The following is a 66778-nucleotide window of genomic DNA, read 5'->3' as shown; positions in this document are numbered from 1 at the left end:
ACAAGTATACCAGCATTTACTGTAGCGATTAGATTTTTACTATTTGTACTAATTATTATAATTTAATTCATTTAATATTAAATTTTAAATGAATTAAATTACAAGATTTATAAATAAATAATAAAGATAAACGACAGTTGTGTGTCTTCTTTTAATTTTCGTATGAGTTTTCGTCTAAACACTTCACATATGAAATGCTGCAACCACTTGATTTTTTTTTAATGTTTGATAAGTCGTAGTGATAGGTCGTAGATGTGAAGCGACATTGGATTCTTAACTTTTTATAGATTTGACAATAATAACTGACCAGAAAAGAAACAATTTTACAGTTTTAAAAATTAATAATATATTTTTAATAATTATAAATTTCGTCTAAATATTATTGTACTAATAAGACTCTTTATGTAAACTTATTTTATTGTTGTTTGTTTTTTGTTGTTTGTTTTGTAGTTGTTTTTGAGATTTTATTACGTACACGAAATACCTAGTCCTAGAAATTCGGAGAAGCGATGTCGGAAACTTTTCAATTTAATCTTTCCTCCTCGTGTTAATTCTGCGGTTGTTACTGTTGTTTTTAACGATATTTTTTGTGGATTTGAACGATATTAAGATAAACATGTTCTGACGCATTTTGTTTTACTTAAAAATTTCCGAAGAGAGACTCATATCCACCCGCTTGATTCAATTCGTTTTGTATCCGTGACAAAACATTGCTTACGCACTGATAGTTAATTTTTCTCTGACCTTGTATCTATCTGGTTTACTCACTACAGCCTATCGTAGTCCATTGCTGGACATAGGCCTCCACAAGTTTGCGCCGAAAATGGCGTGAACAAATGTGTGTTGCCCATAGTCACCACGCTTGGCAGGCGGGTTGGTGACCGCAGGGCTGGCTTTGTCCCACCGAAGACGCTACTGCCCATCTTCGACCTATGTATTTCAAAGCCAGCAGTTGGATGGTTATCCCATTATTAGTTGCCTTATTAAGTTTCAAGGTGGTAGTAGTAGCGTGCTGTGTGGCTACGGCACTAAAGAATTTAGCCACTCCCTCTCTTCCCCTGGGTGTCGTAAGAGGCGACTAAGGGATAACAAGGTTCCACAAACACCTCGGAACTTAAGAAACCGACCGATGGCGGGATAACCATCCAACTGCTGGCTTTGAAATACACAGGCCGAAGACGGGCAGCAGCGTCTTCGGTGCGACAAAGCCAGTACTGCGGTCACCAACCCGCCTGCCCAGCGTGGTGACTATGGGCAAAACACATGAGTTCACGTTATTTTTGGCGTAAACTTGTGGAGGCCTATGTCCAGCAGTGGACTGTATAGGCTGTAATGATGAAGGTGGTAGTAGAACTTTGGTATCCCTTAGTCGCCTCTTATTATACCGACGGGAAGAGAGGTGGTTAAATTATTTACTGCGGTAACCAACCACATGGTAGCCATCGTCCAGACAAAGAGCAGGAGGTTGCGGATTGTGGTACGTGTATCTCATGCCGAGCAGCGGTCACTAGATACGCTGCATTACATCAACAGAGACGACGCTGTCGGCGGATCAGGCAAAAGAGTGATATTTTAACATAGAATAGAAATGTCCTAGTCAAACAGCTTAAGTTTAAAATCGTTAAAACTTATATTATAAATTAAATTATATTATACTCGTAAAAATGTCTACGTTATTGATGACAAAAACGACAACATTTTTTAAAGGCATTACATCTAAAGAGTAAGCTGAGAAGGTCCTACAGTCGTGATCAAGCGATTTGAATATTTCTGCTTATTCAAAAAGTCTTTACGTTTTATGATAACAGGCTTATTAAATACCCCCCCCCCCCCCTTCCGCTAAGATTGGTGTTATAGTTATTTCTCAGTATCGTGAAATTCGTAATTGAAGTGCGAGTTGCGTCAGTCGCACCACAGAGGCGAGTGGATAATTAGGTTCCTTGTTTTGCTTTTTTACTTATACCGATATCAGGACAATTATTTTTTGACCTTGAAATTGAAACCGCTTTCCAACGGTCAGTCAGTCAGTTCAGCCTATTGCAGTCTACTGCTGGACATAAGCCTCCCCAAGTCGCACCATACATCCCGGTTTTCCGCAATACTCAACCAGTCTACACCAGGAATTTTAAGTAGATAGTCGGTTCAGCGGCCGGTGATCGTCCCGCGCTGCGTTTGCCAACACGCGGTCTCCACTCCGGGACACGTCTGCTCCAATGGCCATCGGTTCTGTGAACAGGTGGCTAACCCAATGTCACTTTAACATGCTAATTCTGTAGACAATGTCAGTTAATTTGGATCTTTCGCGATAGTTTAATCCTATCTCTGACAGAATCCAAAGCATAGCCCGTCCCATTGCACGTTGAGCGACTTTAAACTTGTGGACCGGTCCTTTTCTCCAGCGTCCCACGTCTCAGTTCCGTATGGTAACATAGGCAGGTCATTAAAACATAATTCTGTAAATATTTCACTCGTAAATGTTCAAATAATAAATAATATCATTGTTTTAAATTGCAACGCATTAGGAATCAAATGAATCACTGTCTACGAGTTGTTCTTCTCTTGTCATATTATTTACAATACAGGACAAAATGTTCTATTGCTTAGAATTTCACGTCGTTATCTTTACGACTTTTACCTTGAATTATGCATAATTTAATACCTATAACGCCATCATCAGTTACATAAAAAAAAAAAAAACTGATAACAGAGCAGAGATAATCACAACACAAACAAGGTGTTCATTTCCTGGGTCTCGTGTAGTGGTGACCTGAGTATTTACTCGTAACATAACTTAGTGTCCACTGTCAGTCTGTCACGTATTGAAATTTAACACTACTAAAACCTACATGACAGAATCTACGTACAGTCGATCATAAATAAAGAACGCCTTTACGCGGATTCTTTGGGATCTACTTCTAAATAAAATATATTACTAAAAATGACAGGCTAAAGTGTCTAACTGGTAGGGAGCCGCAATTTTTTTTTACAGTTGGCAAAATCTTTGAAACATGACTGTGTAATCGGTTGATGTACAATATAGAGTGACCGCAGACAACGCAGTGGTAGCACACAACTGTTGGGCTCGCAGTGTAGCAAAAAGTTTAAGTAAATTGTTGACTCACAATTAATTGAACAATTATTTAACTGTATTTTTTGCTACATTCCTCCATACAAGGAAATGTGTCCACTCCACGTGACTTTCAAAAGTTTGTATTTATATTTATTTTAAAAAGTCACATTGCCACATAAATGGTGAAGTATCACAAACAAAACTAATTTCAGCTTTATAGCCAGCTCTCATTACTTTACATTTATTAGTTTTATATACACATATATTTCATAGCGTTGAGATGATTTTTTTTCTTTATTTAAGGAGTTTTAGTCCATAAGGGCTACGCCACTCCATAGGAACAATACAACAAATAGAATTTATACACGAGACAGTTGTAGGGCTATATACGGGCTGGCTGATGTTTCAAGTTTGATAAGTATTTTATTCTGTTTACATTTTGCAAGACAAGCTTTTGTAAAACCAATACATCAACATAAAATGTTTTGGAAAGGACAAGGTTGTAAAAAAGCTATTTTATTTAGATATATTTTTCTTGTAAGTAAACAATTAAAATAAAAAAATGCAGAATCCATTTCAATATACGAGCTTCGATCTTGTGCTGCTATTTTAAGCCGCTAATGTCGCGCGCGGCCGAGCGAGACGCGCATTAGCACGTTTTAATTTTATAATCTAAGATCCTACAAAACCTTCATTACCTAGGTGTTCGAACTCAAATTTTAACACATACATTGACAACAGGTTGCCAGTCAAAAGTGATATTTTTAATTAAAAAATGTTTTTTTTTTAATTTATTTAATTTTTTAAAATAATGTTAAATCAATTTTCGAAAAAAAAAAGAATGAGGCATACGAAGGTTCCAGAACAAGTCTTGTCACGCTTTTTGTCGATCTCGCTCCCATCCCGCTCGGTGCGTGGACCGTGACATAAAGAACTTCTTTAAAAAAAAATGATGTGGTGTCATGGGACACCAGTTAGGAACGAAGTTCCTTCGGATAGTATAGAAGCAACACAACTTTAAAAATTTTTTATATAAATTTTCTAGTTCTTGATTTTTTTTTTAATTTTATTGATTGATTTTTAATTAAGTACATAAAAGTATTAAGGAAATTTAGTATTTTAGAAAATAACAAATACCAAAAAATAAAATAAATCAAACAAAATAATAATAACAATAATAATTCAAACAATTAAGTGAAATAAAAAACATGTCTTTATTTATTTTTGCCGACAGTATAAAATTACATAAATAATTTAAAAAAAAGTTTACTAGTAATATTTAAGTTTTACAAACGTTATATTATACAGTCGTGTGACTGATATTACGTCAATTCCGTTATAGTATATTTTTTCTTACGGTTTTAGTATCACATTTTTTTAAGTCGGTCGCCCAGCCAAATGTCAAGCCTGCCGAAAGGAACTTCGTTCCAAAAAAAAAAAATCATTGACCAAAGGAGTTCATGAGGCAGGTAGGTATATTCTTGTATTCTGTATCAAATTAAAGCTATTTTTTTTTAATATGCTGGTATACCGCCGCTTGTGATAAAATGAGTTGCTACTTGCTAACCGTTAATTCTCCTATTCATTTTCATTAATGTACTGATTTCGCAGCCGGATCCCATACTGTAATTATTGCTTGAGTAGTGTACACGAGACGTGGTCGCGGCCGACCGTGCGCTGCACGATAGCTTATCAAACAGACGCCGCCTCCGGTGCTACGGTGCCGTTAACGCTATTCGACGGATAACGGTATCCAAAAGATAAAACAAATGCAAATGTGAACCTAAAAGTAGTTTTTTATTATAATTTAATATCTTTAACACTGTTTGAGTTATCGCCAATATTGCGTATTTACTTAACTATTTTTTCGTCGAGTTACGTTGTATATGTATACCTCATAATGTTTTACTGGGTGTATCGATTTTAATGATTCTTGTTTTATCCAAAGCAATGCTTGGCTTGTGTTTCCATTTAAATGTGATTGAGATTTTTATTTATTTATTTATTTTCATGAATATACTACCATTACAGGCTTATTACCTAATGCGATAGTACATATAATACTTAAATATTGTAACCAAAAACAACCACTAACGACCACACTTGTGAATTCATTCAGATTAAAACAAAATATGTCCACCTGATCTGACAATAATAATGAAAAATGATAATGATATTATCACCACTTCTGAATAATCTTTGATAACACCTACTTGTCGATGTAATTGAAGTCGTTTTTTTTCGTTTGTAAATACAATTATATTAGTGCAGCTAACATACAAACGACAACATTCATCTATATATCTATATAAATAAAAACCTCGTGTCACGGTGTTCGTCCGGGCAATACTCCGAAACTATTGGACCGATTTTATTAAAATTTTGCCCAGATATGTAACTTTGTCCAACTTAAAATAAAGGCTATATTTTATTTTTGTTAATGACCGCGAGTGAAGCCGCAGGGCACAGCTAGTGTTTTTATATATACATACATGTCGCTGACAGACACGAACTAGTCGACTCGAGCGGTCTGGTAGGCACTAACGGTGTTACAAAACTTCGACTCATCTCGATTTACCTAAAAGTTATTTAAGTATAATATTTAAGTACCTAATTTTTGTAAAAATGTTTAAACGCAGCTAGTATACAATTTTTATTTATTTATTTATTTATTTATTTATTTATTCTTAATGTACACCGAAATACAGACGCATATTAAGAAAGATACAATACAAAATGTACAAAGGCGATCTTATCGCTAAATAGCGATTTCTTCCAGATAACCTTTGGGTACTGGACACGATACAGTAGCAGTGGTTAGAGGTGTGCACAGATTAAGGAGGAAAAATCAATAATAAATAGATAAAAACTATGATGTGATAGACTTACATAATTATTAAAGAAAAAAAAATAAGTAAATATTTTGGTATATGATATATAATATACATATACACACACATATACATACAAACACACATATATACGTACACATATAAAAATATATACATATATACACACATACATAAATATATACATATATGTACACATAAAGTAAACTACAAATCGCGACAGTTATGACTTAATGAGTGACATACAATGCTTTTTAAGGCGTTGCTTGAAGCAAGCTTGCGTTGGAGCTTGTTTTATTGAAAGCGGAAGAGAGTTCCACAGACGGGCAACATTAACAGTAAATGAATTGGAGTAGAAGGAGGTAGAATGAGGAGGAATTTTCAGAAGCGAATTGGATCCAGATCTATACTACCTGTGTACCATGTGTTTAAAATAAATAGACGAAGTTTTACCGAGTCAAAGTCGCATACTTTCCTTCTTCTGAACAAACGAAACAATCGACCGTTCAGCGGTTGTTAACTAAAAAAAACAACACGTAATGAAAAGCAATAAGAAAGTACACTTAACGACTGGATGTCATTATGCTGTAATTTACATCACTATGGCCGACAAGGTCCTGTCCTTCTTCAAGGTCTGAAGTGTCTTCGTGAGCAGTTTTGCAGGAAAAAATAAAATACAGAAAGTATTACTGCTAATTATGAACGAACACGTAATACTGTTACGATACAGAATCAGTTCGCCGGGTCACCGGTGCACTTTCCGAAGACGCGTGACACATGCAGGAACAATGTCACGGCGTGATTGAGTTTTATGCATTATCTTTATGTGGAACTAATTCTTTCGCGTATACATGCTGCATGTCACTGAATGCCTTCTAAGCGCGGAAGCGAAAGTATTATTTTGTCTATAATGTGTAAATAATCATCTTTTCTGGCAAAGACTTTCGTGTCCATGTTAATATTTAGATAGTTTCGCTGTGTTAAGATTACGTCGGGAGGTAGCGGTGTCCGCGGGTGTTCGCGGGGAACTACCGCTGCGGACGAGTCGTTACACATGAGTTCTTGTTGGCGCTAATCATTTTATTATTTAATAAAATATATAACTCTACTTAATATGTCATTAGTAACAGGTCCGGCAAACGTTGTTCTGCCCTACAAATAGGAAAATCACTTCATCACATAAAAAACAGCCTACGACCTATACTCATACTTACCAAATATAGGTACACAAAAAATTTCGAAAAAATCAGTCAAGCCGTTTCGGAGGAGTTCACTAATAAATTCTTAATCATCATCATCATCATCATCATTTTAGCCTATCACAGTCCACTGCTGGCCACAGGCCTCCACAAGTTCGTGCCAAAAATGGCGTAAACTCATGTGTTTTGCCTCACCACGCTGGGCAGGCGGGTTGGTGACCGCAGGGCAAATTCTTAAAACTAAGTTTTAATAAATTAGATTACTTTTTGCGGCATATAATTAACAAAAACAAAAAAAAAAAAACGGATTAATTTTAAACACTCATAAAACGGTTTTTGCACAATGCGCAAAAAACAAAAATAAGCGAAGTAGTCGAATGTCTGTGGATTACATTACATCATCGGAGCGTACAACATTGTGAGCTCGAGTGTGGCTACGGAGCCGGTCCGCGGTCGCTCCTCGAACTTTAAGCGGCGAAAAACTTTTAAGTCCATTTTTTTCCGTGACCTCGTTTGCTTTGTGTATTTGAATAACTATAACAATAAATAACGTTCAACGAGGAACGCATTAAAGACGAGCTGTCGGCCGGCCGGGGTTGCGCTCTCAAGGTCGACGTGCTTTGTTACGTAACGACCAGTCCGTATATATTTTTATATTATTGAAGTAAAACTTCCTTACCCACGCTCGACTTGGGGAGTAAGCTGGTGAATGCATGACGAGAGCGTTACGAAAAGTGTGATCAGGCGACGCGAACGGAAGTTGAGAAGGAGATATAAGTTAGTGAAGATAGATAGAGAGAGAGTTACGTTTAAGTTTTACTTCAGTCATGTAGTCTAAAGCACGCTCGTTTTTTTATGTATTGCGTAGTACACATCTTCGTCGAATTTAAACTGACAACCGCGTTTACACTTGATATCGCGCACTACTAGGTCATGGCGTGATGTTTTATAGGCTACAATCTTCCTCGATTATCACGTTATATAGTTGAAAGTGAAACAAATAAATAAACATATAAACAAATGTTTAGTAGGTACTGTAACATGAAGAAAAGATCAGATAAGTCGATCTCGCGACCGCCGCGACGACACATGTCCGACATCGACACCTCGGTCGTCGACCGCCTGGTTGTTCTTGTTATTATCATTACTCTGGCAACATGTCGCAAGTAGTCCCCGCTTCGCTCGCATTTATCGCTTATCGGTCTCGCTGAAGGCGATCGACACTCAATCAATCAATTAAGAATTCCCAATCGAAACAATTGCTTTGTTTATCTGTGGACATCGACACGTCGGCAGAGCAGTGACACGCCTCCACTTCTCTCTCTCAGTACTTGTGTCGGAGCTGTATCTTTTACGACTGTTGTGAAAGCTCGGCGCCAGAGGAACCGCCAAACGACAGTGCCTGTGACTGTGATTGTGACTCGGTGTTGCAAAAATATTTCCAAAAACCTCTGTTGTAACGTTACGTTCTTGTAACGGATGGCCAAAAATCATTAGCAATGTACCTTCAAAAATTTCTTTCTAACGACTGTTCCCTAATTAGCATAAAAAATATATTAATTTCTTACTTTGCAATTTATTTATCTAATTTTTATGTAAACAGGCCTTTAAGTATATTTCTTAATAAATTAATAATTCATTATTTAACAAATAATTAAAATTTAATCATTCACAACTGAGCATCCAGTCCGCGTTCTTAATAAGAATATTAAATGATATTCTTCGTGGTCGGGCGGGTTTCTATTGGTTGATTAATATTGTATATCACTGTGGTAGTTGATCAGATTTAGTTTTCAAATATTTTAAGTTGGCAACCTGACCACTCGCACGACAGCTGCAGCAATTTCTTCACACAGACTATCGCTACTACACGCGCAGTTATTAGTGATAATCTGTGTGGAGTGATACTGATAGTGATCATCAGACGAATTCATTACCATTAAGTTTTTTTTTACGTGGGGAAAATCCAAATTTAAAGGAATCTAAAAGTTGTACCTTATTGAGGAGGAACAGGTCCTAATGACCTATTCTTCCTCCTACTGTTAAAGTCGATTCGTAACTTATCGACAGCACATACTTCATCCGCAAGCGGTGAAACCGGCCCTTATCTTTTGACTCTTGTTCGCTGCAGTCGCTCACACGCGGCACACAGAGCTGTTAGGCTTCAGTGCAGTTCCCGCTAGCAACAGATCGCGCGTCACTTGTACGATAAAACTACACCAGCACACATAACATTAAATACTTAGATAATTAAAAAGTACAAAAAAATGACATCACCAGAATAAATGAATCAATTAAAAGTACTTAGATTGCATTGAATCAAATCAGGAACAGATTAAACTAAATAGTGTTGTTGCCTTAAATTAAATATAATTATATCTCGTCTTATCTCTTACTAATCTTGCACTTAGAATAACAAATTACATTGTTAAAGCAGTACATTTGCGTCGCTACATTCTGTTTAAAACTTTGAAACCAATCTGAGTTTAGTAGTAGTTGTAGAATAATGCCTAAACTATTTGAGTCACTCCGGAGACACCGCTTCTATGTATTCGAAATGTGGAGGGTTAAAAGGATGAGTACCCTGCCTTCTCTAAGCAGGACGATGCGATGTGGTAACCAGGAGGTCTAAATATAATTCAACTGAAGGACTGAAAACTAAAGGTCAGTTTGCATTTCTATGATAATTTATATTGTAATTTAATTTACCTGTAACCTTCTACAAGTATAGTGCACTAGTTCTGGGCCCGTAGCCGCGACGCCGCCGTACGCGCGTCGGTCCGCGGACACTTCTGAACTGTAACAACAACAGTCTCCAGCTCCTGGCCTTACAGCAATACTATAACTTACTGTTTGTGGCTCAGATATAGCGCAATTAGATGAAAATATTTTATTTTATTTTATTTTAAACATAATTTAACATTAATTAAAGTCGTTATAATAAATACATAATTTACCCGTTACGTGATACGTAAAGTCAATCATTTTACACATTTTAATTATTCGTGATTGTCTACAGACTACAATCGCAGCGCTTGCGTTTGTGATTTCATGCAGTTGCTTTTCTTAAGATTAAATCAATTGTCATGTTTTAGTTCAATTATTTATTGATCGATTTTTAACCGCCCTGTGAATCATCGAGGGCTGTTCTCATCGTGAGGCTAGAACTGTAGAATCATTAATCACTATTTTGACGATCAAATAAAAAAAAAACCTTTTCATTTGAAAGTTTAATTGGTACTCTTAAATTATCTTCTAACCAAGACATAGTAATTATTGTAGTATATTATCTTTGGAACCAACTGCCACCTACGGTATTTCCGAACAAATACGACCTAGGGACCTTCAAAAGAAGAGCATATTTCTTTTTGAAAGGCCGGCAACGCGCCTGCTAATCCTTTGATGTAGCGGGTATCTGTGGATGTTGTTTTTCACTTACCATCAGGTGAGCCAACTGTCCGTTTGCCACCTCTTCTATAAAAAAAAAATATATATATAGACCACCCTCAACTTACAAGAATGTTTTTGTCAAGGAGCTAGCTGGGCGCATTTCAAAAATGATCGGAGACACTAATATAGATATTAAATCTTTAACAACATACTCACGTTCATACTTAGATATGGTCAGCAAGTACGGGCTTATGTTTGGAATCACCGATTATACCAGAATCGAAACTAAACAAAATATAACTACAAAAACATGCATCGACCACATATTTGCGCGATTCCCCACATCTCATCTGTACTCTGCGGTGCTTGATACTGTACTAACAGATCATCGAGCGATACTTTTTAACCGACTTCCAAAAAAGGAGGAGGTTCTCAATTCGACTGTATTTTTTTTTATTATTTTTTTTATGTATGTTACATCAGAACTTTTGACCGCGTAGACCGATTTCGACACAATTTTTTTTTAATCGAGAGGTGGTGTGTGTCAATTGGTCCCATTTAAATTTATTTGAGATCTAACAACTACTTTTCGAGTTATATCTAATAATGCGTTTTTACTTGACGCTTTTTTCGTCGACCTACGTTGTATTATACCGCATAACTTTCTACTGGATGTACCAATTTTGATAATTCTTTTTTTGTTGGAAAGGGGATATCCCTAGTTTGGTACCATGATAAGGAAACCAGGATCTGATGATGGGATCCTAGAGAAATCGAGGGAAACTCTTGAAAATCCGCAATAACTTTTTACTGGGTATACCGATTTTGATAATTTTTAATTTAATCGAAAGCTGGTGTTTATCATGTGGTCACATATAAATTTTATCGAGATCTGATAACTACTTTTTGAGTAATCTTTGATAACGCGTAGTTACTTGGCTATTTTTTTCGTCGATCTACGGTGTATTACTCTTCGATGTAATTGAAGTCGGTTTTTTTTTTCGTTTGCGAGCAAACACAATTATTTCTTGCATTATGGACGTTAAAGCGAGATTAACGCAAAATGTTTCAAGAAATTTAGTCAATACAGAATTATTAAACAAAGAACTCGCAAAAGTTGACTGGGGTACAACTAGACAGCTAAAATGTGCAAATGAAATTTACAACTTTATAAAAAAGTATTTTCAAGAAGCTGAAAAAGCTGAACATGTTTTCTACTACATTAATAAATGAAAATTACAATAATATTAGAAAAGTGTACCAAATCCTAAACCAAATGCTAGGTAGGTCGTATTAATGTATCTATAGATGATGCCACAATGAAGACATTTGGTGTTTAATCAATTCATTTAAAAACAATCGCTCAAAATTTTGGCCAATGGATTTGAAAACTCATTCAAATCAACTTTAACAAGTTGTGATACCAAGTTAACAGAAAGCGATACATTTGATCATCATCATCATCGTTTCAGCCTATCACAGTCCACTGCTGGACACAGTTCACGCCAAAAATAGCGCGAAATCACGTGTTTTGCCGATAGTCACCATGCTGGGCAGGCGGATTGGTGACCGCAGGGCTGACTGTCGCACCAATGACGCTGCTGCCCGTCCTCGGCCTGTGTATTTCAAAGCCAGCAGTTGGGTGGTTATCCCGCCATCGGTCGGCTTTATAAGTTCCAAGGATGTAGTGGAACTGTGTTATCCCTTAGTCGCCTCTTACGATACGCCCAGGAAGAGAGGGGGTGGCTATATACTTTACTATCGTAGCCACACAGGGAATACATTTGAAATGGATGTTAATTGTAGTATTATATTTAAAAAAGCAACTAGCGAAAAAGTTCTAAAGATTATAAATAAATTAAATCCAAAGAAAGCTCCCGGAGCTGACGGTATTGAAGTGTCTAGTATTAAAATGATAGGCAAAGATATTGCAGGTACTCTAGCTAACCTTATTAATTTTGACATTATTTCTGGAACATACCGAGACAGTTTAAAGAATGGATTTGTGGGACCAGTTTACAAAAAAGGTAAACAAAATAATTATTGTAACTACCGGCCTATAACTTTGCTATCATCAGTGGATAAAATAGTGGAGAAATATATTAGTAACCCAATATATGACTTCTACAATAAATATAATGTAATATACGAATTTCAATATGAATTTCAAAAAGGTAAAAGCGCAGAAAGTCTTAAAAATTACCTAAGTCACCGCACTTTCAACGTGAAAATTGGTAATGACCTGAGTGATACTGTAAATATTGCAGAAGGCACGGCTCAGGGATTTGTTTTCAGTCCCAGCTTGCTTCTAATAGGAGGGTGGGTAAATATGTGATTTTTTTGTATTTTTTGTTACATTGGTTATTACTGAATAGCATTGTCATAAAACTTGCGTGGTTTTTTAATGCTATTTATAATTAATAAGTACATTATTGTTTATTTTATAAATAAATAAAAAAATGTCGAATAGATTTAGCACCGAGCTTCGCAAGTCGCCTCTTGTTAACTACAACGAGATCTATGTACAATGCATTTGTTGCTGTCGATTACGTAATAGATGTATTGGGGTAAAGTGGCTGCGACGTAGTTGGCGGACCCCCGATATCACTCGCTCCCTTCCGCCAAACACTTTCAAGGACGTGATCGGCAACGCTTACGACATGATTTAATCGCAGACTGATGTAATAGCCGAGTTAAGCAGGCGATCTCGTACTTGTTGAATCAATGCAATTATTGAGAGCACCGTAAGAGTCAGGTGATGTGGCGCGAGGCCGGGCGGGCACGCGATGCCGAGCACTCACCCTCTGCGTTCTAAATTTACCTCTTCGAATAATCGACAACACAGGGGTCCCATTTATGTTTTATTATTTATTTAATTATTTCTTACTTATATCTAACACTACAGGTAGAACCTAATTCATTACCCAGAAAAAACAAAAATAGAAAAAAATATATAATATGAATTAATTTATTTAATTAACATAAAATACTTTTTAGACGGAACTGCAGAGCGAATGCTGTCAATTGTACCTGCACTCAAGGGCTCGTGAGGGGTCCCGCGCCCCGCCAGCATACAGTCGCCCCATCACGTGTTGCGCGCATCGTTCGCGCCGAAACATGACATTGCGATGCCTCATCCTTTATCCCGTACTTTTTATTCCTGCTCGACTCCATTGTCCCGAGTGACTCGCCGTCTCCAACGCTCATTCCTTAGAATTTCTTATCGCGAAGCGTTTTTGTGTATACCTGTCGCCTATTATCGTTGACTATGTTCACCGAAGATATTTCTCGCAAGTAGAGACCGACGTAGCAAAAACACAATAGAGCAGATAAAAGCATAATGTATTATACACTGTAAAAATTTTTTGTAAAATTATCATTTTTTTACTCAACATGAGATGGCTAAATTACTAATCAGTGTGTATGAATTCAAATTATAACACATTTTGAGTAATTTTCCAAGACATATGAGAAAATTTGCTAAGATGCGCTTTAATTTTACAATCTTAGAGTATAAATCTTACTTGTATTGTAATTTCACGGAACAGTTTATTAAATTTTAATAACAAACTTTGAAGATTTACCAAAATTTTTAGTAATTTGAGATACTATATTTTTTTGTAAAATTACCAAATATTTTATAATTCGAATTACTGTGAAGTGTTTAGAAATTTACAAATTTTGTTATTATTTTTACAATTTGAACTGTAAAATTACACAATACATTGTAAAATTACTAAAAAATACTATTTGTCTGTTGCCATGTATAATTTTACTAAACAGGTTATCAATTTTCGATACCAAGCTCCTTAAATTTACTAACATTGTTTGTGTTTTGAATTACTAATTTTGTTGTAAATTTACAAAACAATATTGTAATTTAAACTACAATCAAAGTATTGAAAATTCAAAAAAATTTTTTGGTATTTTTACTATTCTTATTGTAAAATTACACAATGTATTGTAAAATTACTAAAAAATACTATTTTTCTTTAGCCTTGTTTAATTTTACTAAACACGCTGTCGACTTTCGTTTCCAAGCTTCGTAAATTTACAAACATTGTGCGTATTTTAATTTAATCTGTGGTCTAGTAAGATTGTGAAACAATAGTTAAATTCGAATTCTAATGAATTCATTGGAAATTCAATAATCTTCTCATTAATTTTATTATTTTGACTGTAAAATTATACAGTGTTTTGTATAATTAACAGTATAATAGGGTAACTACTTTTTTAGATGAACCAAAATTGTTAGTATTTCGGTTTACCATAGTTTCTTGAAAGATTACAAAAAAAAATGTTTATTTACATATTATTGAAATTATTAAAAATTTATCAATATTTTTATATCATATTTATATGTAAAATTTTGATTTGAAAATTATATATAGTAAAGTTATGATTAATAAAGCATTTTTAACTTCCCTCTAAAAAAATTAAAAAAAATTTTAAAAATCGGGAAGTTATTGGTTTTACCCCGTTTTTCGAAAGTCGAGTTTTCATCATATCTCGACGTTTAAAGGCCCTAGAAAGCTTCCCTGACTATTTTTACGAGGGTGTCTGTATGTCTGTGTGGATGTGTGTGTGTACGCATGTAAACCGCCCGAGTAGAAAAAAGGTCAGGCTCAACCAGATCATGTATCTGGACCGGATCAGGATAGGATAAGGTACGCCTGATCCGGCAAGCTCTATCAGGACCAGGTCCGGTCCAGACAAAGATAGCCTGATGTAAAATATAATCAAGTATGGTAAGGCATACTGGATCAGGACCAGGTCCGGCCCAGACAAGGATAGCCTGATGTAAAATATAATCAAGTATGGTAAGGCATACTGGATCAGGACCAGGTCCGGTCCAGACAAGGATAGACTGATATAAAATATAACCAAGTATGGTAAGGCATACTGCATCAGGACCAGGTCCGGTCCAGACAAGGGTAGCCTGATGTAAAATATAACCAAGTATGGTAAGGCATACTGCATCAGGACCAGGTCTAGATCAAATAAGAACAGCCTAGGTAGTAAAGAATATAGCCACTCCCTCTCTTCCCGTGGGTGTCGTAAGAGGCGACTAAGGGATAACGCAGTTCCACTACCACCTTGGAACTTAAGAAGCCGACCGATGGCGAGATAACCATCTAACCGCTGGCTTTGAAACACACAGGCCGAAGATGGGCAGCAGCGTCTTAGGTGCGACAAAGCCAGCCCTGCGGTCACCAACCTGCCTGCCCAGGCAACACACACGAGTTTACGCCATTTTTGACGTGAACTTATGGAGGCCTATGTCCAGCAGTGGATCTGTGTTCGGCTGAAATGATGATGATGATTTAAGTTGTATTTGCATCAAATCAGATTAATCTAGTGTGAATTTTTTTCAACTGAACTCAGCTAGCATAAATTTTATTTGTAACAATGGAATAAATAACAATTTAATTCAATTCAAGATATTTTTGACCAAAAATTTTAATGAATCTAATCGTTTAATATTATTAGTCTAGTAAATACCATATAGCTGAGTACATAATAATAACTATTATAATCGTAATCTTCTACCCGCTTATATTTATATATTTAAGTATATCTAAATTTATTATATTTTTATATAAGTATTTATTATATTACTAGCTGGGCCCGCAACTTCGACGGCGTGGGATTTAAAAAAAAAATTGTTCAATTCGTAGTTATTCGTATTAAGTAGCGTAAGTTACTCCTTGTTACATCAACTATCTGCCAATGAAAGTCCCGTCAAAATCTGTCCAGCCGTTTCAGAGATTAGATAATAGGTACCAAATTCGATTTTAAATAATAATCAGAAGAAATTTCCATCGATTTAATGAAATATTTTTAGATTAAAAATATTAATTATTTATTCGTTTATTACTTGTTTTGTTACTTTAAACCAATAATTTTACTTGTTTCATTTGCATACCCAATTTCGTACCTAATTTGTTAACTCAGAATACAAAAAAAAACTGTGTGTTTGTTCTGTAATCTAAATTTGTTAGATAAATAAGTAGGTAGGTATGTGATTTTCCAAGTATTTTTGCTCCATAACTCTTGATATAAACCCTGCCTGATTAGCCTGATTTAGACCTAGCTACATATATACTAATCTGTTATTTTGACTTTATTAAATTTCACTAACGCGTGCATAGTTAAATTTTAAGATAGCCGTCAAAAAATAAATAAATCAATGAACAGAGTTATTTTTCTTTACTCTTGATTTGAAATTCAATTCCAAGATTTCGACTTAATTAGATACTATTTTTATTTCCGTTTTTCATTAAATTTATAGAAACAATAATTACCTACATGACGTAAAGTTATTTTTATCATAATTATGATCGATTTATTCATTTATTGTATTACAAGCACAATTTGATAGTCTGTAGTTGTTAATTTGTTATTCATAGGTCACTTCAGCACCAGTCAATTGAGTATATTATATATAAAAAACTGCCTTTAATTTCTATTAAATAACATGAATATAATAACGAATATAACATAATATAATCTTGCATTGAATTATATACAATAAATAAAACTTAACGAAAATATTAATATAAATACAACATAATAAGGAACGAAATATAAGCAACAGCGTGTGACGTCACGAAGGAACATGTCGGATCTTGTTCACAGTGTTCTTCGTTAAGACGCACATCACTCACATCAGTGTTTCAGTGTATTAATCTTTGAAGTGATAAAGAATTTTGTGTCATAAAAAAGCGTTTCTTGAAAGTATAATTATATTTTTATATAACTTAAAAGTTATTTGTCGATTAGCATATTAATGTAAATAATATCAAGATTAAATAAGTTCAATACAAAAACTGAACCATATTAATATTGTGTTAAACAAAAAAAAAGTGTACTATAAACTTCTCTCTAGACGTTTGTATCGGTGTGTATTGTGTACATAATACGAACTTGTGGACTAATTTAGCTAGATAAAAATTTGTGTTGTGTGTAAAGCTTCGTTTTTATGTTTAATTACGTAAAACATTTAAGGTTAGTAAAAATCATTGAAAAAATACATTACAATTCTTTACTATTTTTAAAATAATTTTATATTTCAATAATCTGTTTTTTTCAGATGGTTTTTTTTATGCATTAGTTTTATTTTTAAATGATTCATCCAATAAAGAAATTGATATATTGAATATCGTGGTACCGGATGTAAATAGCCTGAATCATTGTTAAAAAGTACTAAGTATTGTAAATTATTACAAACGATAGTTAAAGAGAAGAAAGATAAAAATAAGAAGAAAGATAAATAAAAAGAAAGATAAGTTCAAATAAGTGGCACAGCAGGTAAATTATTATTTAAATTATAGATTTTTAAGAATTGCTATTTCATTGTCATAATAATAAGAAAGTAATTCACAATTACAATTAATATTATCAGAAACAATGGAAGAGGCAGAGGAAAAATTAATAAGATTAAAAAGAACCCCTATTCTTCTCTACCAATAATGAGTATTCTGCTAAAGCAAAAGCGGCTGCTGTTGAAAAAAGTTTCAAATTAAAAGCATTAGCAAAGGATTGATTCAAAATAGATAATATATTTAGCCAAATAGCTTTAGAGTTAACTGACGAATCCACTGAAATTGCAGGTAATATTTATTATTTAAAATGTAAATATTGTTGATTAATTTCTAATAATTTTTTTACGGTTTTTTTTTTACAAGGGATATATATTAATTGATATAAATTTATTTTTAATCGTTAATTTTTATACTATCAATTAAGTTATAATACTGAAATTTTATTTCAAATTTTTTCATTCCACTAGAACCTAAGAAATAGAAGCCAAAAAAATGTAACCAAAAAATTGTGAAGAAACAAGCCTAAAAACATAATCTCGAATGGTCATCTACATCAATAGCGTCTTCGATATCTTCATCACCACTGTCATCGTTATGTAAACCTATGAAAATAAATAATGAAACTAAAAAAACGAATTAATGACAGTACTAACTACATTGTTGGCTCAAAAGGAAAAAAAATTAGTTCATAATCCACACCATGCCACCTTGATCATCTTCATCATCAACTAAAAGTAGAAAAATAAGAAAAATCAATTCGAGTTTGAAGGACATAAATATGCTTATGGAAATAGCACATGAAGACAGTATTATCAGCAACAATTGCTGATAATCCCTTTTCATCATCATCATAAATCTGAAACAGAAGCTGAAATGAATATATTAGCAGCTAGATCATCATCAACAAAAAATACTGTATCCAGTGGTAAGAAAAAAATATATATTGTTTTTAATTTATTAGGATATCTATACTTATTATAATTATTTACAAAATCATAATAAAGATTCCATTCTGAAATTGTGGAGTGTTGTAATCGTGATAATATTTATCTCTCAATATTTTGAAACAATTTGAAATTTAAATCATTGTGTTAGTTAAAAAAAAAAAGTAATATATAATTTATTTTCAACAGATTCTTTGCTGGAATGTATCAAACATAATAACAGTCTATCAAAACAATTAGCGAATTTAAAAGTCCATATCTGCTGACGTTCCCAAATCCTATCTGAAATAAAAAAATAACAGTACTCAGCTGTTAGATTTCAGTTTATTAACAGATCCTGAAGGAAATCCAGTGGTCCAAAAATTAGAATTTCCGTTATCAACAATGGAAGATATTATTTTGATAAATTCAATGAAAAATTAAAAGGCCAAAAATATAAAAATAAAATGGTAAGTTTTTAATAAACTATATTCTTATATACAAATATATGAAAGATCTAATATAGTTGCTCTATCTGACAATATTGAAATTGACATATTTGATAAAATGCTAATCATAATAATTAATTAATCATACAAATAATTATAATAAATTTTCTTTTCCAGAATAAACATATATACTTTTCTCTTGATGGAAAAAATACTTTTACCCATAATATGGGAAATATTACTCGTGTTTATATAACAAGAGATGTCATAATTATGTAGAAGTTAAAGCAACTTCAAAAAAAAGTTTTCAAAGATACGACTTTTTCACTTCTATAAAAAGTATGTTAATCATTATATAGTGCAGGATTACTATCATTGATACCTAATTAATTATTTCTTAATTATATGTTATTATTTTATACCTAATAATAATTATTTTTTACTATTACTAATTTAATTACGTACATGATTAATTTAAATTTTGTATTTAAGCTGCAGTAAGACAGAAATTCGAAAAGAATCAAGAAAGTATTTTCGATAATAAATTCCCTCAAGCATTGTCTGCAGTATTGAATAATGCTAATATATTAATAAAGATTGGGATGGGTACAGGGTATTCAGGATCAAAAAACTACCATCTAATGAAGATAAATAAAAACAACTAATCGCTTTTAATTTATTTACTTTTTTAAAATCTTTTTTTTTTTGCCAAGCAAACAAAAAGAAAAATTAATTCATAATATTTAATAACAATCATTATTATTATTAACTTTAACATAAAAATAATTGATATTTAAAGTAAAAACAAAAATAAATAATACATTTGAAAAAAAATAAATGGAAATAAATATGTTTTTTTTTTTCAATCGGATAAGTTTTATTTCTGTTTAAGTGCACAATAAAGTGTATTGTTATGTTATGTTAAGTTAAATATATATAATATGTTATTTTAAATATACATAGTATGTTAAGTAACATAATATATTTCTTTTTTTTTTTTTCTGACGTGACGTCTAATAAATCGATTAACGCCGGCTTCGTTACGCTCATATGTATGCTTGTGCCGCATCTATCTGATCGGCCTATGCATCCGAGGAGATGTTTTGTTACGACGGTTTGCAGACAACCAAGTTTTTTAATAAACAATTTTGTCAAGACTGTACATTCGTGTTTTATTTAAAAGGACCGCTCTGGGCATACTCGATTTGGATCAAGCAACCAAGGACCGGACCGTGCATGCCTGATCAGGACTAGATAAGGCATGTAACGCAAATGATGTATCTGGACCTGACCAGGGAAACCTGATCAGGTCCAGATCAGGTATGACCTGAGATCAGGAAAACCTGATCAGGTCCAGATCAGGTTTTCCTGATCAGGTCCAGATCAGGTTTTCCTGATCAGGTCCAGATACATCATCTGCGTTACATGCCTTATCTAGTCCTGATCAGGCATGCACGGTCCGGTCCTGACTAGGAAGACGAAAAAATTTCTACTCGGGCCTCTTATAACTTTTGAACGGCTTGACCGATCGAAACGAGACTCGTGGCATTCGAAAGGGTTCCACTCAACTTAGACTTAATTAAGTAGTATAGTTACAAAACAGCATAGTAAATTTACTAAACATTTTTATGATCAATTATTGATTAAAATTACAAAATTGTATAGTAAAATTACTAATCAAATTTTCTGTAACTGCTTGGCAAATTTCCAAAAATATTTTGTAATTTTATCAAACCCAATTCAAATGAATTGGTTGGTGTAGTTACGAAACTGCGTAGTAAATTTACTAAACATTTTTATGATCAATTATTGATTAAAATTACAAAATTGTATAGTAAAATTACTAATCAAATTTTCTGTAACTGCTTGGCAAATTTCCAAAAATATTTTGTAATTTTATCAAACCCAATTCAAATGAATTGGTTGGTGTAGTTACGAAACTGCGTAGTAAATTTACTAAACATTTTTATGATCAATTATTGAATAAAATTACAAAACAGCATAGTAAATTTACTAAGCATTTTCATGATACATTCTTGAGTAAAATTACAAAACTGTATGATAAAATTACTATTTAAATCTTCTGGAACTGCTTGGTAAATTTCCAAAAACATTTTGTAATTTTCTCAAATTGAGTTGAAGCATTCTGTTTAGTAAATTTACTAAATTGTTTTGCGTTAAAACTTCCCACACATTTTTAGTAAGTTTACCAAAGAAATTTTTAACAGTGTAGTGCACAGATCGGTTATCGTAAATGTTAAAAGATTGATAGTCTTGAGAATGATATAACGGTCGCAACTAATGGCATGACTTGTAACTCATATTTTCGATGTCTCAAGCTCAAAGAGCAACATGCTCAGAAAAGCAACATTCTGAAAAGTATGTTTCCATGCTTATTTTCTTATTACGAGTAGTGTTGATCTCATATATATAAACCTTCACATACACGTAATTGCGTCATACAGTGGTCGCCGCTCTGAGGGTGTATGAGACTCGGACACAATATGAAACACGATAGCAACAGTGAAGTTGACCGGCGGGCGCTGCAGCTGCTCCCGTTGCCCTCGAGCTCATGAATCATTCGGTGTCGAGTTGCCGTTAGGTTCAGGTTATTGTTTTCCAATATATGCAACAATGTATCAAATATATAAACAAACACTAAATAAATAATCTTCACTTTTGAGAATCGGGTGTATCTCCTGGGGAGATTGGAGGAATGGTCGTCACCCGCTTGTCATCGCATAAAATAGTCGTTAATTTCATTTAGTGAGTTTAAGAATGAACAAGTCAATTGATGAATTACTGTTTCTGTTTGAAGTATTTAATCTATTCTTTATTAATTTCCACAACTTTTTACTATCGTTTTTAGCGTTACTTATTTCATTTTTTTCATAATTTTTTTTCCAGAATCCCATTTTGTCCAGAATCCAAGTTTTTTTTTGTTATAAATCGTTATCCAGGGTTTTAATATTTTCTTTCGTGATGGCAAAATGACGGAAGGAGTTTTTTCGTAAATGATCTCTTTTATCGCTTTATAAGATATTCGATAGCATGTTTAGGACCATAGGAAGCAATAATAGGCATAAGGTTAATTTTTAATAAATCAGTTTTAATGCTTAGGGTATTAACTTTGTTATAACCCGTGGTACTATATACACGATCTATTTGTTAAAATTTACTGATAACATAACAGAAAAACGGTCAGATATTCTAGTCTGCGGAACAATAGTCGCTTCAGCCTGTGTAATATCCCACTGCTGGGCATAGGCCTCTTTCCCCGTGTAGGAGAAGGATCAGAGCTTAATCCACCACGCTACTCTATTGTGGGTTGGCAGATATACATAATATCAGGTGTACATGATAACAACCGGGAACGACGGCTTAACGTACTCTCCGAGGCACGGTGAGGAGAACCACAAGGACTACACAAACACCACGGCAAACATCCGTATGGCCAATACATATAATAAAAAATAAAAAGCCACAAACCAGTGCTGGGACCGCTGCGCCAACGTGTCGTCAAACAAACAAATTGATAAAAAATAAAACTATAGTTATAAAGGGAAAATTAGTACTTATCAAAAAGTGATCCAAACAAGAATCACTTACATCACGGGTTGTAAGATTATGACTCAATTATTAAAAAAGAAGATTATTTTACTTTCAAATTTATTGTAATAATTTAACTTTCATTGATTTAATTCTATATGTTTTTGTAATGAAAAACTCTCATGTAAGCTGTGTGTGCCTATAATTAAGGTAACACTCAATTGTTTGTTGCGTAAGCAATTGAGAATGTTTAGACTATTAGAGGGATTCCTTACTAATTTATGACAATAATCAATACCGCGTGAGTAAACTTTAGAAATGGAAATATCCCCAATTTCTACCAATATAACCTTATGATTTTGTACAAATATATTTATGACATCATCAGAAGATTATTTACTTAAACCTCGATCTACTCGACCGACATTTACAGTCAAAACACGCTCCCAAGCTTTGTAACGACAACTGTGGATGATAAATGTGTCGGAGATGTGTCGTTCTGTTCGCTATCAGCCGTTACGTAATCGCAATCAATAAGCGGAGCGCGAGGCGGCCGGCAGCTAATTCTATCTCATTCAAGTAGTGGACATGGCGCTACCTGTAGAAGTGTTGAGCGACTCAAGAGCTCAAGACACGTTACGTGACCGCCGGGCCTGCTATAATGAGATATGAGCGAAAATCGCTACCGGAAAATAAACCAAAACTTATACAATTTGTTTTTTATTGGAGTCCAATTGGATACTGTTTAAAATTAAACTTGAAATGAGTCGCTAATGACTAAGTACATTTAGTACTTAACGTTATTGCGTTCGTTCTATTTTAATTACCTGCTGAGACGTCGAAACGACAAAAAATCTAAATCGATAAATGGAAAAGACATAATTATGGCAGAATTGAAATAAAAAATAGTGGCGACTAAACACGTCAGTTAATACAAATAGTTTAAAAACGAATAGTTTCGACAGCAACCGATTGTGGAACAATCAACGAATATTAATGCTCGGTCTATTTGTGAAAGATAAATCTGAAATATCTGTAATGTCATGCTTTAGAGTTATTAAACTATTAAAAGATCTAACGACAATAATTTTATTTTTTTCCTAGACTACTTTAATTTAGGGAAAATCGTGCTTTAAAATATTTAACCATCACGTTGCCGACATTCCACGTCAGGTAAGAATTCAGTTTCCCTATGACTTGTCTTTAAGCCAGATATTTTATATAAAACAATTTTGAAACTCCTTACTTCGCTGAGTATAGTAGTGACCGGCGACCGCTAGCCTGAAATGATGAGCTGATGAAATGACATCATCAGTAATATCATTAAATATTAAACTCACGAGTACCTAATGCCGGTAATTTGTAGGGAAAAGCCATGATTCTATGCGCTCAGGGTATCAATAACATTTTTAAGTTATGTAACACTCAGCCCTAATTAAATAAAATTGGTGCGCTAGTTGTAGAGTAGCAACAAGTCGTATCGGTTCACACACATGAGGCTTGTCGAGAGAAGCGCTGAAGGGACGAGGCGTGCGCATCTGCCGGTTGTATGTAATTACTTGCGAGCAATCTCGGAACTTGGACAAACAATTAGCAGGAATCAGTTTAGCGGCGATGTCCATCGACTGCTGCAACATTATGTAACAGCTGAGCTGAGGATTGCATTTCACTGTCGAAGGTCGCCATTAACGTCGGGAGCTCTTATCTTCGCTCATTAAGAGCACGATATTGTGCATTAAGAGCACGATATTGAGGCGCGCACGTGCGTGAGGCGATGTCTTAGATTGAATGTCGTCAATGTTCGTTTCCTGCTCTTAACTGTGCTGAAGGAAATCATCTGCTCCTCTCTGAAGATATTCTAAGAAAGCAGTCACACTTTATACCCATTAATGTACGTAATAATGTAACTGCTCCAATATTTAACAAATTCACTGTACCTATACAAAACGAGATCGGTCATTTTCGGTCGGTGCAGTCGATCGTTTACCTAATTGGAGTTTAATATGCGACCTTGGGACTTGTGGGTATTTCCAAACAGTAAAAAAGGGATACTGTTTAACAATATTATTTTTTATAAATTAAATAAATAAGCTATAATTTGCGGTCGTGTATCAAAAATACACGAGTTTCGAGAACTTGAAATGTAAGCTTTTATAATATATAAAGTTTCGTAGTGAAACTGATCCAGTTGACACAACAACTTTATGACGCAAAAACTTTTGATAGAGTGAAACCCTTTGCCGTGTTCAACAAATATTTGCAATTGTGTGTTATCAAATGTGGCGAGTAGTTGTTGAGTATTTGCGAGATGCCAACGAAAGTACGCACCTACTTCGGTCTCAAGATAAATCTTTCGTTTAGATAAATGACACGACAGTTCAAGTTAGCCTATCTAATGCGGACGCCAAACAATCCTCTTATTATGTCAGATTAACGTTATTTTGGTGAATTATTTGATAGCTAATTCTTCAGTAAGAGCGTGTGATGAATCATAAGTGTCAGAACGAGTGCCCGGGGGTAACTGGGCCCAGCCGCGGTGTCGGCGTCCCGCGGCGACGCGCGTCACTCCATCTCATACGAAGCTGATCCCTTATTGCACCCATGACGTCCAATAATACACATAATTGATTATGACGTTTAAGTTACGGTCCTGCTCACACGATCGCCTTGTTTATATCGACTAGTTATCTTCAAACGAAAGTTACGGAAGGCTGAAGATATCTCTTTTGCTTAGCAAATTAGTACTGTTTATTGCATACTTAATTAATAAAACAAGGCATAGTTGAGTGAGACATTGCATACACATACTTAGTAACAGCTGTGTTCGTATAATGAAAATTTATTATCGATACCATGTTTACGGACGAAATGGATTTCTTAAATCCTCTTTATATTTAAATTTATTATGCAGATTAATTTTCCATTACGTACTTTACGCGCGGTTGTACTGCGGTGTGACTCGAGGCGGCGAGGTGACGGCCGCTGCATCTCGTGAGCGCGTGAGGTCACTCACTCCAGTCGAGAGATTCGTTCCTTTCCTCCTTCCTCGTGCCCTCATCACGCGAGGATGCTGCTGATGTGTCTTGTAGCTTCTAGTTCGATATTAATTGCTGTTGCTAATTACATAATGTTTACTATAGTTACTTGACAGAGTATCTGCGCGACCACCAAGACCGCGTTAGACGTCGCTTCAGCCTGTAATATCCCACTGGTATAGGCAGAGGCCATATAGGAGAAGAATCAGAGCTTAATCTACCACGCTACTCCACTGCGGGTTGGCGGATATATTCCCTACTATGAGTAACGATCGTTATCAAGTGTACATGAGTAACCGGGTCCAACAGCTTAACGTGATCTCCGAGGCCCGGTGGGGGAGACCCATAAGGACTAACAACCAGACCGGAAATAAACATTTGTATAAACACAAATATCCACTCCGAGCGGGAATCGAACCCGCGACCGTCGGTGTTTAGGCGCCGCCGACACGGCACACGTACCATTATACCAGAGCGGTCGTCAGACGTCTTTCTTTTCTAAATAATACATGAATTGAATCGATATCTAATGTAACCTACTCATATAGGTTTACAATTTTACATTTCGAAAATTCTGGAACAATGTATACCTATATATATGTATGTTCAAGTTTTAAATATTCTGCAATCCAGTCAATTCGAATCAATCACGTGGCTCGCAAGACTTAATTTGCAAACTTTACAAGTGCATTTAATACTAGTTGGTTTGCTGATCGATAGAGACCTGGCTCAAGAGCACGGCGCGTGCCGACTGACACTCGGTACAGTAATACGAGAGCCCTGAAATATTCATGCGTTTCAGGGCGAGAGAGGAGCAAGACTCGTTAAACTTGTGCTGCTAACAGAGCACTCGGCAGTTTCGTGAGACAGCCGGCAGGCTTTCCCGCGGAGCAAGCGCTACTGTCGGCTCTGATCACGCACTTTTCTTGCACTGCAGAAATTTAACTCTAACGACCTATCCGAGGACGCATGTGTTTCCTAAGCGCTGAGCAAACGAGCTGATCTTAATAACAATACTCGCGAGGTAACGTCGTCGTGTGCACGCAACCGCCTAACATTTATTTGTCCTTAAGATTATTGTTTTATTGACATGTTTTTTCAAATCTCTGTTCTTTATATTACATTACACATAACATTTAAGATTTGCTATAAAAAAAAATAAAAAAAATAGGATAATAAAAAAATAAAGTTAATCTTAAAATTAATAAGTTGTTAAACACTATATCATTAGAAGCTATTTAGTTTTATGTACTTCTATCTTCCCTAAATCGTCGACTGCTATAACATCACGTGCTAACGGACACAGACAAGTTGATATTATGTTGAAACAGGCTTTAAGTGTGATCTCTAAAAGTAAATTCAATCATAAAGCAAGTAAACACACCGGCACAGCTCAGCTTTGTTGTGTATGATGGACTTGGTGTATGTTTTAATGGTTTTGATGAATTAAATGTGACAGGCGTTTTCTCACTAATAATATCTATTAAGACTATTGTAATATATAATACGCAAATAAGTGTGTAAATTAATATTTTAGTGATACCTTTATGAGGGCTGCCAATGCCTAACTTGTTAAGATTTTTCGTGAGGCTATCATTAAGTAGCAAATAAAAACAAACTTCCACAGCTTATGACTGAAGAAGTGAGGAAAAAAGACTATATAAGTTCAGACTTTTACAATTCAATTTCTTTTCGCGAAGTGAAGAAGTTAGCGCAAAAACGACACTCGTTGTTCTGACGGCGAAGTAGGTGCGGTTGAAGATATACAGCAGCTCATTAAGTAATGTAAACGCAGGCGAGGACAACTGCAGGCCGCGCCGCTCGCCAGTGCGAGCAGTAGGACACGAAGAGAAACGCCACACGTTACCTCTTCTATGACAACAACATACAACTACCCGGGTGAAGCGGGACAGCACTAAATATTTTTCTGTTTTTATTTACGGCCACGTAAATGTTTCAGATGTGTTTTTCAACCGACTTCAAAAAAGGAGGAGGTTACTCAATTCGACCGTATATATATTTTTTATGTATGTTCGGGGATAACTCCGTCGCTTATGAACCGATTTTGATAGTTCTTTTTTTATTGGAAAGGAAATATCCCTAGTTTGGTACCATGACAAGAAAACTAGGATCTGATGATGAGATCCCAGAGAAATCGAGGGAAACTCTCGAAAATCCGCATAATTTTTTACTGGGTGTACCGATTTTGATGATTTTTAATTTAATCGAAAGCCGATGTTTATCATGTGGTCACATTTAAATTTCATCGAGATCTGATTACAACTTTTTGAGTAATCTTTGATAATGCGTTTTTACTTGACTATTTTTTCGTCTATCTACGTTGTATTACTAGTCGATATAATTGAAGTCGGTTTTTCTTCGTTTGCCTGCAAACACAATTATCAGTTTGTAATGTAAATCAGATCGCCTCCGCTTCAAATATATTAAAAAATATATTGCATGAATTTTCCATTGTCAATTCTTATTAATGACTGCATTCTTTGAAAGCCTACGAGCAGTGAGATCACATCGAGCAATGATGTTGTCAGGTCGCTCGCCGTGAAGTAAAAGAGAGCAAGTTAATATCTAAAACAGTACTCTGAGAGGTTCTACAGTTCGTTGCGAAGGAGGGCGATAAAATTACGATAGTTGTGTGGTTTAGCTTTACGACAATATTAAGTTATTTACGAGCGTATTGTTCTTCATTGAGCGCCGGGCTTAAGCGATTAGCGGCGCGCGGCGGTCACATGACTGCGGGATATCTCGGCTCAGCCCGCGAGACTTACTTTACATTTATTTACATTTTAATAGATTTTTGCTAGAAGTACTGCGAATCTAATAAACCGCGTTATGTAACACACATACAAACGCAAACGTCGCATAAAACTTGTTGATGGAAATCAATCGAAGGTCGGATCATAATTACTGTAAAAATAAAATGAACGCATGAGATATGGAACATTTCGTTCAATTAGTCGGTACATTTTATATTTCATACGCGAGCTTATTTGATGCATTACAATCACAATTTATTAGGATCTTGAGATGATACATCTGTTTGTTATTTACTACTCTCTATAAATTTATTGTCTATAAAAGATTACACAACTAGATGAAAGAGAGCTACGGATACAAATACAGTCTGGTACATACGATTGTAAGTAGTTTCCACGCGCTGAATATGTCTTTAATATTCATCTAGAGCACAACAATAAAAAAAAGTATCACTGGTAAAAAATTTCCTAGGCATATCGTGCAACGCTATAATATCTATAAATGTGGAGGGTATGTATGGCCAATAAAGTTCTACTTAATAACGCGTTAGCGCAATGTCGCGGGTTTGATTTCTGCACATGACAAATGCTTGTGTTGATCCTATAGCTGTTTGTCGTATAACAGCCGTGTGTCTGATCGCTTGGGACTCCCGACACAAGAATTCCATTCTACTTGTTGTTGTTTGTTTGTGTTGCGTGTGTCATTTGGTCATTTTTATTCCTCCTTCAGATGAGGTGTTTGTCTAGCTGTTAGAATTCAAAAAGCCGACCGTAGTGTAACCAGTCGAATGACGCCGCTCGAGTTGATCTCTCATCTCGTACAACACGCAAGCAGCGTGTGGCGCTCGTCACGTGACGGGAGTGCGGCGACCGGTCCGGTCCACCTACATAGACGACTGCTCGCCGCGCCCGGGAAATCCTCCGAGAGAAACGGCCGGCAGACTTTCTATAGAGAACTGGTCGACGGGCGGTGGCGCGGGGCGAGCACGTGCTCTGACGTCACGCAACTGTCAATGAGCGGCCCTCCCCCGGCAGTCACATGACCCGGCCCGGCGCGCCACGCGTACAGCGCGCCAGACAGACCCTCTGGGACGTCGGATGTCATAGACCTGGACTCGCAAAAATAAGCACATTACATCTCGTCCTCTGCCATCATCTGCCAGAGCTTGCGCTTGTGCGATACTGTAACTCGCGAGCTTGTGGTTTCATCAATTCGCTCGCGGTCGTCCGGCTGCTCCGAGCATCTGTTTATGTAAATAAACATTGGCCTCATCGTGTCCGCGATGTCTCGAGTGCGAGGAATACATTAAATTTAAAACACAGATTTTCGTAGCGCATTTTGTTCTGAAACAGACCTGTTCGAGTGTTCGGTAAATATTAGATATTATGTAATCATTAAGTAGGTACTTATTCCAGGAGCGTTATGTTAGAAGGTAGGTATAAAAATTTTAACTTAACATTACCCCGCAACTTTGTTACAATATAATTAATTTCATTCATCAGCATAGCTATGTAATAATTTAAATATTACTACAACTTACACATCAAGTTATTTGACTTAGTTTCGTAAACGAATAAATTAACTAATAATAATAACTCGTGTAATGACTGTATTTATTGGGTTTCATAAGTCAAGTAATAAATAATCGAGTTCAGTGAACGTAACTGAGAGCGACCGTTGCCAAACACCGATGTCGCGCCACCGCTGTGTTCAGGCACTGTGCTGCAGACAGCGCTAGATCTCGACCTTGTACTTGGTCCGCGCGCGAAGCGACCCCAGCGCTCCGTACTCCATATTGATCAATTAAAATGTATCAGCTATCGGCATACATACTTGTGTCCTGAAATAGCATTAATCGATCAATCAGTGATTGTGTGGCATCATGTGACGAGCGCCCCGCGCCCGCGGCCCGCGCCTGCGACCCGCCGGTGACCGGCGAACAGATGTACTGATTCATTCCTGTTGCAATACCCGATAACAACTTACTCACATTATTATTATTGCTATTTCTATACATTGCTCCTGGTAGCGTGAAGATCCGTGATTAGTACTTACAAAAAGCTTTTCATGTAGACGCACTGATAACAGTTATTGTTAGAATCTAAGACATTTTGAAATGATAAGAAACAAATATACAGTACAGAGGTATAGAATAGTTTTACTGAGAGTTACATTCATTTATTTATTCTGATATATATGTTGAGGTATGTTGTGCTCGCTTATAATAATAGTCAACGAGCATTTGATAACGTTTTATTGATTTAATTGTCTAGCGACGATCGCTATTCGTCGTTCAAGTACGTCGTCGTTCTGAGCGCGCGCCGCCGACACAGAGCCAGTCTGTTCTATGGAGCAGCTGAGGAGGCTTCATACATATTGATCACTTGACGAGTCGCTGCGACACGAGCACACGTGTTCAACTAAATGTGGGCTAACTGGGAATAACAATAAGAAAGCGGAATACTTAAATCGCATAAGTTCCATGCGATTACATTTATGTCGAAGGAAGACAACAGTTGTAGAAGCGAGGAGAGATAGGACATGATATTTAACGATACAGGATCCGTGGTACATGGAGAGTACAGAACAGCTGACGCTCAGTGATGCTGAGAGTAACGTTTTACAGCGCTTTTAGCTGTTTTGTGTAAAATATAGATATAACAGTAAACCAGCTTTTACCGTACCGATGCGAATAGCCGGCGTGGATTTACTTTTTGAAGTTATACTTCTTTTGGCACGTCAGGGAAAAATTATGAGAGTAGATTTTTACGATGCGCGCGAACACCGTCACAAAAAACCGACACCCTGAAGTTAGCTAGTCAACGAAGAAGTTAGCAACGTGAAGTTAGCTAGCCAATGAAATGCGTACATAAGTACACACACACTTTTTTAGATTTTTATTCCTTTAATAAATTATTATGTGATTCATTGTGATAGAACATTTTATTTTTAAATATCTCGGTGAAGGTTCTTAGGAGTAAACTCCAGTGGGAGCTGACACGCAAACACACACACACACTTTTGTAATACTAGTAAGTTGTTCATCCGTAAGCATCGTGTGTAGGTACTCTTTTTCAAATACAGTCTAACAGTAAGTCAATACAGTCAGCTGCTGGGAACGTCTCGTCGATGAATCGTAAAGACTAAAATGATGTGTACTCAGCAAATGATAAGCGTTACGGCGGGCGTGCTCGCGCTCATGCGTCGGTTGCCGATCTCCGCAGGCGGTGACCGCGCTTATCATTAACACATAACGTGTTATTAAACCTCGTTAGATAATTACCTGCATGGTTAATTACATTCATCCGTATAAATATGTAACGAGATTCATATTATCTTTATCACTTATTTACTTGAGCGCTTATGTTTCATTAGTTTTAAGAATGTCAAAACAATACATCGTAAACAATAGTTTAACACAGGTTACGGTACGGTTTCTGGTAGATGTTTGTAATGGCTCGCATTAAGTCGGATTTATCCGAACTCGACCGCATCATATTTTCGATTAACAACCACAACTTGCTTTGCACGCATGTTCGAAAAGAACAATACATTAGATTTAATAACTGCGATAGTACTCGATCAGTAGATGTTAGCCCCAGGACTAGCAGGTGTCCTCTTAAGAGGCTGCGGCTCGCAAAGTGGTGATTACGGAGATTGAATGAAAGAGTTCAACGCATGGTCCGGCGCGTACGTCAACACGCAAGAATTCACCGCCACTTACTGACTCCTGTTACAGATCAGTTACAAACGGATCACGAAATTTATCGCTCGTAACACACTACAACCGTCACAACTACTTTGACGGTAAGCTGCTGCGTAAACAAGCCGTCTGCAAGTAAAAGAAGTCCAACACGTACGACACGAAATCGCGGCGGCCTTCTGCAGCGCGGTCAGCGACCTCCGACACCGCGCCAGACAGAGCGGCGTCTGCCCGCCCCTGTTCGGCCTCTAGCTGATGAGAACTAAGACGATGGGAAATACACCTCGTTTACTCCATCGACACTTATCTGACACTACCTTCTAGGGATATTAGGCGTAGTGCTTCTACAACAATTATGAAATAAGGGCTACGTATAAGCCGTCGACGAAGACGTCGTTGGGTCGTAACCTATCACGGTCGGCCGACCACCATTTACTTAAGGCCATATCGAGCACCTTTCTTCTACTAAATATTAAGTTATATAAAAAAGAAAAGTGACAAGTTTGCTCATTGAACGCTCCCGGGTGTACGTTGTAGATCTAATATCACTGCAAACGTTCGTATTCTAGTTTTACGTAAAGTAAACTCATATCCAATGAACGGTGAGAGTTGAACAAAATTTTTCATTAAAAGGTATTAAGAACGTTAGTTATACAATAAGGTAATGAAGGTAGGAGCGCGTGTGAGGCGGCTCGAGTGACGTGACATCGGCGACATTACTACTTTATGGTCCTTGCGCTGCGGCTGTATCGGTCGCGCGACCGCTGCGCGACTGCGGCGCGACGTCTGTCGTCGGTAGCGGTGATGCAAAATAATGCGAGATCTAACGCAAGCTTTGCGACTAAGCCCATTTAAATAAAAGAAAGTCGTCATTAAAGATATGCGTTGAGATTTCATTTGTGGTCGTCGCCGGGTCGCTAGTGCAGCTGAGTCAAGCGAAATGAAATAAATTTATGGTAATTTTATGTATGATACTTACACAAGTAAAATGGGGACACTGCAAAAAATTAACACCCGATTTACGATACGATTATACCCGATACCCGATAGGCCTTGAACTAACGGTGTATGTAAGATTTTATCAAGGTTATGAACCTTGCATGCATGCAGCTTGATAAAATATCTGTTTCCGTCGCTCGTGTTCCCACAACTATAGACCACAACACCCTTGAAAAAGAGTTTCAGGCATATTGCAATGAAACGTATAATAATTTTTAACAAAAAAAAACTGACTTCAAACAGGAAACTAAAAAGTGAAAAATAAATTTACTTAGTACAAAGTAATTCGTATTTTGATTTAGTTAATCAGAAATGATTAAATAAATATTTTATAATTTTGAAGTCGGTGCCAAGTAAAACAATAACTACTCTAGTATCTACTCGTAAGTTGTACTCAGTTTTCTTTCATAATTTGTTTCATTGACTATTAGGTTGAATACTGTTATTATTCTGTTATTGTTTTGACATATCTAATAATATTTTTTGTACTTGTTTGTTGTGTGTATGTTGTTTGTATTTGTTATTGTAGCCAGGTTGTATTTGTATTGTATTTACTGGGCACCAACTTCAAAATTATAAAATATTTATTTAATCATTTCTGATTAACTAAATCAAAATACGAATTACTTTGTACTAAGTAAATTTATTTTTCACTTTTTAGTTTCCTGTTTGAAGTCGGTTTTTTTTTGTTAAAAATTATTTTATTTTACAATTTTTAGTGATGGGTAGACCTAACAAGGATGCTTTTTCTCTTGTGTCGGGGGACCGGAAACATACACAATACACAAGCACAAACACCCAGACAATGACAAACATCTATATGGCCAATTCAAATATCTGTCGTGCGCGGAGATTGAACCCACTAACGCCAGCGCAACAGCCGGTGCTGTGACCGCTGCGCTAACGCGTCGACATACTATGAGTAAAGTTCGCTATCAGGTTTACGTAATAACAACCGGGACTGACAGCCTAACGTGTTCTCTGAGGCTAGGTTGGGAGAACCACAAGGATTAACAACTAGACCGAAAATAAATATTTGTATAAACATAAATATCCACTCCGAGCGGGAATAGAACCCGCGACCGTCGGTGTTTAGGCGCCGCCGACACGGCACATGCACCATTATATCAAAGCGGTCGTCAAACAGCAAAAGGTAACTGCTGTAAATTGTTGAGAAATTCCCTCGAGTGTTTATGGGCTCCATCATCAAACCTGGTCCTGCGACACAGATGATCACACAGCAGGTAATTGCTATAAATCGTTGAAAAGTTCCCTCGACTATCTTTCGTCTCCATCATCAGACTGTAATGGCACTTGTAACTCACATAGGTGCAAAGTTCTCATCAATAGAAACGAATTAAGTTCAAACAGCAGGTAGTTGCTATAAGTCGTTGAAGAGTACCCTCGACTATCTTTCATCTCCATCATCAGACTGAAATGGCACTTACAACTCATATATATGCAAAGTTCTCATCAATAGAAACGAATTAAGTTCAAACAGCAGGTAATTGCTATAAATCGTTAAAGAGTTCCCTCTACTATCTTTCTTCTCCATCATCAGATCGACTCCAGACCTTTATTAAAAAGTAGTGCTTTACAGTACTTAATGAAAACATGATTAAATTTACTAGTCACCCTTACGATTTTTGAAAGTTTCCCTCGATTTCTCTGGGATACCATCATCAGATCCTGGTTTCCTTATCATGGTACCAAACTATGGATATCTCCTTTCCAACAAAAAAAGAATTATCAAAATCGGTTCATAAACGAAGAAGTTATCCCCGAACATACATAAAAAAAATATATATATACGGTCGAATTGAGTAACCTCCTCCTTTTTTTGAAGTCGGTTAAAAAAATGCGCCGTCGATAGTTTCGCACACCATTATTTCATAATCATTATGTTTGTTTGTTAACGAAAAAAAAAAACCGACTTCAATTACATCGACCAGTAATACAACATAGGTAGACGAAAAAATAGTCAAGTGAATACGCATTATTAAGAATAACTCAATAATTACTCGTCAGATCTCAACCAAATCTAACTGGGAGCATGTGACAAGCACCACCTTTCGAAAGCGGTATACCCAGTAAAAAGTACTGAGGTAACATATAAAATACCGTCGAATTGAGAATCTTCTCCTTTTTGAAATCGGTTAAAAATAGAGATTGCTTGTGAGACATGCATGTGTCGTCGTCGCCTCTTGCTGATGATGAACACGTCGTTCACCATACATATTAGCGATGTCTCTGATTTCTTGGCTACGAGGCGCTGATGCGCTCATTGGGACGAAAGACCTGGCCATCGGTGTACTGACGTCGGAGTACATTTCAGCGTGACTACGTAGGTTCGTCTTTACTAGCCGAAGACAAGATTCACTCTCCAGGTATGTTGTTAGTTTGCTGTCATTGTCTTGAAACTTGGTCACGGGGTCATCAGTTTAGTGCAAGTGCAATGAAATAATCTTAAAATATTCGCTTACTTTTAAAATAACCAAAACTAAGATGCCATAGCAAAATATACATCGTAATCAATAAATATAAAATTTAAATTGTTGACATCTCTCAAAAAATTCTTCACACATATAAAAATATCAAATCAAAATGAGGTTTGATATTATCCAATTGTAAAAAGTTCATATAAAAGTAGGTAGGCCACAAGGACTCGTATGTTTAGATGGATAGTCCACCTGAATGTTTGAGAATTAAAATAAATTAGTGCGTGAATAAATCAAAGTTATGAAAACATTTCGGTAATGTCCTTACACAAATCTCGCATTAGACGTCGAGGTCCGCGGAGGCTCATCGGAACATAAGTAAGCATTTAACAATCGTAATAAAAATCTTGTGTCGAGGACTCAGACACACCCGACACAAGCACTAAGCCCATCTCTGTCCAGTTCGCATGTCTGATACAAACATTTGTCACGAGCGCGCCGAACCCGCCACCGCTACCGTAACAGCTACTTGCTACGTGACCACCGCACCTATTTACCGTCAAAAAAATCAAAAAAATTAAACAAATGAAAACAAAGTTCATTATTAGGCTATAGTATGTAAGGCCTCGTATAATGTGAACAGAAAAGCCCAGGTTCTCTCTAGGAACGATCGCCGTCCGCTCCCCGCACCTCTCGATCTTACAATTACGTTTGAAATTTCAATTATCGTCTATCCCATTCACTCTCCGCCTCGCCGGTGACGAGCCAATGAAAGAGTGGAACCGGTTCAAAGCGAGCCTTTTGTGACATTGGCGAGGGGAGCCACGTGTGACTAATGAGGAACAGTCGTCCAGTCATCCAGTGCTTGTTGCAAGGAGCCGGAGCGGTTTGATAGTTTTGATTCTGTCGCGTAGATTGATGCGAGGGTGAAGTAACTTTGAAAAGTAATCCTTTCAGAAATTTCAACTGACTTCTAATAACGGAGGAGGTACTCAATTCGATTCTATTTTTTTTCTGTATGGTAATAACTATTGACTGTGTACCGATTTCGTTTATTTTTTTAATCAAAAGGTTGTGCGTGTCATATTGTTCTATTTAAATTTAATTGAGATGTGACATGTCCTTTTCAAGTATATCTAATAAGGCGTATTTACTTGATCATTTTTTTCATCGATCTACGTTGTATCGCATAACCTTTCACTGGGTGTACCGATTTTGATAATTCTCGTTTTAATCGAAAGCTGATGCTTGTCTTGTGGTCCCATTTAATTTTTTATTAATAGAGATCTAATGACTACTTTTTAACTAATTTTCGATAACGCATGTACTTGACTACTTGAACAAAGTGGGTAATTTTTTGATTTTGATTTGATTTCATTGTGTAGCTTTTATAAATGTCATTGAAAATATATCTGCTCCATTTCAATTTCCGCAATCAGATCGGACACCTCGAGCAGTCTCCGACGGCCTCATTGTACTGATTTGTGACGCAGAAACAGTTTGACAGCAATAACAACAGTCATTATTAAAGTACTCAGGTGAAGATCACTTCAAGACACTTATGATTTTATCTTTCAACAGAAGCCTCCCTTGACTGCGGTCGTCGCGAGATAAGCGCGCGTGACACAAACAAGTACAGGGAGACATGTTACCTAAAAGAGTTACAAGCTAACGTTATACGTACCTACCACCTTATACGTTGCTATATCAAAGCAAGGGTCGATACGATACGATTCAGCCTGTAATATCCCACTGCTGGGCATAGGCTTCTTCCTCCATGTAGGAGAAAGATTGGAGCTTAATCCACCACACTAACCACACAGAACTATTTCCAAAACTTATATAGAGGAGTTGGCCTAATATAAACTCGCTGTCCCGCGGTTACACAAAACGTACATTAACATATCATATACCCTATAGCCACCATCAGTAAATGAATGACTATCCAACACAAAATACTTTTTTATAAATTAATAAATGTCGCAACAATTTAACAATTACCTACTTAATGATAGTAAAAATAATAATAATTTCATTATATTAAAACTAAAACAACTAACAAATAATATTCGCGAGTTTTATTTCCTTGCTCAATATTATCCTGGTAAGTTCTCGTACACGTCGGCTGCCGCTGTCTGATTCGTTTTGCTTCGACTGCATTAACCGCGATTTTAAGAGGACTTTAACGGTGGTTCTGTTTACAATTTGTGAAACAATTAAAACGACAACACTGATGCGCTGGCGATCGCGGGTTCGATCGCGACACGACGACAGCTGTACAGATTATATTGTTTTATTTTTATACGTATTATATTACGTATACGCCTATACGGCACTATTTATATTATTTGCTTAGCCTGGTCTTTGTGCTAGTAGTTCCGGACCCCAGACGCGTGCTCGCATCACACTGCAGTGTAGTGTAGGGTGTTTGTGGTAACTTATATTTTTAAATGTAGTGTGTTAACACACATTATTCCAACGATGAACTCAATGAAATTAAATAACAGTGCACTGGAAAAACTATACTTAAAAGTAATTAAATTAAATAAATATAAAAATAACTTACAATTGAGACTACAATGATTGATTATTAATTTACATTACCTTTACAAATATATTATGAATTTATTTACATTTTATTAGTTTGTTAGTGAGGATGCATATTTACGATAAATCAAAGCGAACTGGACTATAATAGTGACTTAATCTAAAAAAATATATATTCGGTCGAATTGAGTAACCTCCTCCTTTTTTAAAGTTGGTTAAAAAAGTCCGTTTCACTGAATTGTTGCCCCGTAGATGTACACTTGTCTGTTGTACTGTAAATATGTACTACTTACTGTGCCCGCGACTTCGTCGGCATGGAATTTAACAAAAAAGTTATTGTTCAGTTCGCAGAGTTACAGGTACAATAAAGAAATTATAAAAATAAAAGTAGCCTAAGTTCTTACCCTTATTACATCAGCTATCTGCCAGTGAAAGTCCGTCAAAATCAGTCCAGTCGTTTCACAGATTAGTCGGAACAAACAGACAGATAAACAGACAAAAATTGTAAAAAATGTTATTTTGGTATATATGTACCACGGCGTGTATACCTATGTACATCCATATGCATTTAGTAAAAAGCGGTTATTTTAATATTACAAACAGACACTCCAGTTTTATTTATTTGTATAGATATACGGTATATGTATGTAGGTATATGGCGCTGAACCGTATATCTGCGTCCCTGTTGAAAATTCCAATTAAAAAACCAAGATTATTTGTATAGGAAGTTATTGTAAACTACTGTATGTTTGAAACAGGGATTCCAAAATTTTCATACAATTTTCATACAATTTTATCGGTTTTTATCTAGGCTATCTGGATTCCAGGACAGGACAGGACTGAGGAGCGAGGCAGTGCCGTGCCGTGCGGCGAGCCCGGCGGGTGCGAGGAGTTGCGGGGTGGGGAGGGGTGCACGCAGCCTCCGCGCGGCGCGCGGGCGGCGTGCGGCGCGGCGCATCTGCTACGACCAGGCGCCTCGTCCCTCGAACGTCAGTCGCGCTCGGCCCGCGGTCGTGTCTGCACGCTTCAACGTTCTATCTCGCCACGCAGCTCGCACGCGGAGCCCCAAAACGCCGCCACCGCCGCAGAGTCCGCCGTCGCCCCGCGGCATGTGCACCTGACCCCGGCCTCAATACCGCCTGCACCACGATCCTCGCATCAAGAACAAGTGAGTGCCTCCCGGCCGCCGCTGTCCACTTTCAGGACTAGGAAACGAGTTGACCATTTTTTTTGTGTTAAATTTCTGTGTTTACCTAAGTGCTGGGATGTCGAGGTGTCAATGGTGTTTGTGTACTTTTTACTCTTCGATCTCTCTTTCGTCCTACTGTACAGTTGAGTGATCGGATACCACACGGAGCACTTGAAATAAATTATTATTAACGTAAACAGAAATCAAACATCGAGTCCACCGCGTTTCTCAAATAAATAAATCTCATTGCTATAAATTTTTATTTAACTGACCGTAAAGTCAGATAACCAGAGAAGTGATATCATCACTTTTAACGACGGTTACTGTTCGTAGAAGATAGAAAGTGCAATACTAATATTTATTGGAGAAACAAAATTCAGTAACTGTATGCGATGAATATTTCAACTTATTGTTAGTGGTCTTGAAAAAGTCGACATATTTCAGTGTTGCCGGCGCCCGCGTTTGTGCACAACCTCGCGACTCATCACTCTCTGGAGGAAAATATATGCGATATACCCGTACATATATTTATTTCTGTAATGTTATAAAAATATAAGAAATTCATATAAATTTCATATTTTTTAGTATCACAGTAGATCCTGTATTTGTATACCGTGTAGTTTGGCAGATGTTTTAAAGGTACAGTTAATACATCTAGGACATTTCGCCCATACACAACAGGCAAGCAAATAAACCACTATAACACATCCACGCCAATAACACAAAAAATATGTGACGTGTATTTAAAATAATCAAGTCATTAAAATAAATAATAAATAAATAAAGTTACACATTAAAACTATATATAAGATTCATATTCAATTTATATATTTTTTTTAAATCATATTTTGGTGAAACTAGTTAATTTTTGACTTCTGGTTATAAGAATATTTACCGTACTGGCAAACAAGCTTATGTACAAAGTAAAGTCGCATCAGAGTACCCGAGTCGGCCTGTGTTCAAACTTATTCCTTAAACTTAACTGAAACTCATCGGATCTAAGTTTACACCTTAATTCAGTCTCATCTACCCGTCCTTAATAACTTATTGTCATTTTAATGTCATGCCTCTACTTAAAATTATCCGTACTAATATGTGAGTGTGAAACTTACTGTTTGTCTGTTACGTTTTTGCAATAAAAAACTGCTGCGACATTTCTAACGATAAATTGAACATCGGAGGAGGACCATGCGCTGGAATGCTTGCGAAATATTTATGTTTGCTTGCAAACGAAAAAAAAAATTGACTTCAAATTACATCGACTAGTAATACAACGCAGGAAAACGAAAAAATAGTCAAGTAAATACGCGTTATTAAAGATACTACCTAATCAAAAAGTAGTCATAAGATCTTGATGATATTTAAATGAGACTACATGACAAGCATTGACTTTCGATTAATACAAGAATCATTAAAATCAGTATACCCAGTGAAAAGTTATGCGGTACAATACAACGTAGGTCAACAAAAAAATAGTCAAATAAATACGCATTATTAGATATAACTGGAAAAGTACTTGTCACCTTTAAATAAAAAAATAATAATAATAATCATCGAAATCGGTCCACCCAGTCAAAGTTCCGAGATAACATATATATACTTATACAATATGTATAAAAAATACAATCGAATTGAGGAATTTCTCCTTTTTTGGTAGTTGGTTAAAAAACTAGTTTGTGAGAAGAGCTCAGTATATCTCTTTCTAGAGAAATGTAAATATGAAAATAATTACTCGTTTTTAAGTAATAAATTCAAGGTAGTGTGATAAGTAATAAATAGTATTATAATTTAAGACAGTATGTACAGTCGGAGAGCACGTTAAGCCGTCGTTCCCGGTTGTTATCATGTACACCTGAGAATCGAACAACATCTATTTTTAATCCTCCTAAACGTTAAGGGTAGTCCATCCCTAATTTTTTTTTTAATTTTTAGTTAATTTTTTTTTATGATACAACATTAAAAAATACATACAAACCTAAATTTTCAACCCTCTACGATCAACCCCTATTTTACCCCCAATAGCGTTTAGCGGCAAGACAACGTTTGCCGAGTCAGCTGGTATTAATATACTAGCTGATCAAGCCGCGCGTTGATGTGGCTCAGTAATTATACTTTATTAAAATATGTATAAATTCTACATTCAAACGCGTCATCTATTATCTAGAAATGGTAACACGGCGCCATCTGCCGGATATATATGCGAATTAGATACCAAACCGCCATCTATTAGGATTTTCTAGAACTAACCGATAAATACATACTAGTCGTTTAATAAACATTTAATTTGCAATAAACACTACCTGGATTGGATAAAAACTACCCTATCTCCCAAGTTGGACCAAATTACAGATGCTTACAAAATTTGATAAAAGTTCAGTAGTTTCGGAGTTTATCGCTAACATACATCGTGACACGAAATTTATATATATATATATTTGTTCGAGTTTCCTTTTTGACCGTCTGTTAGCGTTAGTGTGTCTGGTATTGTGGTACCTGTATTCTACTTGCATTGAAGTTGTTATTCACGTAGCGATAAGTGTAAACACACGTAATGTACAAACCAAACTTTACCCAATTATTATCAAATAGGTACCAAAAGCAATAAAGGCCCGCCGGCACCCGTACTAGCTGTGGAGCTTAAGTTGCGTCTCGTTCGATTTAAATTCCATGTAAGATTTAAATTATTATAACTCTGTAAAATCCGAAATAGTTGTTTCATTCCAATGAGCGAAATTCGCGTAAACATTAGAAAACAATATATGAATTATTATTAAAATTATTAAATGAGTTTTATTAAATATCTTAACTATTCATTATCGTTGACGACTTTGCGTTGTGCTGTAACAAGTTATTGATTAATAAATAATTGTTCGATCTTTTTTTTCACATTGTTTTTACAATTGAAAATCATTATTAATTGTCGAGTGCGTACGGTGAGACTTTGGTAACCGACTAGAAAATGTGGGTTGAAACTGAAAGCGATAGTTATGGCTTCAAGTTCGGGTCGGTTTTTCAACGTTAAACTTGAAGACGCTCAATCTGAGTGTTGTTAAAACTTCTTAACGTCAAAATATGACAGTTTCTTTTTAACAGACTTTAAAAAAAGAGGAGTTTATAAATTCGATTGTTTTTTTAACCGACTTCCAAAAAAGGACGAGGTTTTCAATTCGACTATTTTTTTAATGTATGTGATTTAAGAACTTTTGACTGGGTGGATCGATTTCGACAAATTTTTTTTAATCGAAAGGTGGTGTGTGTCATTTGGTCCCATTTAAATTTATTTGAGATCTAACAATAACTTTTCCAGTTATATCTAATAATGCGTTTTTACTTGACGCCTTTTTCGTCGACCTACATTGTATTATACCGCATAACTTTTTACTGGATGTACCGATTTTGATAATTCTTTTATTGTTGGAAAGAAGATATCCCTAGTTTGGTACCATGATAAGAAAACCAGGATCTGATGATAGGATCCCAGAGAAATCGAGGGAAACTTTCGAAAATCCGCAATAACTTTTTACTAGGTGTACCGATTTTGATAAATTTTAATTTTATCGAAATCTGATGTTTATCATGTGGTCACATTTAAATTTTATCGAAATCTGATAACTACTTTTTGAGTAATCTTTGATAACGCGCAGTTACTTGACTATTTTTTCGTCGATCTACGTTAAATTACTTGTCGATGTAATTGAAGTCGGTTTTTTTTTTCGTTTGCGAGCAAATACAATTATTTTATTTATGCGTGTTACCCTCATAACTGATATTTTTTTCAATCGAACGGTGGAGCTTCCGTCTGTACCGTGTGTCGCGTGTATGAAACTTTATATTATTGAACATTAGACTTTAGTTGTGAGCAGTTATTGAGTTAAATTTTTTTTTAATATTTTCTTCTGAGAATGTGCCAATCCAAGGTTGATAAAGAAGATGTGTTCATCACTCAAAATTCTGCTGGAGGTGTGATTTCCGCGAACAACGAGATCTTAAAATATCATTTTATCGACAATAAGCGTCGTGCTGATAGTGATATTATGTACAATTTTATTTCTGGGAATTTGCTATTTTTTAACCGACTTCCAAAAAAGGAGAAGGTTCTCAATTCGACTGTATTTTTTTTTTTTTTATGTGTGTTACATCAGAACTTTTGACCTAACAACTACTTTTCGAGTTATATCTAATAATGCGTTTTTACTTGACGCTTTTTTCGTCGACTTACGTTGTATTATACCGCATAACTTTCGACTGGATATACCGATTTGGATAATTCTTTTTTTGTTAGAAAGGGGATATCTCAAGTTTAGTACCATGATAAGGAAACCAGGATCTGATGATGGGATCCTAGAGAAATCGAGGGAAACTCTCGAAAATCCATAATAACTTTTTACTGGGTGTTTCGATTTTGATAATTTTTAATTTAATGAAAAGCTGATGTTCATCATGTGGTCACATTTAAATTTTATCGAGATCTGGTAACTACTTTTTGAGTAATCTTTGATAACGCGTAGTTACTTGACTATTTTTTCGTCGATCTACGTTGTATTACTTGTCGATGTAATTGAAGTCGGTTTTTTTTCGTTTGTCTGCAAACACAATTATTATACAAGCAATACAAAAATTGCCACCAATCCTGGCAGGGTCGCCATACAAAGGTTGTAATGGGAGATGGAAATCAAACCATGTCGAATGCTTTAGTAAGACTACTTTATTATAGCTAATATAATACAATACGCTATAATGAGCTAATACACTACAGTCGTGTGGTTTGGAGGTGTCTCTAATAATGCGCATTTACTTGACTATTTCTTCGTCTACCCACGTTTCTACTACTGGTCCATGAACTGAAGTCTGTTTTTTAGGTTTACAGGCAAACATAATTATCATAATTAAATTTTTATCATCATAATACAAAATTCAAATCACTATTTTAAACGGTTTTATTTAGCTCACCCCGTTTGTTTTATTTTTTTATTTTTTATTATTTATTCTTGGGTCAAATTTAGTAATTCAAATTTCACCCTCTTCCTGTCAACCGATTAATCTGAAATTTTGTATACACTTTGGATTTTGGTGACAATACAATTATGTTTATTCATTATCATTATAAATTCAAGATGGCCGCCGCTACAAAATGGCGGACAATTTATGTTTTATTAATCCCATCAATATGGGTATCAAATGAAAGGGCTCAACAAGCAGAATACAATATACTATAAAAATTGAAATCCAAGATGGCGGCCGCTACAAAATGGCGGATAACGTAGGTTTTATCAATCCCATCAATATGGGTATCAAATGAAAGGGCTCAACAAGCAGAATACAATATACTATAAAAAATTGAAATACAAGATGGCGGCCGCTACAAAATGGCGGATAACGTAGGTTTTATCGATCCCATCAATATGGGTATCAAATGAAAGTGCTCAACCAGTATAATCAATGTACTATATAAAATTAAAATCCAAGATGGCGGCCTCTACAAAATGGCGGATAACTTAGGTTTTATCAATCCCATCAACATGGGTATCAAATGAAAGGTCTCAACAAGTAGAATACAATTTACTATGCAAAATTGAAATCTAAGCTGGCCGCCGCTACCAAAAAATGTCTGATAACAATTTTTTATCAATCCCACCAATATGGGTATCAAATAAAAGGGCTTGACAAGAAGAATACAGTGCACTATACAACCTCAATATTTAAGATGGGCCTTGCAATAATGAAGCACTAAATGAATTAAACAGAATGCGAAATAAAAACTAAAAACTAGAAAATAAAAATAGGTAAAAAAACTTTTTAAGTTAAACGGTTTTATGTTAAACATACATTGCAATGTTTAAGATAAATGTACTAAAAACCAAAAAATAATAAAATAGATACAGTCGTGGGAATTATAAACATATGCATAGACTAGACTAAAATAAAACCGTGGGGCACGTCAAAACCGTTTAACTTAAAAAGTTTTTTATAATAGACATAATTATCGTATTAAAATATTATGTACAGTAGACATTTATAAACAATATATTATCACTAGACAAAACAACAAGGTGCCCGTTTCTATAATATTTTACTTTAAACACCCGTTAACGAAGAGCTGTCGATCCTGTAAATTACCATTGACGAGTTTCTTCGGAGTACTTAATGTTTTGCTTTCTTTATTGTGCTGTTGTGTCAGCTCCCAGCTCTTTTTAGTAAAATATTCATTTAAGCTTTAGTTTCCGACAATTCTGTAACTACTGTAATTTAACTAAGGTAGTTTTGTAGACTTAATAATTCTAAATTGTATCAATCAATTGTATTTTGATATCATTGTATTTGTATCATTGTTTTGTTGTATATTGCTTCCTTTTCAAATGACTTTGAAGTAAAACGTCTTTACGCGCGTTTGACTTGGGGAGTAAGCTAGTGAATGAGTAGCGAGAGCGTTACGGAAAGTGTGATCGGGCGAGGCGAACGGAAGTTGAGAGAGATATAAGTTAGTGAAGATAGAAAGTTTTATTTCAGTCAATCATTCAATCAAAACATGCAAGGGTAGCTTCAAGACGGCCTCATCATCATCACTTCAGCCTATCGCAGTCCACCGCTGGACATAGAGGCCTCCACAAGTTCGCGACAAAAACGTGGCCAATGGCGTGAACTTGTAGAGGCCTATATGCGTGTGTTGCCCATAGGCACCACGCTGGGCAGTCGGGTTGATAACCGCAGAGCTGGCTTTGTCGCACCGAAGACGCTGCTGCCGTTTTCGGTCTGTGTATTTCAAAACCAGCAGTTGGATGGTTACCCCACCATCGGTTGGCCTTATAAGTTCCAAGGTGGTAGTGAAACTGTGTTATCCCCTAATCGCCTCTTACTACACCCACGAGAAGAGAGGGGGTGACTATATTCTTTACTGCCGTAACCACACAGCTTACTTCAGTCGTATGTTCTAAAGTTTTTGTTTTCACTCGTTTTTTTTTAATATGATTTCTATTTTTTGTTCGTACTACCTAAGGACTTGTATTTGGAGAAAGGCTCTGTTGAGTTCTAATGCTTCTTATGCATGTCAAATTAATCCTACTAGTATGGATGAATGTTTGTAACTTAAGCGAGAACTACGCCACCGATTGCTATAAGTGTTGATAGCTGGAGATCTAGATTGAAAGAAAATTAATTTAAGGGAAAGTACCCCGAGGTACAAGTAAAATTAATTAAAATAACATAATCTTAATATTTTGTGTAATGTGTAAACAGTGCATTCTCCAGTATGCGATATTTTTCAGAATGATTCCACGAAGAAAGCACAACGCCTCCTCCGGCTCGCTGCCGCAATCCGACGACAAGCACGCCAGCAACGACTACATCCGTAAGTACCCTCCCAGTTCTCTCTCCCACACCGATCGCGAGCGACACTGAAACGTTAAAATTCACAATGTTCAGCTCTTTAAAATTATATGCAACTAGCTGTGCCCGCGACTTCGTCCGCGTGGAATTTAACAAAAAGTTATTGTTCAGTTTGCAGGGTTAGAAAATAAATAAATTTCTAAAATAAATTTAGCCTTAGATACTCTTTATTACATCAGCTATCTGCCAGGGAAATTCCCTCCAAAAACAGTCCAGCCGTTTCAGAGATAAGCCGGAACAAACAGACAGACATACACAGACAGACAGACACAGACAGACAGACACAGACAGACAGACACAGACAAATATTGTAAAAAATGCTATTTTGGTATATGTACAGTGTATACATCTATATGTATTTAGAAAAAAGCGGTTATTTTAATATTAAAGACACTCCAATTTTGTTTATTTGTATAGATTAGTTACCTAAGGCGATATAACCGTAAGCTGTGGATACATCACACTGTTAGGTTGACGCCAAAAACGACTGCGCAATCGAAACGTACTTAAATCGAACGACACACAATAATTTCAGTGATTGGGCAATTACGTCAAATGAAGTATGAAATTGATTAAAGATCGTTAAATAAACAGAGTTGCGAAATAAATAGTTTGGAGATAGCGCGAGAGGCGCGCGCGGCCCTGATCTTGACGATCTTGACCGCCGCACTCGAGCAGTTGGCAGTCGAGCCGGCAGCCGACCACTCGACGCGGCGCGCTGCACGGGAAACGCGTCTTATCACCTTTTGTTACTTTTTATGAAAATGTGATTTATATACAGACGTAGCTCAACGTTTGTCATATATTTAGTACTAGATATTATGTTTTTCGATTTAGCTTGTATAAATTAATTAATAAAATTATTAATTTCCATAGTCCTATAAAGTATACTTCACTTTCAGTTTCCGACGCCGGCTCTCGGAACGGATGGCGAGCGGTAATAAAACGACGGTTCAACCGTAAAACGCTCCATAAGCGCATTCCTATCACCGCGTGGCTGCCGCAGTAAGTTTTGTTATTATGTTTATTATGTGAGCAGTGACCGTCTAAGACTGTGTTCTGTACGTCTCGCTCTCCTTTGACAGGTATAACGCGTCGAAGGCGATCGGCGACGTGATCGCCGGCGTCACCGTGGGCCTGACGGTGATCCCGCAGTCGCTGGCGTACTCCAACATCGCGGGCCTGCCGCCGCAGTACGGGCTGTACGGCTCGTTCTTCGGCTGCTTCATCTACATCCTGCTGGGCGGCTGCCGCGCCGTGCCCGCTGGGCCTACGGCCATCGCTTCGCTGCTCACGTGGCAGGTGGCGGGCGGCGTGGTTGAGAAGGCCGTGCTGCTCAACTTCCTCACGGGGCTCGTGGAGCTGCTCATGGGTGTGCTAGGACTCGGGTTCCTGGTCAACTTCGTGTCGGGGCCCGTGTCGTCCGGCTTTACGTCGGCCGTGGCGCTTATGATTGCGACTTCGCAAGTGAAGGACATGTTCGCCATATCCGTATCGGGCACCACCTTCCTGCAGCAGTGGATATCGATCTTCCGGAACATCCACAACGCCTCTCTGTGGGACCCCGTGCTCGGATTCGTCTGTATTGCACTTTTGCTCTCCATGAGGGTAAGTGAAATCATAATTAAATGTCTATCCAGTGAGTTATTAAGGTTAAAATCCATCCCATCAAACAATGTAAAAAAACACCTTAATCTGAATTCAATATAGTAGCGCATATATATATCGTCGTAAAATGTTCTCGAAACCTGATGCCTATCAATTATTTGGGCGTATACATGTGTTCACGTCTGAATGCCAGATGTTCCTTTTATTATTCGATGTATGCGGATAATTGATGTCCGAACTTCGTGTTTAAATATTTAACGTGCGTAGGAACATAATTTTTAACAATCAAAACTTTTGCTTTTAGAGAATTGGAATGATAAAGCTCGGAGAGACGTCGTCGGAGGGGCCGAGCACGCGCCAGAAGGTGTTGACGAAGTGCATGTGGCTGCTGGGCACGTGCCGCAACGCCATCGTCGTGATCGCCACCGGCGCGCTGGGCTTCTGGTTCGTGGCCACGCACGACGCCCCGCCTTTCCGGCTCATGGGTCAGTTGCGTTTCGCGCACTTTTAGATATGCACATGCTACGAGTGTTTTCGATCGAGTCTCGTAACCGAGTTCTTTTTTCCCTTTGTGCTCTCTGTAGCCGATAACGCACCGGACGGTTAGTATCGAGACGAGCTCACGCAACTTTTTATACGTAGAAGTAGTCTTATATAATTCGTTCCTGTCATCTCATGTCTAGAGTAACCGTCTCTTTATATGTTATCATCTGTCGAAACGCGTTCACGAAGTTAGCGTTGATGCTACTAGATGGCGCTATTAACTCGTAAGAGAGTAAGATTAAACTAATTATAAACTTGTCACAAGATTTTTTTTATTTGTATTATACCTATTTGAACTTAGCACACTTCACTCTGTTTATAACAGTCATATCATAATTTTCTGACGCTAGAGGCATTCTAAAGATACATTACTACATATTATTTTACACCAATATATGACCCGCTCACTGCCCCCCTCCCCGCAGGCGCCATCCCATCAGGCGTGCCGACGCCGCAGCTGCCGCCCTTCGGCTACGTGCGCGCCGACAACTCGACGGCAGACTTCCTGGACATGGTGTCGGAGATGGGCTCGGGGCTGCTCGTGATCCCGCTCATCGTGCTGCTGGAGGACATCGCCATCTGCAAGGCGTTCTCCGACGGCCGCACCATCGACGCCACGCAGGAGATGATCGCGCTGGGCGTCGCCAACGTCTGCAACTCCTTCATGCAGGCCTACCCGGGCGGCGGCTCGCTGGCGCGCTCCGTCGTCGCCAACGGCTCGGGCGTCAAGACCACCTTCAGCGGTCTCTACACGGGTACCTATTCTACGCTACGCGATTATTTTTTTGAATTGCGATTGCGAGTCAGATAATTACTATCTCAATCATTTTATTTTTTCAGGCGTCATGGTGATTTTGGCGCTGCAGTTCTTCACGCAGTATTTCGAATATATACCAAAGGCGTCTCTCGCGGCTGTGATTATTTCGGCGATATTGTTTATGGTCGAATATGATGTTATTAAACCGATGTGGCGAGCAAAAAGTAAGTTTGGCATGTTTACACAAACATTTACACGTCTAATAATTTATTGCGAACTAGCTGTCCCCACGACTTCGTCCGCGTGGATAGTGCCTTTGGACAGCTTTTTTTGGGTATATTTTTTGGTGTATTTTGGATTCTTATAAACAACCTCGTTTGGATATTTACATATTCAACGTGATTCTTTAAATTCGCATCTTTTTTTTTAAAATTTTTTACTTATGAATCGATTGACACGAAACAAACACTAAATGTTAAGTGAAGCTTACCACAGTATGTTAGTGAAAACCATATCTAAATCTGATAACCTGTTTCTGAGATTAACATGCACAAACGCACAGACAAACAGACAAATTCTAACAATCATTGTTTTAGGTGCTATTTGCGTTAATAAAGGTCAAAATAATATTTTCTCTCATATATCTTCCATGTAAAGACAGCGATCCGTTACATTTTCATATATGTATTGATTAATAAATTATTAGACAGCTCGGGCCACGTTCGCGAGTTCGATTCCCGCTCGGAATGGATATTTGTGTTTACACAAATATTTATTTCCGGTTTGGTTGTTAATCCTTGTGGGTCTCCCCACCGTGCCTCATAGAGCACGTTAAGCTGTCGGTCCCGATCGTTAGTTATAGCAGGGAATATATTCTCCAACCTGCATCGTGGTTGGATTAAGCTCTGATCCTTTTTGTACACGGGGAAAAGCTATTTTACTTTAACTTAATTTATTAATATTGTATTTACTGTGGGTAATTTTATTTAATATTATAATTTTTTTTATTGTGTTAACTTATGTTTTTTTTTTGTATTTTTAGAACTGGATTTAATTCCGGGAGTTGGAACATTCGTGCTGTGTCTAACACTACCCATAGAACTGGGTATTCTCACGGGTGTCGTCGTCAACATAATATTCATCCTGTACCACGCCGCTCGGCCTAAGTTCTCCGTAGAAATGTTGAAAGTAAGTACCGCGGAGCACTGACGAGTGGGGTACGACTCAGGTGTACCCGAGTGTAAGACTTACCGTGCCACTTTCCGCAGACGGATCAGGGCGTGGAGTACCTGATGATCACGCCGGACCGCTGCCTCATGTTCCCGTCCGTGGACTACGTGCGGCGGCTGGTGACCAAGTGCGCGGCCAGCAGCAGCGTGCCCGTGGTGATCGAGTGCACGCACATCTACAGCGCCGACTACACGGCCGCCAAGAGCATCGAGCAGCTCACGGCCGACTTCCACGCGCGCCAGCAGCCGCTGTACTTCTACAACGTGAAGCCGTCCGTGTGCTCCATCTTCGAGGCGGTGGCCAAGCCGGAGCACTTCGTGGTGTTCTACGAGGACGACGAGCTGGACCGCCTGCTGGCGGCCGACGAGCGCCTGGCGCCGCGCAAGCCGCCGCCGCTGCACGCCTGAGCGGCCGGACGGAGGCCTTGGCTGTTCTGTGATCGGGCCCACGGCCCGCAGTCTTCAGTATTAGGGAGTGATCGATAGAAGCTTTAGTCGACTATTGTCTGCTTATACGTTTCCCATAGAGTTATTTTTTTATAAACTATATTAGTTTCGGAGCGGACCCTATGAGTCCCCGTGTATCGTTGTGATTTAGAAGTAATGTTTAGATTTTATCGTTAATGATGCACGCTACCAGATTATAAAACAAAATTAACATTAAAGGTCGTTGTTGAAATTGAGAATATCTAATATGACTACTGTAAAAGTTACAAAAGTGATAGCTGTAGAGTCTTAAAGGTCATTTTATTTATTTTTAGGTAAATGAGTACAAGTTAGACTGTAAAACTATATTTTAAGCTAATGATGTATTATAAAATGTGCCGAGAGCCGCGCGCCGTGAGTGCACGTGTGTGCGAGTGTGCGTGTGTGGGTGTGCGCGTGTGCGCGAGTGGCTGTGACCCTTGAACTAGTATGGAGTGTGCGCGGGTGTGCGTACGTGCTGTGCGTGTGTGCGTGTGGGTGTGTGGCGGAGCGCGCGGCTGCGTTGGGCTCTATATCCATTCTCTTGTGATCTACGACTACAGTACCTATTCAATATTATATTTTTATGTATCAATAAATAACTAAATAAATGAAATCTATTTTAAATAAAAAAAAAATAAAGTGATTAACTATAAAATATATTAATAAGTATATGGTGCGTTTAAATGAATAACAAATGTTTCCCAGTTCCAAGAACGAAATAATACACTCTTAAAGAGTTATTAAGAAACTTATTGTGTTTTATTTTACCTTTATCCTCAAAATCAAACATCAGCCTATACTACAACGCCTAATAAAAACTGAAAGAACTTTTTTTAACCGACTTCCAAAAAAGGAGGAGGTTCTCAATTCGACTGTATTTTTTTAACCGACTTCCAAAAAAGGAGGAGGTTCTCAATTCGACTGTATTTTTTTTTTAATGTATGTTACATCAGAACTTTTGACCGGGTAGACCGATTTCGACAAATTTTGTTTTAATCGAAAGGTGGTGTGGGCCAATTGGTCCCATTTAAATTTATTTGAGATCTAACAACTACTTTTCGAGTTATATCTAATAATACGTTTTTACTTGACGCTTTTTTCGTCGACCTACGTTGTATTATACCGCATAACTTTCTACTGGATGTACCGATTTTGATAATCCTTTTTTTGTTGGAAAGGGGATATCCCTAGTTTGGTACCATGATAAGGAAACCAGGATCTGATGATGGGATCTCAGAGAAATCGAGGGAAACTCTCGAAAATCCGCAATAACTTTTTACTGGGTGTACCGATTTTAATAATTCTTTTTTTGTTGGAAAGAAGATATCCCTAGTTTAGTACCATGATAAGGAAACCAGGCTCTGATGATGGAATCCCAGAGAAATTGAGGGAAACTCTTGAAAATCCGCAATAACTTTTTAACTGATGTTTGTCATGTAGTCACATTTAAATTTTATTGAGATCTGATAACTACTTTTTTGAGAATTCTTTGATAACGTGTAGTTACTTGACTATTTTTTTCGTCGATCTACGTTGTATTACTCTTCGATGTAATTGAAGTCGGATTTTTTTTCGTTTGCGAGCAAACACAATTATTTAAATAGTAAGTATACAAAAATATGTATTTAAATAAATAATAAATAAACGCCTCACTCAACGGTTCCCACCAGGATTTACTCCTGTCTTATCAGAAAACAAAATAGACAAGCACGAACGTCCTGACACCGACACGACGTACCTATGTACACCACAGATAACGGTAGTCTGCTCCTATGCTTGTATTCTAGGTAACAGCCGACTGGTATAACTACATATTTTTTTGATAAACTTACATATAAATACCGAAATGGCCGAAGACGGGCAGCAGCGTCTTCGATGCGACAAAGCCAGTACTGCGGTCACCAACCCGCCTGCCCAGCGTGGTGACTATGGGCAAAACACATGAGTTCACGTTATTTTTGGCGTAAACTTGTGGAGGCCTATGTCCAGCAGTGGACTGTATAGGCTGTAATGATTACATATAAATAATACATATCCGTCTCCGTCGGGGTGGGAATCGAACCTACAATCCCCGGAGCAAAAAGCAGGGTCACTACAAACTGTGCCAACGGCTAATCTTTATCGCGAGTTATCTACACATATAATAAAATGGTAGGAAAGTCAAAATTGTACATTGAATATTTTTTTAAAAGAATACTTGGGGTGTGATCTACAATCTTTTATCGTTTTTAGAAATTTGGCACGAATAAGAAGTCGGGTCAACATGTAGGCTACATATTATCACGCTATCACCTACGGGGAACGAGCAGTGAACCTTTATTTCTTCAGCACATTCTGTAACAACAGGTAATCTAACGACGCATATTTGAATGTTGTTGTTATTATGTAAATAATAACCATGTTATAAGCTATCTTCACACTATAAATATCACGCAATATAAGTAACTCAGGCCGATAAACATAATTAAATGAATATAAGTAGTATAAAAACAATTTTAAAGCAGCGCCATGTATGAGATTACAAAAACATCATCACCAATCCCTTTTTGAATATAAATAATTTAAATTTGATCATGTAGGCGGGGTTAATACTTGTTTTTTAAAAGTCATAGATGGAGATGTGCATTTTCTTCTTAAAATTGTATCGTTAATTCGTTTCAGAGATGAGCAACACAATTTAAAAAAATGTGTTTTTATAAGTTTTAAGCTGCTTCATCTATGTCTTATTCATCGAGTTTGTCTGTATTTAATAATAATAACAAACAGAACTCAAAAAGAACTGCATAAATGTATAACAAAATTTAAACTCGAAAACGGCACGCTATTGCTGTAACCAATTTGAGCTCAATAATGAAGAAAGAGGAAAATTAAGTATGCCATACATATATATCATAAAGGTAAGACGCTTATATTTTTTTACAGTATAGAATAAATAGTAATAGAGTTAGTAAAAAATAAACATTGACTGTTAATATCTTTGTTCGGTATTTATTGCTTCTTAATTTATGTATTTTCATGTCTCATATAAACTTAAGTGAGATGTGGAACTAGCTAGGTTTTTTTTTTTTTTACTAACAGCTATTTATTTTATGTTAAAATCGTGTAGTCATAACTTAAATATGTCATAATTTTTTTTTACCATATAAAAATGTTTCCTTTTTGCTAACTAGATGGCGTTGGCGTCGAAATAGATCGCGCTATGATTTCGTTCATAAGAAGTGATCTTATGAGTACACAGTGCTTAATTCAAATTTCGTTTAATCCGTCTCGCAATTACGGGCGTCGCCTCAACCTATAGAAACTAGGGTTACCTGCGTTGCTATAACTTATCGTGTGCTTGGTCACTGCTATCTGTGTGTAAATTCTCTGTGTAAATCATTTTCTGTTATTTTAAAAGGTGTAATCGTAGGTATTTTTGGTGCTGTATAGCGTTCACGCAGACGACTTCGCGGGCAGCAGCTAGTTTGGAATAAAACAACAATTCCCGTGATGAATATGTTTCGAATATTATATTACTTTTTTTTTTATGCGTTTTACGCGTTAGAATTACTACAGTAGTTTAGAGTCAAAGATTGAATAGTAACTGAAATCACTTAAGACTTTTCTTTAAGCAAAAGGGGTTAATGAGAAAAAAAAAACTTCAAAATCCGTGCAAAGTTGCAGCATTCTACGGTACTAAAATTATAAAGCTGAAAATTTTGCCTTTATTGGAATATTTGAGAGTTATTGGCCATAATTATTCTAAACTAATTTTATAATCTAAAATATTTATACATGCCAGTAAACAAAAACTGCAACATGCTTACCCTGATTTATATTATAATCGATATTAAAAAAAAAAAAAAAAAAAAACAACAAAATTAATGAAACATAAAATCGGTTTGTCATCCTCACACTAGATGGCAATGGTTGTACTTTAAATCACGCTAATGTTATGATAATCATAAAACATATGATAAGCGATGGTTTGGTGGTTTGGTGGTTTGGTGGTTTGGTGGTTTGGTGGTTTGGTGGTTTGGTGGTTTGGTGGTTTGGTGGTTTGGTGGTTTGGTGGTTTGGTGGTTTGGTGGTTTGGTGGTTTGGTGGTTTGGTGGTTTGGTGGTTTGGTGGTTTGGTGGTTTGGTGGTTTCGGTTAGGTTTCGGTTAGGTTTCGGTTAGGTTTCGGTTAGGTTTCGGTTAGGTTTCGGTTAGGTTTCGGTTAGGTTTCGGTTAGGTTTCGGTTAGGTTTCGGTTAGGTTTCGGTTAGGTTTCGGTTAGGTTTCGGTTAGGTTTCGGTTAGGTTTCGGTTAGGTTTCGGTTAGGTTTCGGTTAGGTTTCGGTTAGGTTTCGGTTAGGTTTCGGTTAGGTTTCGGTTAGGTTTCGGTTAGGTTTCGGTTAGGTTTCGGTTAGGTTTCGGTTAGGTTTCGGTTAGGTTTCGGTTAGGTTTCGGTTAGGTTTCGGTTAGGTTTCGGTTAGGTTTCGGTTAGGTTTCGGTTAGGTTTCGGTTAGGTTTCGGTTAGGTTTCGGTTAGGTTTCGGTTAGGTTTCGGTTAGGTTTCGGTTAGGTTTCGGTTAGGTTTCGGTTAGGTTTCGGTTAGGTTTCGGTTAGGTTTCGGTTAGGTTTCGGTTAGGTTTCGGTTAGGTTTCGGTTAGGTTTCGGTTAGGTTTCGGTTAGGTTTCGGTTAGGTTTCGGTTAGGTTTCGGTTAGGTTTCGGTTAGGTTTCGGTTAGGTTTCGGTTAGGTTTCGGTTAGGTTTCGGTTAGGTTTCGGTTAGGTTTCGGTTAGGTTTCGGTTAGGTTTCGGTTAGGTTTCGGTTAGGTTTCGGTTAGGTTTCGGTTAGGTTTCGGTTAGGTTTCGGTTAGGTTTCGGTTAGGTTTCGGTTAGGTTTCGGTTAGGTTTCGGTTAGGTTTCGGTTAGGTTTCGGTTAGGTTTCGGTTAGGTTTCGGTTAGGTTTCGGTTAGGTTTCGGTTAGGTTTCGGTTAGGTTTCGGTTAGGTTTCGGTTAGGTTTCGGTTAGGTTTCGGTTAGGTTTCGGTTAGGTTTCGGTTAGGTTTCGGTTAGGTTTCGGTTAGGTTTCGGTTAGGTTTCGGTTAGGTTTCGGTTAGGTTTCGGTTAGGTTTCGGTTAGGTTTCGGTTAGGTTTCGGTTAGGTTTCGGTTAGGTTTCGGTTAGGTTTCGGTTAGGTTTCGGTTAGGTTTCGGTTAGGTTTCGGTTAGGTTTCGGTTAGGTTTCGGTTAGGTTTCGGTTAGGTTTCGGTTAGGTTTCGGTTAGGTTTCGGTTAGGTTTCGGTTAGGTTTCGGTTAGGTTTCGGTTAGGTTTCGGTTAGGTTTCGGTTAGGTTTCGGTTAGGTTTCGGTTAGGTTTCGGTTAGGTTTCGGTTAGGTTTCGGTTAGGTTTCGGTTAGGTTTCGGTTAGGTTTCGGTTAGGTTTCGGTTAGGTTTCGGTTAGGTTTCGGTTAGGTTTCGGTTAGGTTTCGGTTAGGTTTCGGTTAGGTTTCGGTTAGGTTTCGGTTAGGTTTCGGTTAGGTTTCGGTTAGGTTTCGGTTAGGTTTCGGTTAGGTTTCGGTTAGGTTTCGGTTAGGTTTCGGTTAGGTTTCGGTTAGGTTTCGGTTAGGTTTCGGTTAGGTTTCGGTTAGGTTTCGGTTAGGTTTCGGTTAGGTTTCGGTTAGGTTTCGGTTAGGTTTCGGTTAGGTTTCGGTTAGGTTTCGGTTAGGTTTCGGTTAGGTTTCGGTTAGGTTTCGGTTAGGTTTCGGTTAGGTTTCGGTTAGGTTTCGGTTAGGTTTCGGTTAGGTTTCGGTTAGGTTTCGGTTAGGTTTCGGTTAGGTTTCGGTTAGGTTTCGGTTAGGTTTCGGTTAGGTTTCGGTTAGGTTTCGGTTAGGTTTCGGTTAGGTTTCGGTTAGGTTTCGGTTAGGTTTCGGTTAGGTTTCGGTTAGGTTTCGGTTAGGTTTCGGTTAGGTTTCGGTTAGGTTTCGGTTAGGTTTCGGTTAGGTTTCGGTTAGGTTAGGTTAGGTTAGGTTAGGTTAGGTTAGGTTAGGTTAGGTTAGGTTAGGTTAGGTTAGGTTAGGTTAGGTTAGGTTAGGTTAGGTTAGGTTAGGTTAGGTTAGGTTAGGTTAGGTTAGGTTAGGTTAGGTTAGGTTAGGTTAGGTTAGGTTAGGTTAGGTTAGGTTAGGTTAGGTTAGGTTAGGTTAGGTTAGGTTAGGTTAGGTTAGGTTAGGTTAGGTTAGGTTAGGTTAGGTTAGGTTAGGTTAGGTTAGGTTAGGTTAGGTTAGGTTAGGTTAGGTTAGGTTCCCAGGCCTTTGGAGCCCAGGCCCCAGACTTAGGTCTGGGACCTGGGCTCCAAGGGGAGGAGTTCCTGGACTTCTACCTGGGCGCGTCCCCCGTTTGGCGGATAGGGGAGTGTCGCCGCAGTCGAATGACTGCAGGCGGTAGGGGTCTACGGACCCCCGCGGACCAACACCAGGCGAGGCGTCCGGGTCCCGCTCTGGTCTTGTACTGGAGTGGTCCTGTGATCGCACATTGCGCCACGAGGGAGCGCGGAGTTTGCGTGGAATGGCCTAGCCTTTCACGCGGCGCCGGAAGAGAGGGCGCGGAGTGGGATGTGGACCTTGGCGGTCCCCCCGGCACTAGAGGGCGGGGTGAGCGTTATTTATTTATTTATTTATTATTTTTATTTATTTATTTTATCATCATCGCTCGCCCCCCTTGGTGATTTGGTGAGTGTGGCGCTGCGAAGGCGCGGAGAAGCGGGGTGGGGATTTTCCCCCCTGCTCCCAGTGGACGGGCGACCTCGGCGGCGGTGACCCCGCCGTCGGGTAGAGTGGGCGGGTTTCCCGTCCGCTCTACGCCTCATAAGCTCGTAACCCCGTGCGAGGTGTCGTGGTCATGTCTCGCGGCTTCGTGCGGGACCGAGGGGTCTTGCCTTAAACGGCCGGATCTAGAGGAAGAAGACCTCTATAAAAATTACCCCGAATCCTAAGCGGCGACACAGCGCGAAGGGATGCGTGGCCGACGGGAGGTTCGGTCTAACTGTGTCATCCCCTAAACATGGATACGTGCATTAAAACATTATTAACCCAGGAGGGTACCGGCGCCTCAGGCAATGGAGAATCCCTTCGCGCTTCGGCGCGCAGCCCTGTCGAATCTGGGATGGGCAAATCACGTGTTTGTGTTTCGGAGCTTTCCGGTTCCGACGAGAGGCCCGAGAAGGGCGGAGTTGAGGTAGTGCCCGAGAAGGGCGGAGTGGACGTAGTGCCCGAGAAGGGCGGTGAAGACGTTGGGCCCGAGAAGGGCGGAGTTACTGGCGGGGTGAGACAGCCGCGAGTTGTCCTCACGCGTGTGGACAGCGTCGGTTCTCTCTCCTCGGTCGACGGGAGGTTTTGGGGGGCGGGATCAGATTCCGACGACAACATGTCGTTGGGATCTTCCCGCCGCCGAAAGCCTCAGTTTAGGAAAAGAATCCTGTCTCCGGGCTCCTCGGAGGAGGAAAATGAAAGGAAAAGGGCGACGCCTGGCAGAGGCCGAGGTCGACCGGCTACAACCGGCCAATACGTCGGACTGGCCGAAGCCAGACGTCGCCTTAATGACGAAAAAGAGCGCGAACGGAAAATCCAGGCGGAGAGCGAGCTGGCCGACATGGCGCGTGCGGTCCAATCCAGGACAAGCTCGCGTCAGTCGGACATGTCGCTCAGCGACGACGCCGGAAGATGTGGAGACGCGCTTTCTCGAGCGGAAGGTTACCTTGAGCTTCTGCAAAAGGTGACCGGAAGCTCGAGAAACCTCAAGGGCACTTATATCAAGGCCCTTAAACAAGTGCGCAAAGGCATGAAGGAGGTGGTGGAGGAACTCGCCAATCGCAACGCGACTGACGAGGTCGTCCACCTCAGGGCGTTGGTTGCCGAACTTCGAAAGGAGAAGGAGGAGTGGAGGTCGAAGTTCAACGCCCTGGAAGAAAAAATGGATAGATTCATGCTGTCGCAGACTGCGGCGCATAAATCTCTGCGTCCCGACGACTGGGACGAACGTGAACGCTCTCTCGCGTCCAAACTGAGCGACATGCTCAACGCCTCGATCGACGCCAAGATCGAGGCGTTGAGCGACCGGCTCTTACCGGCCAAAGCGCAGCGTGTCGCTCTGGACGCGAGGAAGGACAGAGAGGCCCCAGCTTCCGAGCCGGCCGACCAGGCGGCGGTCACGACGTTGACCCCGCCAGCGAATCCGGCTCCGAAGAGGGGGAAGCCAAACGGACGGGAGAGAAAGAAAAAGAAGGGTAAGACCGCGAACGCGGTCGAGACTCCGGCGGCAGCGCCGAAACCTGCTGCGAAACCGGCGCCCGCGACTCCTGCCGCGCGGGAGACCTGGTCTACCGTCCTCGGACGGAAGGCCGGGAAGCCAGGCAAGGCTGCGGCTACGGCTGCTTCGAAAGAAGCAAAGCCGAAAAAGAAGTTGCGGGCGCCGTCTTCGGCGGCGGTTTCGATAACGCTGCAGCCGGAGGCGAAGGACAAAGGCGTCACGTACGCCTCTGTAATCAAGGAGGCCCGCAGCAAGATAGACCTCGATGGTCTGGGAATCCAAACGCTCAAGATCCGAACGGGCGCGACGGGTTCCCGGATCATCGAGGTCCCTGGAGCGGAGAAAGGCGAGAAGGCCGACCTTCTCGCCTCGAAATTGCGGGAAGTACTCGGCACGGAAGCCGTCAGAGTGCAGCGGCCTTCGAAGAGGGTCGAGCTGCGGGTCATGGGGCTCGACGACTCCGTCACCGCCGAGGAGGTCACCCGAGCACTGGCCGCGGGGGGTGGGTGTCAGCCGGACGACGTGAAGGCTGGCTCCCTCGCCCCCAACGGCTCGCTCTGGGTGAGCTGCCCGGTGGTCGCGGCGCGAAAAGTCGCCCGTGAAGGACGATTGCGCGTCGGCTGGACCACGGCGAGGGTCCGGCTGCTCGAACCGAGGCCGCTGAGGTGCTTCCGGTGCCAGGAGACGGGGCACGTCGGCGCGAAGTGCACTCGCGAAGTGGACCGCAGCGGCGCCTGCTACCGCTGTGGCGAGTCGGGCCACAGACTTCGCGGGTGCAAAGCCGAACCGAAGTGCGCCATATGTGCGGCGGCCGACCGGCCCGCCAACCACAGAATTGGCGACAGGAGGTGCCCCGACTACAACAAGGGAAAGAAAAAGACCAACAAGAGTGGCAGGCGCAAAGACAGGCCCGTAAAGGCTGCCATCGTCGACGCGCCGGCTGCTAAGCCAGTGGAGGATTTAATGGACGCCGATAATTAATGGCGTCCATTAATTTCTTGCAGGCCAATGTGAACCACTGTGCCAGAGCTCAAGATCTGCTGATCGAGAGCATGGCACAGTGGGGCATTAAGATCGCGATAGTGGCGGAGCCCTACGCGGTCCCCGATCGCGGCGATTGGCTGGGCGACCTGGACGGGTCGGTCGCGGTGATCGCTCCGGCCTCTGCGAGCTTCGTGGACGTCCGGAGGGGGAGCGGATACGCACTCGGTACGATGGACGGAGTGGCCGTCATCGGCGTGTACGCTCCCCCGAGCCGGAGTCTCGCCGACTTCGAGGCAATGCTCGCGGAGATCGGGGCGTCGATCGCTCTGCGGCCGCACCGTGCCGTTCTGGTCGCCGGCGACTTCAACGCCAGGTCGGTGACCTGGGGGGCTCCGGCGACTGACGCGAGGGGCGCGATCATGGAGGAATGGGCGGTGGCAACGGCCCTCACGTTGCTGAACCGGGGCACGAGGAACACCTGCTTGCGAAGGAGCGGTGGGTCCATTGTGGACGTGACTTTCGCGTCCCGAAACCTCCACAACCGCGTCCGGGGTTGGAGAGTCTTGACCGACGTCGAGACCCTCTCCGACCACCGGTACATTCGGTTCGACGTCTCCTCGTCGCGTTCGAACGCGTCCGACTCGAGCGTCCCGATCGGCACCGGCCCGCGCTGGGTGCTGAGTCGGATGGATGCGGAGATCGCCGTGGAGGCTGCGATAGTGGAGGAATGGATCCGCCGACCTTCGGAACCGGCCCTTTCCGTCGACGAGGAAGCAGAGGGCATCCGCGAATCGCTAGCGCGGATCTGCGACGCGGCGATGCCGAGGGCGAAGCCGTTCCCGCCGAGGCGGCACTTGTACTGGTGGCGTCCGGAGCTCCGCGACTTGCGCGAAGCCTGCGTGAGATCACGCCGCCGATTCACCAACTACAGGCGGAGGCGAAGAAGGGACCAGGCCGCAGAGGACGGCCTGTACGACTCCTACCGGTCCGCCTGCAAAGCGCTGCAGGCGGGCATTGCACGCGCTAAGGAGTCGTGCTGGGACGAGTGGCTGCGAACTCTGGACAGAGACCCGTGGGGCAGGCCGTACCGGGCGGTGCGGAAGAAGCTCCGTCCGTGGGCACCCCCTCTGACCACGAGTCTGCAGCCGCAAATCTTGCAGCGCGTAGTCGAGTCCCTCTTCCCTCATAGGAACGAGTGGAGCCCACCGGCTATGGGCGTCGCGGAGCCGCGTCTCGCGGAGAGCGGGATCGCCCCTGTGACCGAGGCGGAGCTCGGTGCGGCCGTCGCGAGGCTCAAATCTAAGCGCACCGCCCCGGGCCCGGACGGCGTGCCGGGAAAGGTGCTGAGCCTCGCGACGGGTAGCATGGGTGGCAGAATTCGGGCCCTGTTCAACAGGTGCCTGGAGCAGGGCCGGTTTCCCCAGGTGTGGAAGACGGGCAGGCTCGTCCTGCTGAAGAAGGACGGACGGTCGGCCGAACAGCCTTCGGCCTATCGACCGATCGTGCTCCTCGACGAGATCAGTAAGGTGTTCGAGCGCGTCCTGGCGACTCGAATTCTCGAGTCGATGAACCCGGGATTGCACGAGGCGCAGTATGGATTTCGTCGGGGGCGGTCGACCGTCGCGGCCATCGCCCACCTCAGGGACCTCGCCGAGTCGGCGGTCTCCCGGGGTGGAGTGTTGTGGGCGGTCTCGCTGGACGTGACCAACGCGTTCAACTCTCTGCCCTGGGAGACGGTGAGGGTGGCGCTGGGATACCACGGTATCCCGCGCTACTTGCGTAGGCTCATCGGAGCTTACTTTGCGGGAAGGGCGGTAGAGTTCCCGATAGGCGGCGGCGGTCTGTCGAGGCGGTCCATGTCGTGCGGCGTTCCGCAGGGTTCGGTCCTCGGACCGCTCCTGTGGAACATCGGCTACGACTGGGTGCTCCGCGGTGCCACGTTGCCGGGAGTGTCGGTCATCTGCTACGCAGACGACACTCTCGTCACCGTTCGCGCCGGCGGGCACCGCGAGGCGGGCCTCCTCGCCACGGCCGGCGTCGCGCAGGTGGTGGCCAGGATTCGGGCTCTCGGGCTGGAGGTCGCCTTGCAGAAGACGGAGGTCCTGGCCTTTCACGGGCCGAGGGCCGCTCCTCCGCCCGGGACGTCGATAGTCGTCGGGGGTACTTCGATCGCCGTCGGGTCGACGATGAAGTACCTGGGCATCGTTCTCGACGGTCGCTGGAAGTTCGACGAACACTTCCGGCGGCTGACCCCGAAGCTTCTGGCCGCCGCCGGAGCGCTCGGGAGTCTACTGCCCAACCTAGAAGGGCCCGCCGACAAATGCAGACGCCTCTTCGTGGGCGTCGTGCGTTCGATGGCGTTGTATGGCGCTCCGATTTGGGCGGGCGCTCTCTGCGCGCGGAACGTGTCGCTGATTCGCAGGCCGCACCGCGCTATCGCGCTGCGGGCTGCGAGGGCGTACCGCACGGTGTCCTACACCGCATCGTGTCTCCTCGCCGGCAGCCCCCCCGTGGGAACTGGAGGCCGAAGCTCTCGCGTCGGTCTTCTGGCGCGTGACGGAAGCGCGCCTGAGGGAGGAACCGCCTCGTCCGCAAGAGGTCGTGCGATGGAGGAGAGAAGCTCGCGACGGCCTCTTCCGGAAGTGGTCGGAGAATCTCGAGGACCCGAACGTAATTACGAGTCGGGGGCTGGTGGCGGCGATTCGGCCCGTTCTGCGCGGCTGGGTCGATAGGCGACACGGTGCGATGTCGTTCCACTTGGCGCAGATGCTGACCGGGCACGGCTGCTTCGGTCGCTATCTGTGCCGAGCGCTGGGGCGGGAGCCGACGTCGGAATGTCACCATTGCGACGCCGGCGCCGAGGACACGGCGGAGCACACGCGCGCGGTCTGCCCGGCGTGGTGCGAAGAGCGCGCCGCCCTGTCGGCGGCCATCGGAGCGGATCTCTCGCTGCCGGCCGTGGTCTCGGCCATGGTCGGCAGCGAGGAGAACTGGAGCGCCGTCTCCTCCTTCTGCAGCGCCGTGATGCTGCGGAAGGAGGCGGCGGAGCGGGAGCGGGAACGGGATCCGAACTCGCTTCCGTCTCGTCGCGGTAGACGCGGTCGGCGGCGCAGGGCCTACCTGGCCAACCTGCAGCCGCCGCCCCCGTAGTTTGGATCAGCGGGCGATAGGTCGGGGGATCTATCGACCGCATCGCACGATCCCGAGGAGGACGGAGAGAGGCGATCTTATGTGTTCAAGGGATCCTCTCTCGGGTCGCTGTCGCTTTTGCGGCGACGACGACGGGCCCTAGTCTGGGCAGGCGCCGGCGGGATCGCGAAAGAGCTTTGTGTCCTCGCGATCTCGCCACAAGCGCATAGGCGGAACACACGTGTGGTTTTTGTTCAGTAAGAGTCTGACTCCCCTCCGAGCCCCCCCAACCGGAGGGTGTCCATGAAGGATTTTCCACACGTAAAAAAAAAAAAAAAAAAAAGGTTAGGTTAGGTTAGGTTAGGTTAGGTTAGGTTAGGTTAGGTTAGGTTAGGTTAGGTTAGGTTAGGTTAGGTTAGGTTAGGTTAGGTTGGGGTGCTTGTCGGTGACCTCCTCGTGGTGCACCCTGGGCAACGGGACGGGCAGCAGTATCACAATCGCGGCACTGCTGCCCGTCGCGGCTGACGACCGACGCGTGTGGGGATGCATTCCGGCGCTCTACATTAGAGTTGTCCCGTGAGCGCATCAGGTGGCACAGCGCTCGCGCACTGTGTCACCACGGGGGGGCTGGATGGGTTCGGCGTGCGCTTACCCCGCCGTCGGACAGAGTGTGCAGGAGTCCTGTTCGCTCACCGTCCTATTATCGTAATCCCGTTTGTGGTGTCGTGGTCATGTCTCGCGGCCACGAACGGGACCGAGGGTCTTGCCTTAACCGGCCGGACCGCGAGGAAGAAAACCTCTATAAAAAATTACCCCGAATCCCAAGCGGCGACGCAGCGCGAGGGGATGCATGGCTGATGGGTAGTTCAGTCTCTACTGCGTTCCCCTGCTCTGCAGCCCCGCCGAGGCCAGAGTGGGGTTACGCGAGGCTTGCCCAGGTACAGGGGGTGTTACCTCGGGCTGACCACCCTTTCCCCCATACTCGTGGGAACAGTATGGAATTAAATAAAAACAAAACTTCAACAAACAAATCTTTTGACGTTAGTGGAGGAGAAGACGAGAGGCCCGAGAAGGGCGGAGTAGAGGAGAGGCCCGAGAAGGGTGCAGTTGTTTCGGATGGAGAGTTGTCTGACGTCGGCATGAGGTCGCGATCACCGTGCGACTCCGACTCGTCTCGCGCTCGGCTCTGGAAGCGGAAGCGCGATAGGGAAGAAGACACGTCAGATGACACTGATGATAAGTCCACGGCAGGAAAGTGTCACACGGCGCGCAGGGGTCGTGGTCGACCGCCCACGACAGGGCAATATGTTGGCCTCGCCAAGGCCAAGGCCGACTACCTCAAGCAGTGCGAGAGGGAGCTCGAGCTTGAGGCCGAAAGCGAGGCCATTGAGATCTCAAAGAGAGTGAGAGCTTCGCGATCCAACATAATTTCGGAAGGTGGGACGGTGTCGGGGGAATGCTCGATCATTGATCTACACAGGAAGGCCCAAGAATACGTCGAGGCCATTCTTACTGTCACTAAGATATCAAAGAACCTCAAAGGGACGAGCAAGAAAGCTCTGAATGAGTCCGCCGAGGGTATAGGCGAAGTACTCGGCGCCCTATACCACCGAACGACGAATGACGAGGTCAGGCAGCTGCGGGAGGCCAACGAGCGCCTAGAAGCGGAGAACGTACAGCTCCGCTCGGAGATCTCCGAGCTGCGACAGAGTGTAGCCGACATCAGGCGTGAGCTGGGCTCGACGTCCACTCCAGCCCCTCCCGCGAATGAAAACGGACTGATCGACCGCATAATGGCGGGGGTGGGCGCCATGCTCGACTCCCGCCTGGCGAAGCTGGAGGAGTCTGGCAGACTCCTGCCTGAAGTGTCTGAAGTGCGAAAAGGACCACCGGCGGCTTCGAAGAAGATCGCAACGTCGCCGCCGCAGACAGGGGTCACAACGCTGACTCCGCCAGCGAACCCGGCCCCAAAGTCTGCAAGTCAGTCTGCCAAGAAGAAGAAAAAGAAGAAGAAGGCGGGTGCGGCTACCCAAGTCGCCGCGCCCAACGAGCCTCGCCCCCTACCACCTGCTCCGGCCGCTCTGACGGAGGGGTGGAATGTGGTGGCGAGGAAAGGAAGAAAGGCGGGGCCGCCCAAAAACCAGCCCCAGCCCCAGAACAAAGGTGGGCCGGCTAAAAAGCCAAAAACGCCGAAGCTGCGATTGCCGCGATCGGCGGCGGTGCAGCTGACGCTGTTGCCGGGCAGCACGAGGACCTACGCGGAGGTCCTCGGTGCCATAAAGGCTGACGGCCTTATAGCGAGCATGGGCGTCGAGACTCGCTATAGGGTCTCTCAGACCGGCGCGCGAAGGTTCGAGCTGCCCGGCACCGGCAATAAGGAGAAGGCCGAGGAGCTAGCCCGGCGCATCAAGGCGGTCGTCGGCGAGGACGTGGCGGTCACCCGCCCGGAGAAGTGCGCCGACCTGCGGGTGGCCGGGTTAGACGACTCGGTCACTCCCCAGGAGCTGGCCGGCGTGATCGCCAAGGCGGGAGGATGCGCCGAGGAATCGATAAAAGTGGGCGAAGTACGGCAAAACTTCGCCGGCATCGGGACAGCGTGGGTTCGCCTGCCAGTAGAGGCGGCGAAGAAAGTGGTCGACGGGCGCCGCCTACTCGTCGGGTTCGTGTCGGCGAGTGTGACCCTGTTGAAGACGAGACCGCAACAATGCTATCGCTGCCACGAGGTTGGGCACGTGGCAGCGAAGTGTGACAAGGGAGTGGACCGCAGCGGCCAGTGCTACCGCTGCGGCAAGGAGGGGCACATTCGCCGGCAATGTACTGCCGAAGCTTGCTGTCCCATATGCCAGGCGGAGAAAAAACCGGCTGGGCACAGCCTAGTTGCGTGCCCTCGCAATAAAGCGGGAAGGAGGAAGAAGGCGGCGACCAAAAATAAAACCCGCGCGCCGCCTGCCAACAGAGCTGGGGAGGTGACAAT

The 66778-nt window shown here is 40.6% G+C and overlaps 3 protein-coding genes and 1 long non-coding RNA gene across 4 annotated transcripts; all 4 read left to right on the top strand.

The window, feature by feature from the left end:
* Nucleotides 1-17105: 17105 nt before the first annotated feature.
* On the top strand, nt 17106-19880 carry LOC123656904. Its single transcript, XR_006743618.1, has 7 exons — nt 17106-17516; nt 17602-17819; nt 17914-18121; nt 18301-18758; nt 18967-19226; nt 19383-19544; nt 19698-19880. It is a non-coding gene; the product is annotated as an uncharacterized LOC123656904 (long non-coding RNA).
* Nucleotides 19881-31136: 11256 nt separating this feature from the next.
* On the top strand, nt 31137-40010 carry LOC123657132. The gene is made up of 3 exons (XM_045592712.1): nt 31137-31176; nt 39141-39419; nt 39885-40010. The coding sequence occupies exons 1-3, from the start codon at nt 31137-31139 to the stop codon at nt 39986-39988; spliced, it is 423 nt and encodes a 140-aa protein (XP_045448668.1). The 3' UTR covers nt 39989-40010.
* Nucleotides 40011-46703: 6693 nt separating this feature from the next.
* LOC123657131 (sodium-independent sulfate anion transporter-like) lies at nt 46704-52176 on the top strand. The gene is made up of 8 exons (XM_045592711.1): nt 46704-46789; nt 47700-47828; nt 47909-48431; nt 48736-48916; nt 49400-49729; nt 49815-49955; nt 50774-50919; nt 51000-52176. The coding sequence occupies exons 1-8, from the start codon at nt 46704-46706 to the stop codon at nt 51366-51368; spliced, it is 1905 nt and encodes a 634-aa protein (XP_045448667.1). The 3' UTR covers nt 51369-52176.
* Nucleotides 52177-64943: 12767 nt separating this feature from the next.
* Nucleotides 64944-66770, top strand: LOC123656887 (the record flags this gene model as incomplete). Its single annotated transcript, XM_045592503.1, has 1 exon — nt 64944-66770. A coding segment is annotated over exon 1 (1827 nt), but the record flags the coding sequence as incomplete, so codon positions are not given.
* Nucleotides 66771-66778: the final 8 nt, after the last annotated feature.

Source organism: Melitaea cinxia, chromosome 10, assembly GCF_905220565.1.
Source record: "Melitaea cinxia chromosome 10, ilMelCinx1.1, whole genome shotgun sequence".
NCBI classification, from domain to species: Eukaryota; Metazoa; Arthropoda; class Insecta; order Lepidoptera; family Nymphalidae; genus Melitaea; species Melitaea cinxia.
The sequence above is the reverse complement of the archived record's forward strand: the minus strand, read 5'-3'. Positions and strand labels throughout refer to the sequence as shown.

Coding starts and splice junctions, on each gene's coding strand:
- LOC123657132 (XM_045592712.1), top strand. CDS start 31,137: ATGGAGAGTACAGAACAGCTGACGCTCAGTGATGCTGAGA. Junction 31,177..39,140: donor GACGCTCAGTGATGCTGAGA/GTAACGTTTTAC, acceptor GGCGGGTGCGAG/GAGTTGCGGGGTGGGGAGGG. Junction 39,420..39,884: donor GATCCTCGCATCAAGAACAA/GTGAGTGCCTCC, acceptor GACATATTTCAG/TGTTGCCGGCGCCCGCGTTT.
- LOC123657131 (XM_045592711.1), top strand. CDS start 46,704: ATGATTCCACGAAGAAAGCACAACGCCTCCTCCGGCTCGCTGCCGCAA. Junction 46,790..47,699: donor AGCAACGACTACATCCGTAA/GTACCCTCCCAG, acceptor TAATTTCCATAG/TCCTATAAAGTATACTTCAC. Junction 48,432..48,735: donor CACTTTTGCTCTCCATGAGG/GTAAGTGAAATC, acceptor TTTTGCTTTTAG/AGAATTGGAATGATAAAGCT.